The following is a 60,948-nucleotide window of genomic DNA, read 5'->3' as shown; positions in this document are numbered from 1 at the left end:
CTTTTTCAATGTCCACTGCTCTTGGGAGCCAAGCAGGTGGCTGACTGCACTGTTGTTGTGTTAGGAGCAGGGTCCTTACAATAGAAACACCATTGTGTTTACAAACAATGATGGACTTTCTCTTTTCTCTCTCTAGCTCTCCTTCAGCAGACTAAAAAGCTCACGGTTTGTGAGGTAGGGATCGTGTGGTGGCTACACGTGTACATTTGAGTGAGAGCCAGGGGGTAGCCATTATGCAAAGAAAAATGGAGAGTCAAATGCATTAAAGAAAGCTGTTAAAATTAGAATTGAATACGCGCAGTTTTGAAAAACTGCAGACTGATTTATTTTTTTAATCCCAGACGATTATGCGTTCACTCCTTGAGGTAATAAGACCAAAGTTATATGTATTTTTTTCAATAATTAACATTTTTGATAGAGAACAATATGGTAATACCCATGGTATTATGCAATTACACAAATCTTAAAGACCTATAGGTCATGGGAAATAAAGCATTGTGGCACTGTAAGAAAGGGAAACTCAAACCACATGGTCTTTATTTTTCTGCGTGATATTTTTGTGACCTCTCAATGACTTGGCCTAATTTAGTTTTATTTAGCACCATATTAATAATACAATTTTAATACAAATTTTCCAAGGTTGACATTATTTCATATTTTTTGTCATTTCCATTCGAGATGATAACCTCCCCCCTCCTTTTACTCCTCCTCCCTCCCTTCCCTTTTCGCAGTCGGTCTGGCAACGCTGGAAAGGTAATCATTCATTAACACGGCAATCCCCTTATCGCACTCGCTCAGAGTGCTGCGAAGGCTTATCTTCACGAGCCAGCGCACCGCAGCCAGCCCCTCGCTGGAATGAAGCTCCAGACAAAGGGAACCCCGGGGCATTGATTCCTGCCTCCTCCACCTCACCGCCTCCGCCCTCCTTCCCTCCCTCCCTCCCGCCCTATCCACCCTCCGCTTCTGTCTCCGCAGCCAGCCAGCTCCATCAATAACCACCCTGCCCCTGCGCTCCCGCTCTTTAGCGTCGCTAACCACAGCGGTTTACAACAGGGCAACCTGGACACAAACACGTTACAGAGAGTGAGTAAGAGAGAGGGGGGGAGAGGAATAAAGGGAGGGAGAGAGAAAAACAAAAAGCCAGAGAGTGAAATATTGAGGCGCTTCCAGACAATTCTGAGCCACTAAATAAACATTGGGGTAATGGTCCAGTAATGACTCCTGTAATGAAAGAGACCGTGTGGGAGAGAGAGCAGGCGGGTCAGACCTAACCTTTAAGATGTCCTTTACTTCCACACGACACCAATGGGTCACAGCCATCAGCCCATTGTGCCAGGAGGCAGTAAAATGGCCAAGCAGAACGTCTTACGCACTAATGACCATTCCCCCTGCATTTAAACGTCTTGTGGCACCTGTCAAATTTACCCAAAGAAATGCAGATTTCAGTAGAATGTATTTACAGCTTTACTTTTTGCTATTGCTGTAGAGACTGCCCTGGATTTGTTTTAAAATTTTGGATCTGGATTTGACTCTGTCGTATTAGATATATACAAATGTTTTTGCAGGAAATGTTGTGATTTGTCTTACAGATACTTTTTGTTGAATTGTATACATTATTTGTATGTATGTAAGTGTTTTCATGCAACTGTCATTGTTGCTGATCCATGCAGGCGTGCTGGTGCTCGCTTTCATTCCTCCTCGAGTTTTGTTGAATGGTGCTGTTGAACAATCAGGAGGAGCCCCTCTCCGCTCTGGAGAGTGCCTGTGTCCTTCAGGGAGCCTGAGATGGCGATGAGCTTTTAGTTTGGAACTACAGGCTTGTGTTTTGGTGTGTGTGTGTGCGTGTGTGTGTGTGTTTGTGTGTGTGTGTGCGTGTGTGTGTGTGTGTGTGTGTGTGTGTGTGTGTGTGTGTGTGTGTGTGTGTGTGTGTGTGTGTGTGTGTGTGTGTGTGTGGAGGGCACATGTGGGGTGGTGTGGTGTGTTGAGAGGACGTATCGCTGAAAGAGCCGGGCTGAGCGTGCAGCAGCTCTGCAGGTGCAGGGCCCTCAGATTTGCAGCCGGGGCTCGTGAATGGAGGGACCCCTCCGATTCAGGGCCGTGGCCCCCGCCGGGGTCCCCAATTCTGCGGGGCGGCAGGATAATCCCTCCCCGTCCCTAATCGGATTATGTAAATGCTCACTCTCGGCACAGAGAGGTGTTTCATGCCAGGCTGCGTCCCTGAAACAACACTTGACGGGTGTAAGAGAACGGCCACAAACGCTTAAACTAGATGTCGGGCCTGGGTGTGTGCAGTTTTGATCTGAGGGGGCTCAGGCTGAGAGAGAGGCACAGAGTAAGAGTAAGAGAGGAGGGAGTGAAAGAGAGAGAGAGAGAGAGAGAGAATGAAGGGGGTGGGGGAGGGGGAGGAGTAAGGAGAGTTTGGGGATTGGTGGAGTGGGAGGGAGTGTGGAGAAGTTGCTGACCCACACCTTGGGGAAGCGGCCCCTGTTTCCCATACACCCCTTTAATTTATGTCTGGCCCTTGGAATCGCCCAACAAGATTACCCAGCGTGCAACAAAACTGCTATTGTAAAACTGTCAAGCTGGATATGGGGGCCTTACTTTTCTTTTGTTCCCCGCTCAGGATATTATCACTGATGGTGATATTTAGTTGTGTTTTTTCATCCGCTTAATTTCAGCCCACGTTAATATTTCCAGCAGGTGGATTGGGGGTGTGTTTTGGGGTGGGGGGCATTAAGTGGTGCTCATGATATTTCAATGAGCACTACAGCAGTTAGTGTGTGTGGGGTATTTATGTGACAAATGTTAAACTTGAAAGACTCCAGTGACATTAATGCTGTTAAGACAGAAAAAGGAACTTAGCATGCTATATGCAGCCCCACCTCACACCTGGCTGAAGAGACCCTCACCAAATCTTTAAATTTACATGCGTTTTGTGAAGCGCCGCTCTTAAATAGCTCCGACACATTGTTTTAGCTGTATTCCGCTACAGGCTGTTTGTCATTAACACATCAGCCGGTGTGACACAGAGCAATTTGCCATGGGTTTTACACGAGCTTCTCATAGCCCGGCACCGAGCCTCCCGGGCAGGGTGTTTAACATAACGCTGAAATGTTTAACAGGATGTCCCCGTTCCACTCGACAGCTGGAAACATCCTCCTGCATTCAGTCCCTTTTACACAAGGAATGTGTGTGTGTGTTTGGATGAGGTGGGGGGGGGTGGGGTTAGGGGTTTTGTGTGTGTGTGTGTCCTGGCAGGGGGGGTTAGGAGTTTTTGTGTGTGTATGTTGGGGGGGTGGGGGGTGGTTGTGTGTGTGTGTTTGGGGGGTGGAGGGGGGTGGTGATGGTGATGGTGATGGTGGAGTGGCAGCACACGTCATTGGTGAGGGTGCCTATAAATCATAAGGAAGAGACAAGAGCCAGTCCTCCCCTCCCCTCTCTCTGTGCCTCTCGTCAGCAAGGAGCGCGGGTGCCCCAGCGAACAGAGAGCATGAGGAGCACTGAGTGACTGCGCACACACACACACACCCACACACACACACACACACACACACACACACACACACACACACACTCGCTGGGATAGGAACAGACTCTGCTACCGGAGCTGCTACTGCCACTCTCTGTTTCTCAGCCTCGGCGCTGAGGACCTGCGGAGAGCATCTCTGTAAACCTACAGCTTCTGCAAGCAACGACACCCAAAAGGTGAGGCTACACTCAGATGCATCCCGATGCTGTTTATTTGTTTGTTTATTTTCATATCATGCGTAGGAATTCTTTTAAATGAATGACTTTCTGATGAGGACTGGGAAAGATTGCCGCCAGTTGCCTTGGTGTTGCAGTAGAAGATCTAGAATTATTTTGACATCTAGTCATACGTGCTCCTTATTTCATGATAAATTGATTCAAGTCATCCAAGTTCTAAATTGATTCATTTGTTTAATTATCTCATTAAGCAGGCTAATATAGTGCGCAAAGCACTGCTCGGGTCACGTAGGAATATTAAAAAGGGCAGTGTCTAATGGCATTTGTTGAGCATTTTCCTTAATATCCATGTTTACAAATGCAGTATCAGGCAGGTATTCAGTGTCAAATGTAGTCTTTTTTTTAATAAATCTTCTTCAGAGGAAATGTATTTCCTCTTGTTGATTTGACATCGATTTCTACTGGTGCAATTTCAGATTTTTCATCTCTATAGTCTTGTCTATGTAAAGCCAACCATCAGTTCTTTGATACTAGTATCGTCTTCATCTAAACTTTACCTGCATGCTTGCTTGCATGCTTACATACTTAATTGCTTTTTTTAAGTCCTCAGGTCAGTCTCGTCCGCTATGACCAGGAAAGTGTTCACCAACTCGCGGGAGCGCTGGCGCCAGCACAATGTCAACACAGCCTTCGCCGAGCTGCGCAAGCTCATCCCCACGCACCCGCCCGAGAAGAAGCTGAGCAAGAACGAGATCCTGCGCCTGGCTATGCGCTACATCAACTTCCTGGTGCAGATACTGGAAGCCCAGAGCGATGGAGGTGGCGGAGGCATCCAGACCTCCGGTCAGTCCCCAGCCTCGCTGCTCAGCTTCCTGCGGGGCAACATGGAGAGCCTGCAAGCTTCCCGACCCTGGGCCCTCACCAGTGACACGGAGGCCCCCTCTCCCAGCTCCAGCTGTGACAGCTCTGAGGCCTGGTAGGGCCCGCTAGAGAGAGAGGGGGAGAGAGAGAGAGAGAAGTCCCTGTAAAGCCACAACGTTCTTTTCATTTCTGGAGGTCGACTTCCAGGTGACCTCTCTTTAACTGTTAAAGTGAGCAGGAGTGTGCAGAGAAGGCTCGCTTTTTGTGAGGAATGGAGGACGATTTGCTGTGGTTTAAATTTCATTTACGCACTTGACTTGAAACATGGACGTCACCTCTGCGCTTTTACATACACTGTATTTATTTCAAGGACACTCTCATCCAAAGGGACTTCTACAAAGGGCAAGTGTACATTTGAATCACTGTGTGTGCGTTCTCCCCGGCATAGAGCCCTCGACCATGACTCTGACACCATTCGAAGAAGGAAAAAACTGGAAACGGGGAAGATTTTGTTAATGATGTGAGACATGTAAAATCATCTTTAAATTATATATTCAATTTAACTTAAAAAATATATAAACATTTTTAACTGAGAAATAAGAGATAAATTGACAACCTTATACACCAGATTGACCCAGTCCAATCCCGTGTTTGTGTTATTTAATTCTCATTTTCACTGGACTTGTACCTTGTGACTCTGAGTTTTTGTTAGTTTTATAATGGTACTGTTGCGGTTCATTTTATTACTAATTTGACAATCCTACTAAATTGTGGGTTCATTTGACACAAGGATGTTACTTATTTTTTTGTACAAGTATTTGTGCTCTTTTGTACAAATGTCATATGGCCAAAGACTATTATTTGCCCTTTGTTCTGTTGTTGTAATGTATGTAATTGTGTTATGAAAGTGTGTAAATGTGTATTGTTTTTTTACACATATAATTTATTATTTATTGTAACTATTTATTTGAAACATGATTTTAAAATAAAGAAACTTCTAAAACCCATCCATGTGTTCCCAGTATTTGAAAGTATTCTCTGGAGAACCCATACATACTGTACATACATGCTTTCAAAATGCTAATATTTGAAGAGTGAAGTTGATTTTTATTTTTTAAGTTTGTTTTGTTGTCTCTCTTCCTTATCTTACACTGCGTTTGGTCTTCATCGCACACACAAGTGCAGCACTAAAGGCACCGTTTCCCCCTGAATCAGAGTGTGTGTGTGTGTGTGTATGTGTGTGTGTGTGTATGTCAGCGGGCCCTCTTGAATAGGCTGCTGACCAGCTGAATGTCCGGCACAGCATGTCGTGGACTGTGACTATAGCGACGACCTCTGGGAACAGTCTGAGGGGGGGTAAAATGGACAGAAAGAAAAGACAGCTTAACTTGTGCCCCTGTGTCATGAGGTCATCCAGCAGTCAACACGAGGACACTCTTTTTCAACTAGACATGGTCATTTGACTCTGAAGTGGGGCTGAACGAGAGGCATTTGGCTGGAGGAGGACCTTTGGCCTGCTGCTTGGGCTCCTGTCTGACATGTAGAGAAACAAATCCTTCATAAAGTCTAAAGCGTTTTCTTCTCCTCATCTTCCTGCAATATTGATAGAGTCGCGTGGTGAAAGTGTTATTTCCAGCCCTCCCCTACAGAGGAGTCCAGAAATAAACAGTCCTGGCAGTTATTTGGTGCCAATTTTAGAACAAAAAAGGGGGTTTAGGAAACAAAACAACCTTTGTGAACAGCTACTGTAATCAACCTGTCTTGTACATCCCAATGCGATACTCCCTGGATGTCATTACTAGTAATACACATTCATGCACCGAGCAGCTCTAAGCCTGCCAACCAATCAACCCGTTTTAAATGCAAAGCTGCCCGCAACCCCCCAGCCCCCCATCCCCACAGCTCCTTTCCTGTCTTTAAAAAAGCTGTGACATTTGCAGCCCAGAGTAAACACAGTGTTGGTTTAATCTTTTTTCCCCACAGTTAAATCCTCTAGTGGTGTGAAAACAGAGCAGCACGCAGCTGAACATACGCTTCGCAGGACTGCTGGGAATTAACAGGTGATGCATCCTTCTTTTCTCTGGCGGCTCTGACCGTTTAGTGACTCGGCATCGAAACACACAGCAGCCATTTGTACTGTTGCGCCAGACGTACACAGGGCTAAATGCTGTGCAAACAGCCTCTTATTTGCCCCTTTTTGCAAAAACATTTTAAATCAAAGAGGCGTGAGAGACATATTTTGAAAACTATCTACCACAACTCACCTTATCTCACAAAGTCACCTCACACCATGGGCAAGAGAAATGAACAGAGAGAGCTTGTTTACTTTCAAAACGGCACACCTCTTGGTTGTAATTACTGTCATCACAACACATGTGTAAATACTGTTATCACAACACATGTAAATACTGATATCACAACACATATGTAAATACTGATATCACAACACATATGTAAATACTGATATCACAACACATGTAAATACTGATATCACAATATGTGAAACGATCTTTGAGGAGTGGCAGTTTTAGCTGTACTATTTCACCATGAAAACCTGGGAACACTCACAAATAGCTTACCTAATTTTGGATCTAAATTTACTATTTCTTATTGTGTAATGATAATAATGACATTAACAAGTCAGTCACGCTTTATATCACTTCTTTGCTTAATGCTCTTATGTTTCTATGCAAATCATCACCATCATGTGGTGGAATTGGCTTACAGCACAGCATGGTAAACTCAATTCAACAGTGCCAGTAACAGACAAAGGCATCACATTAGACATTCAACATCATATTAATTGGACAATAGGCAATAGACATTAGACATCCAACATCACATTAGACATTAGAAACAATGATTAGACAGTTGACAGGAGATTTCAGTTCAGGTACCTTTGTCAGACCTGAAGATGTTTTAGTGGGCAGGGGCCTATAGCGCCTCCTAAAGGGCATCAACAGGAAGAGAGCAGGGTTAGTGGGACCAGAGACTTTTTTTTTGGTCATTTGATTGTGCGTTTGTGATAAAGCGATTCATGTGATGGGAGGAGGATGCCAATAATCTTGGATGATTCATTGATTCTGCGCTGCAGTTTTCTGTGTGTTTAACTGTCTAAGCTGCCATGCTAACCTGTTATGGAGGAGGTTAATATGCTCGCAATGGTTCTTATTCTTAGTTCAGAACATCATACCAAACATGTAATTGGCTACTGGAAAAAAGAGTGATAATATCTGTTCTGTAAGTTGTAGCTGGAGATTGCTCAAACCTCCCATAGGACTCGGGAGGTCAGTATCAATGTCAGGGTTTCTTCATAAATGGTCATCCCCTTTGTTTTTTTACCAGATAGATCTTGTGTAATTTGGCAATAGTGTAGTGTCCCCTGTCTCTGTTGATGAAAGCAGAATTTCTTTCATTTTTAGCATATTTGTTAACGGATGCCAACATGTTTATGCGGCTTATGATTATGCTAAACAGAAATGTTTTTCATCCCTGCAGCTTTCATAGCTCTTGTTTTGATCCTTTTTTATAAACTTCTCATAAACACTCACACTGGGAACTGTGATTCCAACCTTCCATTTTAAAATCTTCAAGCTATCTTTCTAAGCAGCTGGCATATCCTGTGAGGGACTGCTAAAGCACAGTTGGCCACTTCTCTAATTCTTATACACATACAGTACATTTACAATTGCATTGTTACAGCACTATGTAGTGCTCAGCTCTGTAGTTCCTGTATACAGAGTTGCCTTGATAGGAAAGGAGTGGACATACCAAGTGGGCAGTTTTCATGAACCAGCATCATGACATTTTCTCTTAATTTTCAAGGTAACTTCAAATCTGTTTATCGGATGAACTGGTCTCTAATGCACCCAACCACTACACTCACAGAATTGAGGACTGTGTTCACCCTCTTCAGTAAGTGTGAATGTCCTCTCATTTTCACCAAATGAATGGGGAGTCTATTGCACACAACACAATGTTTAAACACAGGGGTTTCTGGAGTTTGGTGTTGAATACCTATTAATAGAGGTGGAACATTTTCACCTTCCTTAATAGGTATGCAACACAGAAATCCCAATTTGTATTCAATACCTCCTTTCGCCCCAGTATATCTTTCTCATTGACTGTTCTCTACCAAGTATAAGGGCAATCATCTATTGAGAGCACATTTCCTTATCTGCGTCTACCACACTGTCTGAATCTCTTATCACAATGGACCAGATCAGTGGTAGAAGCCTTTCTCTCTCACACTCTCTCTCTCTCTCTCTGTTTCTCCCTCTCTCCCTCTGGAAAAAAGACTGGGTCCCAACCAATGGGCCTTGAGCTCTTTATCCCCCCCTCCATTCCCCCTTTAAACCAATTGACGCTGTGCATGTTAAAATATTCCCACAGCTCTCTTGTTACCCCCAGCCTCTCTCTCTCTTTGCCTCACACCATTCACACCCCCCTCTCTGTCGCTCAAGTTTGATCTGGCCCAAGCAGAAGAGGCCATCTCTGTCTGGGCTGCAGGTGCGGGCTCCTCGGGAGTGGGGAGCTCCCCATTGTGTGCTGGACAGCACCCTCTCCTCTGAAGCACTGTGTTTTTATGGGGCCAGCATTGACAATCACACATTCTAATCAGATTAGGCAAATATATACTTCAGAAGGCAATGCGCTGTGACATCAGGGGGGGGGGGGAAGCATGGGCAGGAAGCCATGATGTGAACAAAAAGAGGGGAAAAAACAACAACAGACACTGTTGAAACTCGAGCAGTGATTCAGACGTGATTTGCATGACAGAATACTTGTCTCGTCATCTCTACATTTTCCACAGCGAGAGGCTTGAAAAGCGTCAGTATGTCTCGCTGCAGTACTGACATCATGTAGGTTTGTTTTAAACATACTCTATACAGTGCTTCCTTTAGTTTCATTAACCTCTATGTAATAATTTACTCAACAGCATGAACTTTGAGCAGGGGTTAAGCATGTACCTCTGTACAGGGGCGAAGTATATAAGAAATGTGCCTAACCCCTGCTTGAAGTTCATGACTTTAAGTAAATGATTGCATAAAGAAAATCACAGCATACAGTTGTAAGCACCATTGGTCGTGGCATGCTTGATTTGCCATCATGAAAGCTGGATGGGTTATATTAGTGCTTTTCGCACTGTGCATCGTGGAGAAAGTAAACTGGGAACATCTTGGTCTGGCACACTGATGGAAGTCACTGGATAAACATGAAGTCTGTGCTGGACACCCTGATGGACAGAGGCCATCGTGTCACCGTCCTCTTTCAGAACGCCTCCATGTTCATTGATCCCAAGGAACACGCACAGTACAACTACCATCTGTTTAACGTCTCAATTCCCATGTCTGAAGTGGTGGAGTTTTTTGACGACTTTGTACACTTTTCTCTGTATGAGCTTGACCATTTAAGCTATGTGAGGATTTACTGGAAGCAACATGACCTCTTGAAGAGACATTTCGCCATTGGCCTTAAAATGTGTGATGGCATTCTGCGGTCAGATGCTCTCATGGACAAACTGAAGCAGGCCAAATACGACCTTCTGTTCACAGATCCTATTTATCCCTGCAGCGAGCTGCTTGCTGAGGTTCTGAACATACCCTTTGTGTACTCACTGCGCTTTTCAATTGCCAACAGCGAGACTGTATAAATGGATCCCGCAGAATGACCTACTGGGTGGGTGTCAGACAGTGATGATACGCTTCTGATTTTTCCTGTAAATCCTCTGATAGATCATACCCCAAAACATTTAATGGACATGGCATCAAGTCCCAGTAAAGGCAAGCACTGATCAAAGACTGACCAAATGTTTTTTACATCCACTGTAGGTAATTGTGAAAATAAGCATCTTCTGCTTATAACCGCTACCAAAATCCAACACAATCTAAATGACAGCAAAATTACTCTGTTTTCTTTTTTGCCAGGACATCCAAAAACTAGGGCTTTTGTGACCCATGGAGGGACCAATGGATTGTATGAGGCCATTTATCATGGTGTGCCCATGGTGGGTATTCCACTATTTGCTGACCAGCCAGACAACATGGTGCACATGAAGGCCAAAGGAGCTGCTGTCATCATGGACTACAACACCATGCAGACCCAAGATCTCGTGGAGGGACTGAAGACTGTGATCAATGATCCATCGTAAGGCTTAATTCATCTTCTGCTCACTGTATGATATCGTCTCTATATAAATATACATGAAATATTTTGATATTCGTTGGTGACCTGGTATACAATTTTGATTGAAAAAATAAATAAAAAATAGTGGTTCAAAGGTTGCAGTCAGTGGTTTCAGCAGCTAAATAAATGTTTCTAGACCCATAATAATGATATTTACTCTATGGAATATAGTTGGGATTTTAAGTTTTCTGTGTATTGTCATATGTAGTTTAAAGAATCGCTCTCATTTGTTTGCCCATTTGTTTCACAGGTATAAAGCCAGCGCCACAATACTGTCTAAAATACACCACGACAGACCTGAGACACCAAGAGATGAGGCAGTGTTTTGGGTAGAATATGTTATGCGCAACAAAGGGGCCAAGCATTTAAGGGTAGAAGCCCATAACCTTACATGGTACCAGTACCATTGTCTTGATGTGTTTGCTTTTATGACTGGGATAGTCCTACTGGTCCTCTTCATGTTTTTCAAAACTTGTAAGTTTTGCTTTAGAAGGTGCTGTTTGAGCTCAAATGAAAAGAACAAACAAGAGTGAGGGATATTTGCACTGCATTTCTTTTTATTTTTGTATGTATTTGAAGCTCTAAACCTAATCTTGTTCAAATAACCTACAATTACTTATTGCTTTAATAACTGTTTTTCTGTTTATTTAAAACCGTTTCTATGACTTCATGGCTAGAATTTCTGGACGACCTCTGAAATGTGTTATGCATGCAAATTGTGCTTCATGATGGTGTAGAATAGATGACCTCTGCTTGATTAAATATACACATATTGTCTTTAAAACAATGAACACAAATTAAACAAAAGTCAACCTCAAAATAAAGACCAAATGAGTTCCTAAGTTATTGGTTAGATTCACACATATGATAGACGAAGACATGGCTTTGGCAGGCCACTTCCCCTTTTTCCAATGTCCCTTCTGGATTCCTTGGGAAGAGGTGGATGTACAGCCGCGGAAAAAATTAAGAGACCACTTCAAAATTATCAGTTTCTCTGGTTTTACTATTTTTTGGTATGAGTTAAAGTAAAGTTAACATTTTAGTTTTATTCTGTAAATTACTGACAACATTTCTACCTAATTTAAAATAAAAATATTGTCATTTAGAGCATTTATTTGCAGAAAAATGACAATTGGTCAAAATAGCAAAATAAATGGAAAGTCAGATCTCGAATAATGCAAAGAAAACAAGTTCATATAGATTCTTAAACTACACAATACTAATGCTTTAACTTAGGAAGAGATCAGAAATCAATATCTGGAAAAAACGCATCTTTTTTGTTATTTTGACCAATTGTCATTTTTCTGCAAAAAATGCTCTAAATGACAATATTTTTATTTGAAATTCAGTAGGAATGTTGTCAGTCGTTTATAGAATGAAACAAAGGTGTTAATTTTACTCAAACACATACCAATAAATAGTAAAAAAAAGAAAAACTGATAATTTTTTGAAAGTGGTCTCTTAATTTTTTCCGCGGCTGTATATTCCAATACGTTGATAATCATGTTCCACATTCCAAAATTCCAGATAGTAATTCTGTTTTTTGCTTGTTTGTCTGCTCAATGAATCACCTGTACTCAAACATAAGCATCAAGTGGATTCTTTTAACAGACAGACACCTATGTACCACATTCCTTTTGGTCAGACTAACCTCTGTTCATACAAGTACTTACCTCTGCTCAAAGTTCATGCAATTGAGTAAATTATTACACAGAACAGATTGCAGCCTACAGTTGTAAGCACCATTGGTCGTGGCATGCTTGATTTGCCATCATGAAAGCTGGATGGGTTATATTAGTGCTTTTTGCACTGTGCATCGTGGAGAAAGTAAACTGTGGGAACATCTTGGTCTGGCATACTGATGGAAGTCACTGGATAAACATGAAGCCTGTGCTGGACACCCTGATGGACAGAGGCCATCGTGTCACCATTCTCTTTCAGAACGCCTCCATGTTCATTGATCCCAAGGAACACAGCCAGTACAACTACCATCAGTTTAACGTCTCCATTCCCATGTCTGAAGTGGTGGAGTTCTTTGACGACTTTGTACACTTTTCACTGTATGAGCTTGACCATTTCAGCTATTTGAGGATTTACTGGAGGCTACACGACCTCATGAACAAAGATGCCGCACTTGGCATCAAAATTTGCGATGGCATTCTGCGGTCAGATGCCCTCATGGACAAACTGAAGAAGGCCAAATACGACCTTCTGTTCACAGATCCTATTTATCCCTGCAGCGAGCTGCTTGCTGAGGTTCTGAACATACCCTTTGTGTACTCACTGCGCTTTTCAGTGGCCAACACCATGGAGAGAGTCTGTGGACAGCTGCCAGCTCCACCATCATATGTTCCTGGCACCATGGTGAAACTGACAGACCAAATGAGCTTCTCTGAAAGACTCGTAAATTCTGTGTTCTACCTGGTGCAGGATGCTTTGTACCGCAGTGTATGGAGACAGTATGATCAGTATTACAGTGAGATTTTAGGTAAGAGTCATTGATTGATTGACTTCAAGGCATCAGCACAGTCGCAGAGCTTGTCTTATGTAGTACCAACTGTGTTGTATGCAACTGCACCAGATACTGCAGTGCTCGTCACACATACTTAAGGAAGGATAGATTATGCCTACTCTACATGCAGTATGTTTCCACACACTCGTCTTTACAACAGCATGCATTTCCTGTCAGGGCTTTGGGTTGGGTAGCACAAACTGTTATTGTATTTTCAGATAAGGAAATATACAGTATTCCCAGCTGACCCCAACTTTACTTATGTTAACTCTTCTCCGATTCTAACAGGAAAGCCCACTTCTTTCTGTGAGCTAATGGGCAAAGCTGACATCTGGTTGATCAGGACATACTGGGACTTCGATTATCCCCGCCCCATCCTTCCTAACTTCAAATACATTGGGGGAATTCACTGCAAACCTGCCAAACCCCTACCAAAGGTGAGTCTGAACTGAATGTGTCTGTGTAGGTCTGTTTAAAATGTTCTTTTTGATGATTACGGCTCTGTCCAACACAGGAATAAAACTGCATTCTAAAACAGCATTTGGTTAGCCTGGATACCAGACCGAACCCCGCACACAAAATTTGAGGTTGGGAAGTTCGGTCTGGCTCTGTGCCGTTGGGGAGAGAGTATCAGAAGGCAGGATTCTGTCGTACCAATCAAATTGTCAGGGCTGGCTTTATACTATGATGGACACATGATTAACCAACGCTTGAGTTGAATTAACGATAGATTAGAAATCGTACCAAGATGGCGGTGTCTCGGGAGCCTGTTAGTGGGACATATTTTATGTGATTTAAGCTATCTACACAACTTTTTTTATGTATACATTGACTCAGTTAGTTGTGTACGTGCAACACGAACTTTGCCCAGGATTGTAGGTCTTAACTGAAGCGCTCTAGTCTAGACCATTATTGATAGGTTATTGCTAACGCTTAGACCAAAAATCCATTGAAACACATAGTAGCTAGCTAGCTAAGTATAACGTGAGCAGGCATATCTCACAGATATTGACAGCGCATTGATTTTGAAAGAGGAACAGAGAAACGCGATCAAGGCATTTGTTTGTCGATCGAAAATATGTTTTTGCCGTCCTTCCTACGGGATCCGGTAAAAGTTTTAATGTATCAGATGGTCATACTATGTTGCTCTGATTGGTTGTAGGTATCCAATTGAGCGAAGAGGCATTTTTTTTTCCTGGTTTGTTGAAACACGCCCCATAATCACAGCCCAATGGGTCAGTATCAGACTCATATTCTGACTAAAATTATGAGTATGACATCGTCAGGCTAGCATTTGGTGGCAGTAAGGCATCAAGGCATGTCCGAATCAAATGTTTGTATACAATTCTGCCTCCTAAGATATCTTTAATTGGGCAAATTTTGAAGGCAGCATACATGCATCGTTCGCTGCCTTTAAATCATACAATTCTATTTGAATTATTTTAAGTCAGGTGGCAACGGTGTTCTGCGTTGCTGTAGGCTGTCTTAAATTAAGTTTGTAGTAGGTACCTTGGTGCCTGCTACGGCAACTGACAGCAGCAAGGCCGCCCTTCCATTTCAGACAGACCCTTAGTTTCTCTTCATTGACATATGCCAGGAATATGGAAAGGTGTATCATGTTCTGCCTAAACCTAATCATATTATATCCTCCCTAAGTCATGTATTAGAAGTGTAAACACAAACTGACCTTTAAAACTAATGAGGTTGCTGCTGTGAATAATTACATCTCATAAATTAGATTTTTTTAAATTCAATTCCAATTTTATTTATACAGCGCCAAAATAATAAAATAGTCTCAAGGCGCTTTACAGAGCCCAGTGCATGAAACCCCCCTTAGAGCAAGCACAATGGCGACAGGGGCAATGCTTTTTCTGCATTTAAAATGATGTATAGTCAATAGATAGTTTTAAATTGTCAGTGGTCTGCGTGTAAGTGGTCAGACAATAATGTCTTCATCCCAACAGGACATGGAGGAGTTTGTTCAAAGCTCTGGAGATGATGGGATTGTGGTTTTCACCTTAGGATCAATGATCGCAAACCTCACCCAAGAGAAGAGCAGTATTATTGCCTCTGCCTTAGGGCAAATCCCACAGAAGGTTGTATAGCCTCAGTATCCACGGCATGTCTGATGATTTCACATTTTGAATGCAACGAAAGTATTAACTTTCTGTTTTTTATATTATTTTATATTTCTTTGTTTGTTCTTAATTTAAAAAAGTTAAAGTATATAAATACTATTTAGCCATCTATTACAACATGTCTATTTCTGTAGAAATGAAACACCACTCTGTTAATTCAGTTTGCCTTGAAGTAGCGAATCAAAAGCTGAGTACATGTAGCCCACATACTCACCACTTTCCTGTATATGTTAGGATTGTTTTGTATCTGGGCCTGCCACTCATTGTAGTGTGCTCTTACCTGACAGGTGTTGTGGAGGTACAAAGGTGAGAAGCCAGAGAGTCTTGCTCCAAACACCAGACTGTATGAATGGATCCCACAGAATGATCTACTGGGTGGGTGTCTTTTTTATGGGAGACAGTTATTATTTGAACGTGATGTCTCCTGTTGCTCGTCTGATAGATTATACACCTTAACACTTTATGGTCACGGGAAGTCCCTGGAAAAGTAAATGCTGATTGAACATCTTATCCAATTGAGGTAATTGTTGATGAAACCATTTGTTATTAACTGCTATTAATCAATTTTTTTTATCACCAGGACACCCCAAAACTAGAGCTTTTGTGACCCATGGTGGAACCAATGGATTGTATGAGGCCATTTATCATGGTGTGCCCATGGTGGGTATTCCACTATTTGCTGACCAGCCAGACAACATGGTGCACATGAAGGCCAAAGGAGCTGCTGTCATCATGGACTACAACACCATGCAGACCCAAGACCTCGTGGAGGGACTGAAGACTGTGATCAATGATCCATCGTAAGCTTTGACTCCTTTTTGTTTTGCAGTGTAATGTCCTGTTAGTATAGATGTATACATATAGATTTGCATGATATATATGTGTAGATGCATAGTAAATGTAGATCTATTTTGGTGCTTGTTCGTGAACTGGTATATCATCTCAGGTGAAAACAACTTTGAGTGACTTGTTGCTCATCTCTTCCACAGGTATAAGCTGAGTGCCCTGAAACTGTCAAAAATACACCACGACAGACCAGAGACACCAAGAGATGAGGCTGTGTTTTGGGTAGAATATGTTATGCGCAACAAGGGGGCCAAGCATTTAAGGGTAGAAGCCCATAACCTTACATGGTACCAGTACCATTGTCTTGATGTGTTTGCTTTTATGACTGGGATAGTCCTACTTGTCCTCTTCATGTTTTTCAAAACTTGCAACTTTTGCTTTAGAAGGTGCTGTTTGAGCTCAAATGAAAAGAACAAACAAGAGTGAATGAGTTTTTATTTTTTCCACTGCATGTTATTTTCATTTTGTATATACCCTTTATTTACTGGAATGTACTTGAACTGAGGGCTGCTTTTCTGCTTTAATTTGTTGACTTGACAAATATTGGTGGCTGACTGATGATGTCTAATGTATGCATTCTATCTTTTATGAAAACTGCTCAGGTTATGTCCACTTCATAAAATGTCCATGTGTTGCTTTTTGAAAATAACTCACACTCAACTAGCAATACCTCTCACTCATTCCTCCAGAGCCATACGTAGCCTTTCTGCGGCTGTAGGTGAGTTTTTGTTTGGTTGCTGAGGGCCCCCCTCCAGGGAGCACTAGTATTTGGTTGTGTGGACATGCACAGTCCTGTTTACACTCACAACCTTGGACATGGGAGGTGGGAGTGCCAGCAAGGAGGCTAAAACCCTGCGGTCCTAGCATCTGTTGCTAGCACATCTCTTAAGGGAGTGTTTCTCAAACTTTTTCAGACCAAGGACCACTTACCAATAAAAAAAATTTGCGGACCATTTAACTAAATAGTATATCCCCGGAACAACAGGCCTCCTACACAGACCTGGCGCCAGACAATTGTTAACGGCACATGATTTTCGCGGGTGGGCTCTCCTGTTTTACATACCGGTAGGCTAGGTAGGGTGACCAGACGTCCTCTTTTACCCAGACATGTCCTCTTTTCAAACCAAAAAAATGCGTCCGGCAGGGATTCCAAAATCGTCCGGGATTTTGCCTCGTCGGATATTTGTGTTTCTTTGCGTCTTTCACAAACTAGTTATCACGTCCTTACACGTTTTGGAAACGGTATCTTGCTTACGTTCCACCTTCTTGCGCGAGCTCTGACTGTAGAGAGAACTGTCATTGGTCGACCACCTTCCCAGTGTTGGCAGATAGGATATTTATCCTCTAAATACGATAATTTTGAACCTTTGATATGCCATTTCCAATCTGGCAACACTGAGCACCGTGCAGCCTCCACTATTTGCATCGTTTACAATAGTACATGACACCCAGGGCTGTATTGGACGGTAAACGCGCATGAGCGCCGTTGCACACCTCTGAAATTATGGAAAGAGGGTTTGACGCACCTCTAAATATCGTTTACGCACCTGTAAATTGCGTTTACGCCATCAAAGTTCCCTGGGCCTTGTATTCTGCCGTTGGAATAATCACAAATATATTTGGTGTCATTTAAATACACCTACATTTCAAATTGTTGAACATATAAACGCTGTAGTCTGTTTTGTTTTGGTTCGGACAGCATCGCATTAAGACAGGGACAAACTCTATTAATAACGTGCTTGCGAATGCGATGATGTAGGTAACAAGCCAGTCTTCCACATCCCATCTAAATAGGCGTAATACAACGTAAATTCTTTCAGCAATTGAAGATGCATTAATGATTATTCTCACGCATATCGCTGTAGATTAGGCTAATTAATTGAAAATTGTAGACAGATTCTTTGCAAGCCAGTTGGACTTAGCTAAGTGAAATATTGAAGCTTAGACATAGAATCTTCCATTTTCGCGGTTAAGGTTAAATATAAATGTAGAAGAAAAGCAACAGCAGAACAGCATAAACCCAACCGGTGAGGCAGAGGTATTTGTGAGGGATTGCGCAATCTGAGATGAGGCACAGCTCGTCGCTGCCTCACCGCCTCACTGTCTCCTGTCAGTTTGAACAGGACAGGGGCGGGGAGGCCATCGGGACGACCGGAAGATTTATAGATTAGGCAACTCTTTAATATATTAGGCTACTACTGACTGTGTTCTCTTCGTTCTGAGTTGTATGTTAGAAAAGTTGTAATAATTTACTTTTGGCCTTCGCGGACCATTACGGGGCACTGGCAGACCACACTTTGAGAACAACTGTCTTAAGGTGTCAGGGAGTGACATGCTTTCTACTTTCTACATGCTAAGCTACATGCAAAAACAAAACCCTCAATGGAAAAATGGAAATAAATAATAGTATGAGGGGTCCACCTGGGTTTGTCTATGCCATAGGCTGGCCTTACATGCCTCAATGCCTGTGACACTACCCACTGATTCCTCCCCTCCTCTATTCGCTTCTAAAATGGCAAAATACAAATACAAGAAAAGCACACATTCACTGAAAGCAACAAAACATACTCTCAGAATAGCCTTAAATTATCACTCTTGCAAGTCCATTTACTTTCCTATACCTGTTATAATTATAATAACCATTAACAGCTGATTGAGTTTGACAGTCAGAGTTCCAGCAATGTGTCTCCCATCAACTGAGAAAGTCTTGCATTCTTAAAAAATACAACAGGTTTTTACTGTTCAGCAAAGGAGTCAATATTCCCATGGTGTATAAAATAAGTGTGGTCAGTAGTATAGTAATAAGTTGTGTTCTATTTCTGTGGAAAGAGGTAGACTGTATACTGCTCACATTTTGTATAGGCCTTGATTAAAAACAAATAAAAGGAACTTATTGAACACAATTTATTCTTGGGAGTTTACATATTTGGAATGACTATAAATAACTGCGACCCTTTCTTGTACAAATTTGGTCAAGCAAATGGTATATTCCAGACCACTTGGTGGCGGTACTGAAGTGGTGTCTCTGATGTACGTCCAGCACTGAGGTAGTAGAGCTACAGGTAACAGCAGTAGCTGTAGCTACAACAGGAGAAAATCACAGGTCTTCTTTTTGAAAATCACAGGTGTTCTGCTCACTGTATGATATCGTCTCTATATAAATATACATGAAATATTTTGATATTCGTTGGTGACCTGGTATACCATTTTGGTTGAAAAAATAAATAAAAAATAGTGGTTCAAAGGTTGCAGTCAGTGGTTTCAGCAGCTAAATAAATGTTTCTAGACCCATAATAATGATTTTTACTCTATGGATTATAGTTGGGATTTTAAGTTTTCTGTGTATTGTCATATGTAGTTTAAAGAATCACTCTCATTTGTTTGCAACTTAGAATGTTTGGACATGTGAACAGATACATGAAAACAAGGAACCAAACTGTGTAAAGTGCACAGTGTTTCATCACTATTTATGTATTGTGGCTTCAGAGTTGCAACATTCAGCATTTTCATTTTTGTCAACATACTGTAAATCATTCACTATTACTACTTTTGCTGATTATTTTATTGCCCATTTGTTTCACAGGTTTAAAGCCAGTGCCACAATACTGTCTAAAATACACCACGACAGACCTGAGACACCAAGAGATGAGGCAGTGTTTTGGGTAGAATATGTTATGCGCAACAAAGGGGCCCAGCATTTAAGGGTAGAAGCCCATAACCTTACATGGTACCAGTACCATTGTCTTTATGTGTTTGCTTTTATGATTGGGATAGGACTGGTCCTCTTCATGTTTTTCATAATTTGCTAGTTTTGCTTTAGAAGGTGCTGTTTGAGATCAAATCAAAAGAACAAACAAGATTGAGGGATATTTTTACTGCATTTCTTTTATTTGTTTATGTATTTGAAGCTCTAAACCTAATCTTGTTCAAATAACCTACAATTACTTATTGCTTTAATTACTGTTCTTCTGTTTATTTAAAACCATTTTTATGACTTCATGGCTAGAATTGGTGGACGACCTCTGAAATGTGTTATGCATGCAAATTGTGCTTCATGATGGTGTAGAATAGATGACCTCAGCCCACTCCCCCTTTTTCCAAATGTCTGTTCCAAGGCAAGGGGCGTTCCCTTCTGGATTCCTTGGGAAGAGGTGGATGTATACATGTTGATAATCATGTTCCGCATTCATATTTGTGCTTTTTTGTTTGTCTGCTCAATTAATCACCTGTACTCAAACATAAGCATCAAGTGGATTCTTTTAACAGACCTGAATGCAGTATTACTCTTATTGTACACCTACGTATCACATTCCTTTTGGTCAGACTAACCTCTGTTCACACAACTTACCTCTGCTCAAAGTTCATGCTATTGAGTCATTTATTACACAGAACAGATTGCAGCCTACAGTTTTAAGCACCATTGTTCGTGGCATGCTTCATTCCATCATGAAAGCTGGATGGGTTACTTTAGTGCTTTTTGCACTGTGCATCGTGGAGAAGGTAAACTGTGGGAACATCTTGGTCTGGCATACTGATGGAAGTCACTGGATAAACATGAAGCCTGTGCTGGACACCCTGATGGACAGAGGCCATCGTGTCACCGTCCTCTTTCAGAACGCCTCCATGTTCATTGATCCGAAGGAACACAGCCAGTACAACTACCATCAGTTTAACGTCTCCATTCCAATGTCTGAAATGGTGGAGTTCTTTGACGAATTCGTACACTTTTCACTGTATGAGCTTGACCATTTAAGCTATGTGAGGATTTACTTGAGGCTACACGACCTCATGAACAAAGATGTCGCACTTGGCATCAAAATTTGCGATGGCATTCTGCGGTCAGATGCCCTCATGGACAAACTGAAGAAGGCCAAATACGACCTTCTGTTCACAGATCCTATTTATCCCTGCAGCGAGCTGCTTGCTGAGGTTCTGAACATACCCTTTGTGTACTCACTGCGCTTTTCAGTGGCCAACACCATGGAGAGAGTCTGTGGACAGCTGCCAGCTCCACCATCATATGTTCCTGGCACCATGGTGAAACTGACAGACCAAATGAGCTTCTCTGAAAGACTCGTAAATTCTGTGTTCTACCTGGTGCAGGATGCTTTGTACCGCAGCGTATGGAGACAGTTTGATCAGTATTACAGTGAGATTTTAGGTAAGAGTCATGATTGACTTCAAGGCATCAGCACAGCCGCAGAGCTTGTCTTATGTAGTACCAACTGTGTTGTATGCAACTGCACCAGATACTGCAGTGCTCGTCACACATACTTAAGGAAGGATAGATTATGCCTACTCTACATACAGTATGTTTCCACACACTCGTCTTTACAACAGCATGCATTTCCTGTCAGGGCTTTGGGTTGGGTAGCACAAACTGTTATTGTATTTTAAGGAAATATACAGTATTCCCAGCTGACCCCAACTTTACTTATGTTAACTCTTCTCCGATTCTAACAGGAAAGCCCACTTCTTTCTGTGAGCTAATGGGCAAAGCTGACATCTGGTTGATCAGGACATATTGGGACTTTGATTATCCCCATCCCATCCTTCCTAACTTCAAATACATTGGGGGAATTCACTGCAAACCTGCCAAACCCCTACCAAAAGTGAGTCTGAACTGAATGTGTCTGTGTAGGTCTGTTTGAATTGTTCTTTTTGATGATTTCGGGTCTCTCCGACACTGGAAAAAAAACCTCCCTTCTTAAGCCGCATTTGGTGGCAGTAAGGCATCAAGGCATGTGCAAATCAAATGTTTGTATAAATTCTGCCTTCTAACAAATATTTATGTGGGCACATTTTTAAGGCAGCATACATGCATCATTTGCTGCCTTCAAATCAGATAATTCTATTTGAATTATTTGAAGTCAGGTGGCAACGGTGTTCTGCGTTGCTGTAGGCTGTCTTAAATTAAGTTTGTAGTAGGTGCCTTGGTGCCTGCTATGGCAACTGACAGCAGTAAGGCCGCCCTTCCATTTCAGACAGACCCTTAGTTTCTCTTCATTGACATATGCCAGGAATATGGAAAGGTGTATCATGTTCTGCCTAAACCTAATCATATTATATCCTCCCTAAGTCATGTATTAGAAATGTGAACACAAACTTACCTTTAAAACTAATGAGGTTGCTGCTGTGAATAATTACATCTCATAAATTAGATTTTTTAAAATTCAATTCCAATTTTATTTATATAGTGCCAAAACAATAAAATAGTCTCAAGGCGCTTTACAGAGCCCAGTGCCTGAAACCCCCCTTAGAGCAAGCACAATGGCGACAGGGGCAATGCTTTTAAAATCTTCATATAAAATGATGTATAGTCAATAGATAGTTTCAAATGGTCAGTGGTCTGTGTGTAAACAGTCAGACAATAATGTTTTCATCCCACCAGGACATGGAGGAGTTTGTTCAAGGCTCTGGAGATGATGGGATTGTGGTTTTCACCTTAGGATCGATGATCGCAAACCTCACCCAAGAGAAGAGCAATATTATTGCCTCTGCCTTGGGGCAAATCCCACAAAAGGTTGTGTAGCCTTGAAGTAGCAAATCAAAAGCTGAGTACATGTAGCCCACATACTCACCACTTTCCTGTATATGTTAGGATTGGTTCGTGGGCCTCCCACTCATTGTATTGTGCTCTTACCTGACAGGTGTTGTGGAGGTACAAAGGTGAGAAGCCAGAGAGTCTTGCCCCAAACACCAGACTGTATGAATGGATCCCACAGAATGACCTACTGGGTGGGTGTCTTTTTTATGGGAGACAGTTATTATTTGAACCTGTTGCTCGTCTGATAGATTATACACCAAAATACTTTATGGTCATGGGAAGTTCCTTGAGAAGTAAATGCTGATTAAACAGTTTATCCAGTATAGGAAATAGGTTGATGAAACCATTTGTTATTAACTGCTATTAATCACGATACGTTGTCCTTTTTTATCACCAGGACACAACAAAACTAGGGCTTTTGTGACCCATGGTGGAACCAATGGATTGTATGAGGCCATTTATCATGGTGTGCCCATGGTGGGTATTCCACTATTTATTGACCAGCCAGACAACATGGTGCACATGAAGGCCAAAGGAGCTGCTGTCATCATGGACTACAACACCATGCAGACCCAAGACCTCGTGGAGGGACTGAAGACTGTGATCAATGATCCATCGTAAGCTTTGACTAAGCTTTTGTTTTGCAGTGTAATGTCCTGTTAGTATAGATGTATACATATAGATTTGCATGATATATATGTGTAGATGCATAGTAAATGTAGATCTATTTTGGTGCTTGTTCGTGAACTGGTATATCATCTCAGGTGAAAACAACTTTGAGTGACTTGTTGCTCATCTCTTCCACAGGTATAAGCTGAGTGCCCTGAAACTGTCAAAAATACACCACGACAGACCAGAGACACCAAGAGATGAGGCTGTGTTTTGGGTAGAATATGTTATGCGCAACAAGGGGGCCAAGCATTTAAGGGTAGAAGCCCATAACCTTACATGGTACCAGTACCATTGTCTTGATGTGTTTGCTTTTATGACTGGGATAGTCCTACTTGTCCTCTTCATGTTTTTCAAAACTTGCAACTTTTGCTTTAGAAGGTGCTGTTTGAGCTCAAATGAAAAGAACAAACAAGAGTGAATGAGTTTTTATTTTTTCCACTGCATGTTATTTTCATTTTGTATATACCCTTTATTTACTGGAATGTACTTGATCTGAGGGCTCCTTCTCTGCTTTCATTGGTTGACTTGACAAATATTGGTGGCTGGCTGATGATGTCTAATGTATGCATTCTATCTTTTATGAAAACTGCTCAGGTTATGTCCACTTCATAAAATGTCCATGTGTTGCTTTTTGAAAATAACTCACACTCACCTAGCAATACCTCTCACTCATTCCTCCAGAGCCATACGTAGCCTTTCTGCGGCTGTAGGTGAGTTTTTGTTTTGTTGCTGAGGGCCCCCCTCCAGCCAGGGAGCACCAGTATTTGGTTGTGTGGACATGCACAGTCCTGTTTACACTCACAACCTTGGACATGGGAGGTGGGAGTGCCAGCAAGGAGGCTAAAACCCTGCGGTCCTAGCATCTGTTGCTAGCACATCTCTTAAGGTGTCAGGGAGTGACATGCTTGCTACTGTTACAGCTACATGCAAAAACAAAACCCTCAATGGAAAATGGAAATAAATAATAGTATGAGGGGTCCACCTGGGTTGCCTGGGCTTGTCTATGCCATAGGCCGGCCTTACATACCTCAATGCCTGTGACACTACCCACTGATTCCTCCCCTCCTCTTTTCGCTTCTAAAATGGCAAAATACAAATACAAGAAAAGCACACATTCACTGAAAGCAACAAAAGAGGATATTTTAAAACAATCTCTCAGAATAGCCTTATATTATCACTCTTGCAAGTCCCTTTACTTTCCTATATACCTGTTATAATTATAATAACCATTAACAGCTGATTGAGTTTGACCGTCAGAGTTCCAGCAATGTGTCTCCATCAACTGAGAATTGGTCTTGCATTCTTAAAAAATCAAAATCAAAAATACATCAGGCTTTTACTGTTCAGCAAAGGAGTCAATATTCCCATGGTGTTTAAAATAAGTGTGGTCAATAGTATAGTAATAACATGTGTTCTATTTCTGTGGAAAGAGGTAGACTGTATACTGCTCATATTTTGTATAGGCCTTGATTAAAAATAAATAAAAGGAACTTATTTTGAACATAATTTGTTGTTGTGAGTTTATATTCCTTTGGAATGACTATCCCTTTCGTTGGTCAAGCAAATGGTATATTCCAGACCACTTGGTGGCGGTACTGAAGTGGTGTCTCTGAGGTAAGTCCAGATCTGAGGTAGTAGAGCTACAGGTAACAGCACAGCAGTAGCGTCTGCACAACAGGAGAAAATCACAGGTCTTTTTGTGTCTTTGGAGAAATTAGCCGGAGTCTAGAAAGTCTAGACGTATTATCCCTGTAGCAATGGATATTGGTGATGAAGATGATGACTGGAATATTGGAACAGATATGCTTGTCATGGGTAAGAACTTAGGTATTGCTTGGGAGATAAAGACATATTTCCGTCGGTGTTCATCAAAAATGTCACGTCTGTTTAAGTTGACTGGACCAAGACCGTTCATGAGCCTAACATGTGTCATGGCTTAATCTTCCACAGGGTCCAGTGACACCTCTGTCAGCGAAGCCTCATCCTCCAGAGTTATCTTGCATTTTGACTTGGACTGTTTTTACGCACAAGTGGAAATGATTCGAAACCCTGCATTACGCAACAAACCTTTAGGTAATCATAACTTAAATCTTTATTTTTTTTTACCGTTATTTATGTTTAACAATTATATGACAGTAGACCGAGCCTCTTGTTTGTAATTTTCACACTTTTTTTAGGCATTCAACAAAAGTACATCATTGTCACTTGCAACTATGTGGCAAGAGATCTCGGTTTGACAAAACTGATGTCAGTGACAGATGCCCTAGAAAAGTGTCCTCAGCTGGTGTTGGTCAAAGGCGAGGATCTTACTCACTACAGAGAGATGTCCTACAAGGTAACAGGTAATCATTTTCAACTTCAGTTGAAGCTAATGTAACCATGGGAAACAAACAACGTGAAACAAAACGTCTCAGACTGAGCTGTACACTATTTCCTGTCAATTAACAAAGTTGATTCAAGAGCACGGAAGGGATGGTGTTGGCTACTTGGAAGGTTGTTGTTGAGCTCCAACATCAGCCTCTCGCCACGATCATCAAGTGCAACTGTCTTTAATAGCCTTGAAGAAAAAAGTAGTTCAGCAATACTTTGTGATACATTTCTTTTTGCTCCCTGTTTTAGAGCTTCTGATGTCATATTACCCACTGGTGCAGAGACTTGGCTTTGATGAGAACTTCTTGGACGTGACCGAGATGGTGGACACCAAGGTGAAGCAAGCTTCAACCACAGATTTAACCTTCAGTGGTCATATTTACAACGAGGAATGTGAGTGAACTTCCTCAGCATTCATAATACATTTGGTTAAATTTGGCTGGTTTTGTTCCTCAAGTGGTAAGGTGTCGAGGTGTAATAGATTACACTGACCTACCTAACAGTCAATCTTAATCGTTTGTCAGCCCTTGCAGCAAGTGCGAGTGACTACCCCCGACTAGCGATTGGGTCTCATATTGCTGCTGAATTGAGAGAGGCCATCAAGAGCAACCTTGGGCTCACTTCCTGTGCAGGAGTTGCAACAAATAAGTTGCTTGCCAAGCTGGTGTCAGGCACCTTCAAGCCAAACCAGCAGACCATTCTTCTACCAGAGAGCACTGCAGACATAATTGGAAGCTTAAGTGGACTGCGTAGAGTGCCTGGTATGTATCCAGTAGTGGCGTATTGCCCTGTATGAATATACATTCAAACTGACAAAATTGTTGGTGGTCAGAATTTCTAAACCAAATGAGTGACAAATTAAGTTTATTGGAAGCTATTGGACTGTGCCAAGTGTAACAGTAAAAAAGATGAATCTATTTAGGACAATTTCACAAACCCAATTTAGCCTACACTTGTACCCACAACATCTGCCCTGCCCATTCTGTAGGCATAGGACACAGGACAGGTGAGAGGCTGAAAGCTCTTGGACTTATCACAGTGAGAGACCTGCAGTGCATCCCTCCAGCTGAGCTAGCCAGGGAGTTTGGAGCTGCCAGTGCTCAGCACCTACAGAACCTGGCCCAAGGGATCGATAACTCTCCTATCACCCCTGCTGGACCTCCACAGGTACTGAGTAAATTGGCCTATTGGCCCCATTTTGACCCAGTTTTAGTAGCTTGTTCCTTGTAGCACCTGATCTATAGCAGCTATGTTAAGTTGTTGATATTGGTAGTTTGCCACTCAGATTGTTAACTTAATTATTGGTGACGTAAGTAGCTCTTCATGCGTTCTCATATTAACACTGTTACATTTGCCTTTTTTTTTTAAAACCAGTCACTTAGTGATGAAGACTCCTTCAAAAAGATATCCTCAACAACAGAGGTTCTCAAAAAAGTTGAGGAGCTCTTGAAAAGCCTCATTGAGAGGCAAGTTCTGAGAGCCTAAATTAGAAGTGGTTAAATCAATCTAGTGGTTAAATCAACCTAGTTTGTAACAGAATCATTGTCCTGCCCCCCCAGAATGTTTAAAGATGGAAGGCAGCCGTTCACCTTCCGCCTGACAATCAGACGCTTTTCGGGAACAAACCGCTATTTCAGCCGCGAGAGTAGACAGTGCCCCGTACCCAATCACATCGGCCAGAAGATCACTACAGGTACATCTCACAAATGTTTGACCTTGGAGTGGTACCATGCACATATTTTGTTCCATCACTCAAACATCATGGTGTTTTGTGCCTATCAGGAAGTGGCGATGCACTAGCCCAGCTTGTCAACATTTCCATGAAGCTCTTTCACAAAATGATTGACACCAACTCCCCCTTTCACCTCACACTGCTAAACGTGTGCTTCAGCAACCTGCAGTCAAAGAGTGATGGCAGAGGCTCCATAACATCCTTCTTCACACAGAGGTCACCCAAAAAAGTGCTGTCTATGTCTCAGCAACAGGTAAAAGTATTTTGGCCTCAGCTAATGTTTAGGTTCCAGCATTTTGTTCATGTGTTCTTCATGTGAATAGTCATGGTAAAAGGCATATATGAGACTTTTAATTACTTAATAAATAATAATTACACAATTTAAATGTGTGAATGGTACACACATTGGTTCTCCTATGGTTTCATGGTGCCCCCTGGAGGAAGCTATGGAAAGTTGCAGATCTTTGAAGCCTTTATCTTTATCCGTTTTATGTTACCTATGTGCATCATGATGCTGAAATTTGACCACAGACCATAAGAAATAGACCTACTGCTAGTGAAGGCCAGGAGGGTCAAGATCGTATTTATTGCATTACGTTTGATCTATACTTCTATAGTTTAGGTAGATTGAATTTTCATGTCAAAATAAATAGGAACAGTAGAATAAGTTGATGGTATATAAACCATTACATACACACATCACATACCATACACACACATACATACAGTTTTCACAGTAATTGTATTTATTTGTTTGTTATTCATGTATTTTTACTGAAAATAACTAGACTCTGTACATGTTTAGGTGTTAAACCTGTAATTTCGCTTTAACCGTTAACCTCTGTGTTTTCAAAGAATTCCACCCTGGAGAATCTGAGTGTTAAAGGATCTAGCACCTGCAAAAGTCTTCCTGGCGACTGCACTGCCTTTGCGGATGACACGTCTGGCAAGAGGGCCTCTCAGAGCGCATCATCCAAACCATCAGAGCAAAAGAAGCCTCCAACGCTGAGGCACATTGGTACTCCTCTGTCTGTAAAATCGCCAGTGCCTGAGTGGACCCAGGTGCCAGTTAATTCAAATGAGCACCACAGACCCGGTCCCTCACAGGACCCAGACTTCCTGCACCTGCCCCCTGATGTTGACCCAGACGTGTTCAAAAACCTCCCAGAGAGCATCCAGAAAGAGCTTCTGTCTGTTTTCCACGCAGGAGAACATGAGGACAGGCAGGGAACTAGCAGTCAGTCAGCCGCTGTTATTTCCATTCATCAGAAACTGACTGATCAGACTGAACCACCCTTGCAGCAGTCAAGCATGCCAACAGACTCCATCGGCTTGGGTAATGGCAGTGAGTGCGTCAAACAGACCACTGACCAAACATTTTTCTTTGCACACAGAGAAAGACTAAGCACATGCACTGAGCAGGAGAAAGGCAACAATAGGTCGCCTGACACGGACTACCCCTCAAACGTAGACCCCACTGTGTTTTCTGAGCTGCCCCCAGAGATGCAGCGAGAACTGCAGTCAGAATGGAGGCAGCAGAAGCCAGTGCTGAAGATCCCCTCAAAGAAGGTGGGGAAGACTGCCTCCACCAAAGACAAAAAAGTCGCCACCAAAGCTGGTCAGGCAAACAACTTGCTGAATTACTTTAAACCTGACTAGATCTCTTTCAGCATCTCATTTTTGATCTTATGTTCATTTATGATTTGATGTTGCATTTGTTTATTTCCAGCTCCTCATTCTTTGTATGTTCTATTTACATAGGTGATGTTCAACTATTTGTATCTTTTATTTGTGAATTTGTGACTATTTTAATGTGAAATATTTTTCAAGACCTTTGCTTTACTAGAATAATGTTATTATAACACCGGTAGCCGAATTGTAATGTTACCTCACCTGTTGTCTGATCAGTAATCTGCAGGGACAGGTAAGGAGAGCATTCTATGTAGGCTAAGCTCTCATTCAGTGACTTATTCTTAAGGGGGCCCTGGTCTTGGGTTTATGTAATGTTCCCAGTTTGACTTCGTTTGATTAAAAAAAAGTTCTCTCTGGGTTTACAGATTATAAGGAGCGATGGTTGGATGGGTTTGTATCGAAATATGCTATCAGTGCTTTAGTCAATTGCATTACACAGAGCACGTGATTCGTATTACTGCAACCTATTTTTCTGGACAGTGATCTTATTTCAGACCCCAGGATGCAGAGCAGTCCCTATCGTGAGTTTGTAGGTCTACGTTCTAAAATCAGTTCCGATTATTTTGCCAAAGATGTGGCTGTGGTTTTGCTGCTGTCAGTCAGTCTCACCCCACCCTGATCTGTACCATGTGACCACATCTAGCCTAGTTACGGAGAAAGCGTCGCTAAGGAAAGTGAGGAACACTGGTCGTGCAGCATTGAGTTCTACAAGAAAGTTCTTATCTGGAGGTTATGCACGCTCACGTTGCATGTTGCTGCTATTGGAAGGAACACATTAACAGACTTGGTCGGACTTCGTCTGCTTATAATTTTTCTTTAATTACTAATATTGGTGCAACCAAGGGTATGCAAAGACGAAAAATATTTGTGTCTGCAACGTTATGAAGCTGTCTAGCTTGTTAGCTGGCTAGCACTTGTTGGTAACGTTTAACGTTACCACGGTCCTGCTGAGGTAAGTCAACAAGATAAGCTTAGTTATGGTTTTGCGGCTTGAAAAAGGTCAGCTAAATAGACATAGCTCCTTCCGCGAAGACTGTAAAATTCTTGTTTGTTTTATTACCAGGCTTTTGACAAGAGACTAACATACTCAGTAACGTTTCTCCTGGCTCATTGACTTGCTTTATAAATAGGAAACGTAGTATACATTTAAGGTATGCATGGGTGAATTAAGTTAGTACAACCCATCGTTATAAACTAACGACAGCGTTAGCTAACGTTACGTTAGATAACTAGCTATTTAGCTAGCTAGCTAATGTGGTGAGTTGTCTGTAGACGCCAGGGGGTAAATGCTAACGATGAAAACACAGTAACAAGTGTGCGTGCATCCCTCAAACTCTGGCCATTATAGGATAATCTTGTCTAACTTGTTGTCTATGTCATAGTTATGGTTGCATTAAGGTGGAGCCTCCAATATTGATTACGTTGCAAAGGATATAGTGTAAAGGACCTCTACCTTTTGTTAGACTATCAAATGATCTTGTATAATGCAAAGTTATTGTTTGGTTCTATTTGCGTTTGTACAAAAACGTGTCACGATCGGTGTCGAACAGCCATCTTAATGCTTTGGCTTAATGCGATGTGGCAGTAGGCTAATTCATTATAATAGGATTTCGCAGCCTGACCATTCTCGCTGTCCGACTGTGGTGTTATGTGAAGAGGCAACTTAATGTCTTTCCCTCGTGTTCTCGTGTTATCTGGAGCCAGGGATTTTCAAATGGTCTATGTTTGCATTCTGATCAGTGCCCATTGCACAGGTCGGTATGTCATACCCATTTCTTTCCTCAGAGAATGCCATTGAGTGATTGTGGCTCCACAGAAGATGCGTTGGTTCACATGTGTTTTACACAATAATATATATAAATAACTAGTGATGTTGACAGTTGATGTTGACTGTATTGATGTTTTTGTGGTTCTGTTGTGATCCTCTCTGTATTGGATGGATAACTTTTGGTTGCTGCTGGGGTGTGCCCATACGGTTGGTGGTCCTCATCCTCGGTCCTCATCAGGCTTTTGAACCCTGGCTCCGCTTAACGTGAGGCATGGGGAAGCTGCAGAGTAAGCTCCGCAAACGCTCCGACCGCTACAGGTAAGGCACTGAGTAACCAGCTGCTCAGAACCAAACCCACGCCTGCAATCTGATGTGGGTAGACCATGTTGCTGTTAGAATTGCTCTGACGTTAACACATTTGAGCATGCATGCATATGACGTGGGTAGTGAATTTATACATTAAAAGTGTGGGTCCACTTGTTATGTGCTTCACAGTCGAAGCATTGTTGCCAGTGATACTTACCAGTGCAAGATTTTAGTTAATGTCATATATTTGCTATCGGTGGTTTGTCTCTGTAGTCTTTGAATTCAATTAATAGTTTGTCACATCTGTGTGTTCGTGTGTACATTTCTGATGGCTCCTTTGTGTCCCCCTGCAGAGCAGGCAGGGATTCGTCCGAGGCTGCACCAGCGTCGCAGGTGGTGCAGTATGAACCTGCGCACTCTGACGCCGTCAACTGTGTCTTCAGCCTCACCTCTGAGCTCTGTGTGTCTGGAGGAAGTGATCAGGTGAGGGGCTACAGCAGCCTTTAAAAAATAAAGTAAACAATAAATGAAGTAGGTATGTGACTGTGTGCCACACAGGAAGTGTACAGCTATGACACTAGTGATATGTGGGATGTGTTAAAGGGCAAGGTCTAGATAAGGGCAGGGTTTGCATGGGTTGATAGATGGCCTGTGCTTGTTATGGAAAATGTTCAAAATGTTGTATATTTGGTCTTATATCAAAGATGATGGCAGTAGTTATTATCCAATACCACCTGCACACTTGACAATAAAGAAGCACAAAAACCTTGAAAAGTCCTTAAACTGCCAACCAACCCTTGAACCACTTGTATGTCACAGGCAGTTGTTGTGTACGACTGGAAAGGAGGGACGCGATGTCAGGCCTTTTATGGTCACAGCAGGGAGGTCACCAAGGTAACCAACTCTTGATTTGTAGCTGTATTTTAGTTTTCTGTGGTTTAGATGTTATGAGAGTGGGCTGTAATGATCGTATTTACATGCCATCAATTTTCATACGTCATCATAGGCCGTATACACATCTTATTCTGAGACGGAAATCCTGGTAAAGCCTCCATTCAAAAATAATGCAAACCATGTTTACCTCAACCAAACCACAAATGAATATTATGTAAATATGTTTTTCCACCAACTGTTTTGACATTCACACAAACAATAGATATCTGTACTCTAAGTTATGTGTGGATGGTTATATCACAAGCTATTATAAAAGTCACTGTGAAAGTGGTACGTTTTACAATGTGATTAAGGTTATTTGTGGTGTTCTGTGAGACTGTGAGGACAAATAGCCCTCTGTGTCAAGTGATAAAAAATATTCTCAAGCTAAGCATATGTAGTTCTCTGTTGAGGCCAGATTCATTCGGAAATGAATGTGTTTGTCCAAATAATGTGATAGACCTTGGGGGTGAACCAAACCATCTGAAAATATGTATACAGATGCATAATAACCATACATTTACTTTATGTTTCACCTTCATTGTATTCACTGGCTTCTATAGGACTGTTTGATTTAAGAGACTGTAGAAATAGGGCTTTAAAAGGCCAACAGTTTAGGATGCATTTGGATCTTGGAAGTTGTAAAAGAAAAATAATTGTCTTGAATAAGTGAAATGGTGAAATATAAAATATTTTGTATCTGTTCACTTTAAATCTGTTCACATTGTATACATCTTTTATGGTTGGGCATGTGATATGGCACCAGTGTGTGTGTGTGTACATTTGACATTTTATTGTTTTTTTTGTGTTCCTTTTAACCCCCTCCTAGGTGAGCTGTTTACCTGGAAGCACTTGGCTCTTCAGTGCCTCCAGAGATAAGAGTGCTCTCATGTGGCAGATGGGCCGGGATGCAGACCCCATCCAGGAGTTCTGTGAACACGAGCTGGTCGTCAACGGGCTGGCTGTCAGTCCAGGTGTGTCCCTTAAATCTGTGTGTGTGAGTTTTGTGTGTGTGTGTGTGTGTGTGTGTGTGTGTGTGTGTGTGTGTGTGTGTGTGTGTGTGTGTGTGTGTGTGTGTGTGTGTGTGTGTGTGTGTGTGTGTGTGTGTGTTTGGGACAGAGTAAATAAACAAAAAAGACAGATCTAGGCAGACAGTGAGAAGAAGGCAAATATTCATTGTAAATTGTTTTCTAGATGGAACACAGCTGTGTACTGGGTCACGTGACAACTCCATGTGCCTTTGGGACATTGAGTCTGGAGAGTGTCTGCAAAAGAATACCATCTCCCGCAACCTGGTTAGTTTTAACCTGCATAAACTACATTTACCACAATGCACCATAGCTCAAAAACCTCAAACACTACAAGGCCCTTTGTTTTTCACCAGTTAAGCACATTGTCACAGTAACCCTCTGATATTTGTATACTGTATTCTCATTTATCAGTTATTTTCTTCTCTCAGGTCACTCATGTGTGCTGGGTTCCTGGTGGTACCTCAATCGTTCAGACTTCTGAAGACAAAACAGTAAGGTGGGTTGATTATCCTTCCTGGGTGAACTATCCATAGCAGTTTCATAAGTGAAGAAATTATAATCAACACTCTCCTGTTTCAGGATAAAAGCTTAATTTCGAATAGTTTTCTACATAAAGCAGTGTTTATAGAGGCTTGTAGTCCCCACGTGTGGTTCTTGTACTGACACATCTTCTATATATCTGTAGGGTTTGGGACAGTCGCACATGGCAGGTCACCAACACATTTCCATCCAAGCGCTACATCCAGACACACTGTGACATCAGCTCAAACTGCAACCATGTGCTGTCAAGCAGCAATGGATTTGGTGGACAGGGCTGTGAGTCGACGGTAAGTGTCGGTGTTTATGTGTGTGTTTGTGGCGGCATTTGTTCTTGTATGCCTTCTCTGCTAAGCACAATGTCTGCTTATGTTGTGAGGTCACGTCAAAATAACAACTTGACTGTCTCCTGTCTCCTGAACTTGATGGAGGTATAGCCAGCCACATCATGGAGTGCCTTCTTGAAAGAAGTTGCAGAGTTGGTTTTGCTATTCTGCCCACAGAAGGGCACATTTGTTATTGCACAGTGTGACATGTTTTGAGTATACAGGACAGAAATACATTTGGTGAAGTCCCATCTTTTGAGAATGCAAAATTAGCTCGCTGTAAACAAAATGTGTGGTTTGTGTGATTGTCTCTTTAGCGCTTGGCACATGGCTTTCACTAGGGGTTTGACATGAGCGTACAGGGGCCAGGCTTTTTACAGTCATTGGAATATACAGAACAGAAATGTTCATAATATTCTGAAAATTCAGGCACAACTGCAGTGTCTGTCACAAGCTATCAATACATTTGAACTAATTAAATAAAAGCAAAAGCTATCAATACATTTGAACATGGGTCCCGTAAGTAATTCCTTGTAAATAGGCAAAACAAGTTACACATTGCACTCTTAAAGGAAATATTGCTTCATCACCTGTTAAGTGTAATCATTCCATTCCTAATATATTTCTATTATAAAAAATAACTGTAAAAAAAATATATATAGTTTTTTTATTCTTTCAATGATGCACATCAAGGGAGAGAACGAGACTGCGCTTCCCTGCTAGAGTTTCACCTAGTCTTTATTCACGAACTGTCTCTTACAGAAATCAGTCTATTTAACTCTAAGAAGGTAAGGGGGGGTGGATACCTGAATGCTAATTTATTGTCTTGGAGACCTCAGGTCTGGAATACTTTATATTCATGGAGGACACTGATACAGGGGTGTCAGCATTCCCACACTGATCAAGGACTAAAATGTATAAATGAGGCTTACAGGAAATGTGACCATGTGGTCAAATCCAGAATACACATGATAGCCAACAACTTAAATGTTTCTTCAAATATCCTTACAATTACCATTTAGGATGAGATATAATTATTGACTATGGAATATGTTTAATAAACTAACTCCTAATTTCTGATACTATCAATATAAAAAATATTGACCACTGTCACTTTAAACTGTCTGGGTGTAGCTGTGGGACCTGAGGCAGCCAGGTTGTAAGGTGGTGGAGTACCGCGGTCACCTCCAGACCACCGCCTGCTGTGTGTTCCTGCCTCCCAGCCCCGACTGTGGGTCCATGGTGGCCTCTTCTTCTCACGACTGCTCCATCAAACTCTGGGACCAAAACAGTGGAGGTAACAAAAAGCATCCAGTGTCCGTGTCATTACACATGTGGTCTTCTGCACACTAACACACATTTGAAGCCTACAATTAGACACCATCATCCGGACACGCCATTCCTTAGAAGTAACTGCTTGTCAAACTTGTAGAACAGCTTGTGTTGTTGTAGCCGTGTAGGCAAAATAGCATTCAAATCAGGATCATGGAGAAGCCGCTCTCTCAATCTTTCTCTCCCTCTACATTTCCACCCTCTCCTTCCCATGTGTTTCCTCTACCCCCACCCTGCTCTCTATTCCTATCCATATTCATTCTCTTTTCTTCTTTTTTGACCCCCCCCCCCCCATCTCCTCAGCTTGTCTCTACACCCTGACTTTGGACGGCGCTGGTCCTCTTGTCTCTCTGGCTGCGTCCGATCACAGCAGCCTGCTGTGCGCCAGCTTCAACACCGGCCTTCACCACCTCCAGCTGAGCCAGTTGCCCACCCTCAGCCTGAAGGAGGTAGCCAGGTTCTGATCCACACGCCCTGGGAGCAGTGGTTCTGTGTTTGCAGGGCCCACTTCAGAGCCATAACATGTGTAGGCACTCGCGGGGGCTACAGGCGAGTAGACAGGCCGACTGAGTGACCCGTTTGAGTGTGAACATGTACGGAGTGCCACTTGGAGGTGACCCTGGCCCAATCCCAATGTCCGCACTCATGAACTTTAAGGTGCTTTCCCACTAAACCTGTGAGGGCTGTGAGGCAACTGCCATAAACGTGATATGTTACTATGTGCAGTCCTATTCCTACCGTTCTGAGCCCTTGCAGCCAACTGCACTCAAGCATCTACAAGGTCACGTCAATTAAATCTGCGAGGGTTTAAGCTGTAGGTGGGACATTGGGATTGGGCCCCTGTTCAGTTTACGACTTCACTTCCCCTGTCAACAAGGACATGACCTCTGCGTAGCCCTGCAATGCTGCATTTCATGTTGAGAGACTCAGGGAATACAAACTGTGATGGAATCAGTGAAAGAAAACTGCTCATGAACTGCTGTGATATCTCGGTGATGATGTGATGAGACTGAATCACATTAATAGTAGAGTGAGCTTTTTACCAAGATGTCTGATGCAAAGCAGGTCGTGTTAACAAAGGTCCAGCATGGCTTTACAAGGAACCAGACCGGCAAAGGAGATACTAGTGAGACTAATGTCACAATTTTTAAAGAATGTAATGTTCTAAATTGGCCACAAAGTCGTCAGTCAGGGTGACACATTGAGACCACAGATCCTCTTTTTATCTTAATAAGGACACTAATGCAATGTTGTTCTCTGGAAAACACCAAATAAAACCAAAGATGTTGGTTGTCTTTTTCCGATTGTACCCACTGTGACCAATATTGTCTGCCAGTTTTGACATCTCACTAAAAAACCTAACTGACCACTAGTAAATTGTCCCTGGCCAGTCTTGAGATGTACACAGCCCTGGACATTTTGTGTTTATGTTAGTTTGCCAAGTGGAGTTCACACCGTACCACCAAGTTTTTTTCCAGTGACTAAATTCCTCTGACTGAAACATGTGCGTGAATGTGAAAAGTGAAATTCTCTGGCCTCTCTGTCTGTCTCTGTTTCTATGTGTCAATATACACGGTCTGGTAAATTATTTTGGAAACTTCTGCCTCATTGTGCTTCTGCTCACTGTTCACTGTTTCCTCCTGTGCCCTTTTATTGTGTCAATGGTACTCATAGAAGACGTCAGTGCTCACCCACTCTGGAACAGCTGCTAAACGTAAGCAACACAGAACACTGACAACCTCAAGTGTTTACCAACACAACAGCAGAAAAGCTTTTGCTGTCCGTGTTACGCAAAGACACAAAAGTCATTCATCCCCAAAACGGGCTGAGTCATGGGGCCCCGATCAAGGAAGTGGACTGAAGAGCACAGTGGGGCTGCGTCAGACTAGATCAAAAGTATCATGTTGAGTGGAGGGAACATTGCTTTATTGAAATCGAAGTGGAAGGACTATAGGAGAGGCAGAGAGGACCTGCAGTAATCATTAGACTCAGCAGGACACAGCAGCTGGTAAACTTCCAAAAAGCTCTGTGTTTACTAAAAGTTTGCAATGACCTCCTCTTAACCCAGCCCAGAGAACGGGTCCACAAGCACGCATGTACACACACGCTTGGGACACAAACTAAAGTAGCTTTCCTAGTTACGGCTAATTGTGGATCAGTGAGAGTGAGGCTTCTATCAGAGTGGATCCTTCTCGTGACCTGAGGTCTGTGTGGGGTAACTCACTGTGACAGCTGAAGGGCAAGTGGTCTCAGAAGCACTGAGCTTTGCTTAGCGTTATAGGTCAGACATGCATGACACCTGGATGGGGAAATACTGATGAATACCAAATAGCCAGGAAGACAGGGACTGAACTAGATTGCACTTGTATTGGCAAATCTCTTATGATTTTGGAGTTGGGTCATTTTTGTGTATTTTTTTTTTTTAAGAGAAAAAGATGAGAAATAGGTAGATTTTCAAATTTTAGATTAGATTTTAGATTTGCAAATCAGTATCCCTAACTTTTGGCTAGAGATGTTCTGTTACAAACACCAATGCATCAAAAATTAAAACCAGACATTTTTATTTCTCTTGCCAAACACCCCACTTATATGTCTAGTCATGGATACTTTCTGATACTACAGAATTAGAAAGTTATTTTCAAATGTGCTCTATATTGGTTTCATATGATCCAGAATATCTTAAATAAAAGTAGTAGGCCTAATTCATACTTTTTATGCAAGTATTTCACACTAGTGCAGGTAAGTTTAAGTTTAAAGCATAGACTAGGTTGATGTTTGTCAATTTGGATAAAAGACCATTTCTCTGGTTTTATTGCGGGGTGCTCTATGTTCACATGTTTACTTGTACATCACCATCAGAGATTCAGGTCAGAGATTCACCATATAACCTTGAGCATATGTGGTTTAGTTTCCACACAAAGATTGTGATATGTATTGAGCATGTCAGGCCCCAGAACTTGTAGTCTGTTACAGTGCAGTGACAGATTAAGGTACAGTAAAATATAACCTAAACAAATGAATAAACCAGACTCAGTATTGCAAAGAATAGATCTGGTTACCCGTTGTGCTGGTAATAGGTTTTCACAGCTCGGGAAAACTGGTTCCTCCCAAAAGTTCATTAGTTGCTTCTTTTGTTCCAGTAGCGGCTAACCCAGTTCCCTTTGACTTGACCTGGGGGAAGTTTACACACCTAACCTGCCACAGCATGTCATTTGACTAGGCTGTGCAGGTTTCCTCCTAATAATTCCAGTATTCAAATGCTGTATTGCGGCATGGAGGGAGCAGTCAAGATATCAGATAGAGAGGCAGTGCTGGGCTCGGCGAGTGTGGTCCTCTGAAACCCTGCCATTTCAGTCTTCCGTTGGGCCGGCAGCTCACAGCTGCGAGGGAACTGACGCGACCCTGAGATAGGAACACAGTGGAATATGAAGGAGTGACACGAGGAAGCCGGTGAGTCAAGGTCTTTTTGAAAATGCCACAAAGTTGTGCTCTTCAAATGCTAAGGGAAAGTTGTACCATTCCTGATGAAAAAGGTGATTGAGCCGGACTTTTAATCTGAGCCATACATTTCCTTTAGGGATATGAGTGGTTGTGATCAGTGAAATGATATGATACCTAACATCTGGGTCATGTAGTCATATCTTGTGTAAACAATCTACTTTTAAGATGTGTAGTTTCTAAAAACTGTAGCCTAGTAGGCTACACAACATACAGTGGGGAAAATAAGTATTTGAACCCCTGCCGACTTCGCAAGTTTGGCCACTTGCAAAGAAATGTGTGATCTAGAATTTTAATGGTAGGTGTATTTTAACAGTGAGAAACAGAATATCAACAAAAAAAAATCCAGAAAACTGCAGTTTATAAGATTCATGACTTTATTTGCATTTGATGCAAAAAATAAGTATTTGAACCCCCAAGCAAACAGCAAGAATTCTGGCTCCCAATGGCCAGTTATGTGCCCAAAAAGCACACAGATTAGTCCTCATTAGATCTAACAAGGTATACCTGATCTCAACTGGTGACCTGTATAAAAGAAACCTGTCCAAAGAATCATACTTCACACCTTCAACCTCACCACCATGGGCAAGACCAAAGAGCTGTCCAAGTACGTCAGAGATAAGATTGTAGACCTGCGCAAGGCTGGAATGGGCTACAAAACCACCGGCAAGCAGCTTGGTGAGAAGCAGATAACTATTGGTGCGATTATTCATAAATGGAAGCAACACCAAACAACTGTCACCCGCTCTAGGTCTGGGGCTCCATGCAAGATATCCCCTCGTGCGGAATCAGTGATCATTCGAAAGGTGCAGAATAACCCCAGAACTACACAGGGGGAGCTTGTGAATGATCTCAAGGCAGCTGGGACCAGAGTCGTCAAGAAAACCATTGGCAACACACCACGCCGTAATTTTTTGAAGTACAGCAGCACTCGCAAGGTCCCCCTGCTCAAGGAAGCGCATGTACAGGGCCATCTGAAGTTTACCATTGCACACTTGAATGATTCTAGGGAGGATTGGGAGACAGAATGTGGTCAGATGATACCAAAATCAAGCTCTTTGGCATCAACTCGACTTGCCGTGTTTGACAGGGGGGGGGGATGCTGAATATGACCCCAAGAGTACATCATACCCACCATCAAGCATGGAGGTGGAAACATTATGCTTTGGGGCTGTTTCTCTGCCAAGGGTACAGGACGACTCCACCGCATCAAGGGGACTATGGATGGGGCCATGTGACGTGGAATATTGGGCTTGAACCTCATTCCCTCATTCCCTCCCATTGAAAACACAACCTTAAATATTTGGAGAGGATCTGGAAAGGGGAGTGGACCAAAATCCCTCCTGAGATGTTTGTAAACCTGGTGACCAACTACAAGAAACGTCTGACGTCTGTGCTTGCCAATAAGGGTTATTCCACCAAGTACTAAGTCATTTTTGTCAGTCAGTTTTGGGGGTTCAAATACTTTTTTTTTGCATCAAATGCAAATAAAGTCATAAATGTTATAAAATGCATTTTTCTGGATTTGTTGACAATGGGAAAATAATCTGTCATTTAAATTAATGTATGGGACCTTTTTGCAAAATCATACCAACACTTTTAGACCTCTTTAAGTGGGCTGGAAAGACAGTTTATCTCACACACCTACAGTAAGAACAGATAAATGTATTAGTATCAGCTCACCACCCAAAAGTTATAGTATTTTCTGTTGTCAATACTGTACCCAGAAGAAGAAAATGATTGTAAGAATTACTGCAATGAAGCCATAAACAGGTGCAGACCCAACAACAATAGCAGCACACCACATACATTCTCCTATGCCAAATATACAGTCACAGGGCCATCAAAGGTTTTGGCTTGATCCTGGCCAAATTGCCTTTGTGGGTTTTCCTATGTAAACAACAGCACGCAGGATTACAATTACAAGGCAAACTCCACATTATAATCCACTGATATCATGCATTCAGGCTGAAAAGAAATCAGTTCACCTGATATACTTTTAATGATGCCTAATGGATTAAGTGATTCATTTTCAGTAATCACCTTAGACATTCACTGAGCCTTGCAAACTAGTCTAAGAACAGAAGATTTAATTAGTGTGAAGGATGATTGGCTGAAACCACCCGCTAACACAGTTTCCACATTCTGTCAGTGCATAGTGATGGAGTGTACACTTTAATGGTAAAATACCTATCTTGGATAAAGGTAATATTGGGTTCTGTCAATCAAGTACTACCAGTACTACCTGTTGTGTAGCTGATGTTATGTTATGCACAGTTAATAGTGGAAGTTCCTATTACAAACACAAACACACACACACACACACACACACACACCCACAAACATAGACACACAGAAAACCAACCAAAACAGAGAACAAACCTGCCAAAGGTAAATCAATGAAATACAGAAGCTGTGGTAAAACTACATTCACTGTTAAAGTTGTCATTCGGCAGAATGCTTAATAAATTCTTGTGTTTTTCACTGTTATAAAATGTGTGTCACATTGATAGCTAATATAGTTAGCCCTAGGGACACTGCTGGAGCCTCTTCGTGCTCTCACAACCAAGCATCACCAATAAACTGGGAAAAAATAAGTAAACCAGCGTACATTTTTCATTTCATCTTTAAGGATGAATATTTTCCTTCGCAAAACGCTTGCCTCACAGAGACGAGCTCAGACTACTATCTTTTGTTTACACCTTAACAGGAAGTCTTAATGCGTATGCAGAATGAAGTGCTCCCATTAATCTTCTATGGATGACTCAAAAGAATGTCTTTAAATAGAAACAGAAATTTCGTCACGTAGTGAAAGCTTGGCTCTGGTCATACCCTGGCACTGCTAACTCACTGTCTGGTCTGTTTCCAGAGAGGGTGATGAGAGACTAACGGCTGATGTCCAGTAACACACCATCTGTATTTTGTAAAGACGGGACAGTCTGGCTAATCTCCTGTCCAAAACACACAGCAGGGGTCAGCACAGATGATAGAAATACACTCATAGGCTACTCAGAGTAGGAGACACTGTATGGCACTATACATTCTCAGACTTGTATTCACCTTCAAAAGCTCCCAAAAGCCAGTGGACAACAACAGAAGGTATATAAATAGTTGTATTTCAGACGATGAAAAATATAAGTTATCAAAACACTTTGCCACAGTTATGCAGATGTTCAAACTACAATTACCATATTCCTTTTTATGCGTAAACAGAAGAGGTTTGAATATACTGTAGTGTGCTGGGGTTGTTCCCAGCATGTTGCGGGGTAAAAAAAGACTGCTTCATTCCTCTTTTGTTGAGATCATTCAGTTTTTATTTCCCTTTTGTGTCAGTATTAGTGTGTGCGTTGTTTATCATTTGATCCTTGCTTTGTGCCCATAAGTCCTCTATTAGTATGCCTTCTGTTGATTGATCCCTCTGTTAGTTTAATTTCTAAATACAAGACCCACAGCCAAAACTGAAGCAATGTTCTGCTTGCCTTCTTCCAATAACTCCTAGTCGCTAAAATACTACATGTCTTATAAATTGAACTTGCTTACAAACACAGTTTAAAGAGCTCATTCACTATTTGGTAGTGATGGAATAGAGTTGGCATGCCCACACAAGACCAGTGGAAATGGGTGTTGGAGGCTTTGTAGATAAATCGCCCACAATTTGAGGAGGATTTGTCCCTCAAGGAGCCCTTTAAAGGCGTTGTCTGAGGCTGCTGACACAGCGCGCCAGAAGTTATGGCTGAGGTGCTCACAGACTTGGGGACATGTGAATTAACATGGATTACATGAAGAAACCTGTTGTCTCTAGATGTTTGGTTGTATAAAGTGACCAGGGTTCGAATCACGTTTTATTCCCTTACTGGGTTCATAATCCTATCTCTTACTCTAACCCAGGTTTAGATCCAATTCCAAACTTTACCCTAACCCGGGTTTGTACGCCAGGGGGTTGTTTCCCCCAAACTCTCTCATCCTTTACCCTAAATAGCCTGTGGCTTGTAATAGTAAAGTGAGATTGATGTTAAGATAATTAGGGAGTGCATCATTCAGACTCGCAGATTTGCATGTGAAATATTTTGAGGTGTATCTGTTGTTGTCCCTGGTATTGACATGTGACCTTACCCATTGGGACACCAGACACTACTGTTGAGCTTTCTTGAAGTGTCAGGGGACCAAATGCAATTGAAACACTGACAAATGAAGGTGCAGACTTAACAACCCCAGTGAAATACTCATAAAGGCATTTTTGTTGTTAAGTGTTGTATGATAGCACAGCCTGTTGTTATAATACTTTGGTAGGTTGTTGAGTATGAGCTTGCATGTGACAGTGACATGTTTGTCAGCTGTGGGAAGTCCCGAACCAAAAGCACGAGACTTAACAAAAAAATGAATTTAAAAAGTCTGATTATATGTTATTTACAGTGTTGTAATGGGCAATGCTGCTTTGCATTTCACCTTTTGTGAATAAATATGCAGTAAAGTGTGTGGTATAGTCCTGTTCTGGCCAATCCATTTTGATTAACAGACAGCAATATGGTGTGTGGTATAGTTCTCTGTGCATTGGAGCAGATAAAATATACATTACAAACTCTGACTGTAATGTAACTGTAATGATGTAATAATCATAATAATGAAAAATGTTTTTGGAGGAAATGTGTATGTAAAGGTATCATGAATCAGTTTAATTTTGAATAATAACCTGATTTCCCAGCTTGATGTGTTGCTGAATTTATGACATAAGAAATAAGAGGGGATGGACAGTACCTGGATTATGTAAAACATGACGATGTGGTCTTGCGTATTTTACCCACCGATAAGCTTTTATTTGCTTGGCTCCAAAAACATGTTGCTCCCTAATCCTGTTACGTAACTCAGCAATGATCATGTGGTGCCTCTGGGCCTCCATAAACAGATATTAAGTCCATCTGAATCCCAGTGTCAATAGCCGATGACAGCAAGAACTGTTGCAGAAAGTAATATACTCTGTAAAAGCTCAGTCTTGACCAGAAATACCCTAAAGCATGTGCCAGGCAGATAGACACAAAGGACATCTCCCTGCAATAATTAGCTGGAGAATGTTTAAGACCAACTACATTTGAAAGCTATCTATGGTCATGAATGATTCCTTAAAAGAAAGTTGTATTTCGTAGACGCAAAATGAACTTCATCAAGAAACTGGAGACAACTTTTAAAATCATAGAATTAACTGAAATCTCTTGCTTTCTTTCTCAGATGCCATGCCTTTGCATACGAGGCCACTTGTCAGCTAAGACTACCCTGTTTATAAACACACACACACACACACACACACACAGACACACATATACACACACACACACACACACACACACACACACACACCACACACACACACACATATACACACACACAAATATCTTCCACTACAAACTATGCATCCAACCATGGATTCTGACCCTGAGGCGGATCCTCAGCCTCCCCTAGACGAAGACGCCCCAGACCTTGAGTGTGCCATCTGCTTCAGCCAGTTCGACAACGTCTTCCGCACCCCCAAGATGCTCGGCTGCAATCACACCTTCTGCTTGGAGTGCTTGGCCCGCATGAACGTCAAGTCAGCGCAGCCTAACTCCATCCAGTGCCCTCTGTGCCGGGGCTTCACCCCCCTGCCCAACCTAGGGCTGCCCAAGCTGACCACGGACTCCACCGTGCTGTCCTACCTGCCGGCTGCCATGCAGCGCGTCTACAGCATCCGCTTCAGCCGCAACAAGGGGCGGCTGCAGGTGAAGCGGCCCAATGAAGGCGTCCCACCTCTGGATGCACAGACGGTCAGCCACACGCTGGATGTGGGGCAGCCATCCAACAGTGGCAGCAGCGGGGCCAGTGGGGAGCAGCAGGGGCAGGCCCAGGGGAGAGGCTGCCTGGCTGGACTGCGCAGGCTGGGCCGGAGGCCCGCCTGTCGAGCCTGCATCATGGCCACCACCGTCCTGCTCATGGTGTTGCTCACCATCGTCGTCATCTTCCTCCTCTCGTCTCGGCGGTAGACTGTCCAGCTGCCTCTCCAAGGGATGAGCAAAGACCTGCAATGCAGTATGCATGATGATGTCTTTGCTGCACTGGTAAAACTGTAGGGACAGAGGAACAAAACCATACCTGGATAGGCTTACAACAGGCCTTCATAATATGGACTAGGTTCTGACATGCATCTGGAATGTAGCACTTATATTTTTAGAGCTATAATATTTTATATTTCTTGAGGTTGGTTTTATAACTGGAAAGCTCTTCAGAGGGTGAGCTCCCCTTCAGGCTCTGGAATGACGGTAAAACTGAAACTGAGTGTAGTCAAACTGTGAAGTTCTGTAGTGCTTTAATACCAATAAAACTTTTCATAGACAGAGAAGAGCCAAACCATATTTCCTTGGCAGTAATGCCATACTCACAATATGTGACCTACAACCAGGCAACACACCAATTATTTCTTGTTTTCCATTCAATGTGCTTTCATGCAAAAGACTAACTACTGCTATGCAAATCTACAGTTACCTTTTTACATGATTCTGAGAATTGGAAAAAGGCCTTGCACAAGTCTATCAACAGGCATACAATAAATAATGAAGAGCCCTTTCCCCTAGCATACTAGCACTTTTAATGTTTGTAGTCATTTTCTTTTTTTCAGTTATACATTAAAAAATGGAACCATTGTTATTTGAGATATGTCAGCCAAAATAATCCCCCTAACTATTCTGTCATTAAAAGGATTACTTCTTGTTAAATAATTATGCTTTGATAATAATTTGCTTTGAATAGTCATCGATGATTGTACATTGATGTCTCGCCTTCAGTTTGGATTTGTCAAGAATGTGTCCACGAGGTGGCAGTACATCCCAAATGAACATGGCCAAAATCTATTCAAACTCACGGCATGCTTACGCAATGGAAAAGTACAACGTGAGTGTTCAGATTACTTCAAGGTCTATGAGTTTCTCTGGAGAAGTTTAGTGTATTGAAGAGAAGAATGACCTGGTCACGCAAGCCAGTAGTGCGCAATGATGTATCGCGCTTCTAATGAAGATGACTACTATGACTGTGATGACAAGATCAGCGGGGAAATTCATTATTGCACATGGTGGTTAAAAAAAAAAAAACAGGAAGAATTGAGGAATTGTTTCATGAACCATGAAATCAGGAAGAATTGTTTAATGTTACATGTAATAGTAACGTTACATGGAATTTTAGACAGCTCGTAAGGTGATGCGCATAACACAAAACATGACCTAGTTGGTCGGTCAGCTATGAATTCTCAGTACTCACTGACAGGTCAGCTACCGGTGAAAACACCGGATGATGAAAATTAGCTCAGATGTAGGACTGGCCCATAATGTAACATCATTATTACACTCCGAAGTCACCATTGATGGAAAACGACAGGAAATGAGCACGCAAGCTAACCATATGACCCTCAAAGCCCTGCCGGCTGTTCACATAAGTTATTCGTACCTAAAGGTTAGTCTACCTCGTGTGGTTGGCTCAGACGGCCAAAGCAAATATAACCGAAGCGTTAACCAGTCTGACTACAGATGTGGCTGTGGTTTTGTCATGTCGTATTCTCTGTAGACTACCGAAACGCAAAGGTGAACGGTAGGGTCAGTGTATAAATTATTTTCAACTGCGTTTCCTTGGAAACTGGCACAGTTGCAACGCTACTGGCAGGCAACAGTTTTTCATAAAATTATATAACAGAGCCAAGTGTGTGTGTGAAGACAGGGATAGAACGAAACTAAATCTGTAATGCACAACTCGTCAATAAAATAACTTTATCAATAAGAGAAAATTCAGTCTCCTTCACCTTCATGACCCTATCTCCAGGATGCACTATACAGGATGATATATGACTACCTCTGTGACAGCCCCACAACCTGGTGCACTCCTAGAATCCTTCCCTGAACTCCTCAACTAAATCACCAACGTGCCTACTAGACCCTATCCCTACATAACTACTTAAACACACACTACCATTATTAAATGAGACAATACTTAAAGTTATTAACAATTCACAAATGTCAAGATACGTTCCACAATCGTTCAAAATAGAAGGGATCAAACCATCCCTCAAAAAAACTAACCTTGATCCTGATAATCTGGCTAACTATAGGACTACGTCCATCCTCCCTTTCATGTCAAAAACAATTGAAAAAGTTATAGCAAAGCAACGTACCTCCTTTCTACATAAAAAAAAACAATATCCAAGAGGACCTTGTAAGAAGATTTTGTACCTTTGAGACAAAAACATACCCTTAAAGTCAGAGGCAAAAGCATTTACAATTATTCACTTACATTTATTTAAAAAACTATTTTGTACAATACAAAAAATATTTTGCACATTGTCTCATTGCGTTTTATCACTTCTCATAGTAATTTTTATAATTGTGCTGTGTACAAGTTCACATCATCATCATCATCAAGAACTGTTAAGTGGCTACATGTAACTTAGGTCAGAGTAGGATTCCACTTATGATAAAAATGCAGAATCAACTCTAGTGGACTTGCATTTCCAGCTCTGCTCGTGATGAGAAGCCTATATTAAATTCAAGTGAGTTGTAGACAGCTTGTGAAGTGACGCGCAACAGATCCGCAATATAACACAGAAGAACATGAGTTGGGTCAGCTATGAATTCTCAGAACTCATTAACAGTAAAAACGCCGGATGCTGAAAATTAGCTCAGGTAGAGGATTAGCCCATACTGTAACATCATTTTTTCTTACATTTATTTAAAGAACAATTTTGTACAATACAAAAACAATTTTGTACATATTGTCATTGCGTTTTATCTTCCAGTGACAAAGTGTGCAGGTCCTTTCTTTCAACTCTCAAACCTCCCGTTTTTCTCTTCAGTGAATAGAGACTTCTCAAACTTAAATGGATCTTGTTTTGTTTTCTTACTTTTTTGTCTAAGGAGCTCCGCCCTCCTTAACTTAGCCAGTAAACTCTATACCTCTGCCTGGAGCACACTAATACTTTCTCTCTGTTCATCATTTGCTCGTTTTACAATGCTTCTTAATCTGACTCTTTTCTCGAATCAGCCTTTCTATTTTAACCTGCCGCTTGACTTTAACCAACTGAATTGAGCTACTTCTTAACAAGTAGTGCTCAATACCCTATGTTCCTTCATTCAGGCATTTCTTCCTACCCTGGTGGATCCTCAAGCCTTTCAATTAAGTTTCCTCCCTCCTGATTTCACATGTACAAACCTAAAGAGCTTTCCCCTATTCCCCAAACTGGCCGTATCCGTGTTCTCATAATCGAAGCCATGCCAAGTCCAAAGCAATGTGGTCTGCCTGTGAATCATCTTCCACCCTAGCTCTCACTGACTTTAAGGCTATTCTTCTGGTTTGTTCTTATGTAGCTAAGCTGGGTGCATCTACTTGGCAGTATCAGCCACCACCGATGTTGCTGCCACGGATGTAGTCCAAAGATTTCTGGCGGCATCATTTGCCTGTATCTTAAGCGTGTTAAAAGACTACAACTTTGTACCCTTTGTTATCAGCAATGATTTTGTGCCTTTAAAATTAAATGAGTGAATCGGCACCTAAGCTCTTGTGGGGAAGGGGTTAACCCATCACAGTGAACTTGTCTTGGTGCTGTTATGAAAACGTTTTTTTTTTTTCTTGTTTTTTTCAGCAGGGCCTGAGAAAAGAAGAAGCAGCAAGTTCCTGAAATGAATTGGTGTGTGTGTGTGTGTGTGTGTGTGTGTGTGTGTGTGTGTGTGTGTGTGTGTGTGTGTGTGTGTGTGTGTGTGTGTGTGTGTGTGTGTGTGTGTGTGTGTGTGCGAGCCTCAGACTGTTGTGGCGGGTGCAGTAGCACAGACTGTGATCTGGTGCAGAATAAATCAGTCTCTGGCTGTACGTGCGCATGGCTGCTTCTCTTTGCCCATCCTGGGAACTTGGCATCAGATTTGTCCCCGCAACTTACAGGACGGTTTTGTCTCATCAACATGAGGTCTAAAAGAGAGTGAAGAGTTCAGTTCAGTTCAACAAAGCGGGGATTTGACAGGGATGCGATGGGGAAGCACTGCCACGCTACGGCAGAGCCCTTTGCTGAGCACTGATAACATAGGGGTCAGTGCACTCAGATAGCCTAGCCACTGAGATCCTCTCATCCGCAAATCTATTCACAAACAAAGCCTCTCTGACTCACCAGATCAACCCATGTGTGTGTTGTGTGTGGGTGTGAGGGGGTGGAGCTGGTGAAAGTATGAGTACTGCTATTAACAGGCATCATATTATAGCCAGGTATAGCCAGGTATAACACGTATTACCTCAGGCGGTGATTAAGCATTTAAGGTGTGGACACACTCATGTTTGTGCTGATGATAATGTGTCTGTTGCTTGGTTACATATTGAAACATCCACAAGTGCTCCCAAGCATACTTTAAGATACCACCACAGCACACCCATTTACCTGTTTCTCTCTCTTTCTCCTAATGTACAGCAGGTAAAATAAGTATTGAACACGTCACCTTTTTTCTCAGGAAATATATTTCCAAAGGTGCTACTGACATGACATGTTCACCAGATGTTGGTATCAACCCAAGTAATCCATACACAAAGAAACCAAAACAAATAAGTTCAGAAAATATATTACAGTAATAATTTGAAATGATACAGGGAAAAAGTATTGAACACATGAAGAAAGGGAGGTGCAAAAAGGCATGGAAGCCAAGACAACAGCTGAAATCTATCAGTAATTAGAAAACAATCCGGGCCCCTTGTCAGTGCAAATTAATATAAGCTGGTTCAGTCCCAATTGATGGCCTTTAAAAGAGTGTATCATTACCAAGGTGTCACATCTCACGATAGGGTACAAGTAAAGAGCTCTCGCAACACCTTCTCAACATTATTGTTGCAAACATACTGATGCCGTTGTTTATGGACACATTTCTAAACTTCCTAATTTTCTAGTAAGCACTGTTGGGGCCATAACCTGGAAGTCGAAAGACCAGAATTTCACCATAAACTGGCCACGACCAAGTGCTCCTCGCAAGATTTCTGACAGAGAATTGAAAAGAATTATCAGAGTTGCCCAAGAGCCAAGGACCATTTTGGGAGAGCTTTAAAAAGACCAAGAATTATTTCAAAGAAAACAATAAGTAATGCACTCAACCACCATGGCCTGTATGCACGCTCACTACACAAGACTCCATTGCTGAAGAAAAAGCATGTTGAAGCTTGTTCAAAGTTTGTTCTTTGCTGCACAAGATTTGGACAAGTCTGTGAAATACTGGGAAAATATAGTCTGGTCAGATGAGAGCAACATTAAACTCTTTGGATGCCATAATGCACACCATGTTTGGAGGAGAAATGGCATTGCACATCATCCCAACAGTGAAGTTTGGAGGTGGGAACATCATGGTGTGGGGCTGCTTTTCAGCATACGGTACTGGCAAACATTACACAGTTGAAGGAAGGATTAATGGAAAAATGTACCAAGACATTTTTTTATAAATATCTGCTGCCATCTACCAGGATGATGAAGATGAAAAGAGGGTGGACATTTCAGCAAGGCAATGAACAGCTAAGGAAACTCTCAATTGGTTTCAGAGAAAGAAAATAAGGTTGCTAGAATGGCCCAGCCAATCACCTGACTTGAATCAAATTGAAAATCAATGGAAAGCACTGAAGATCAGGCCAGTGCAAAGGACTTTGCATAACATCAGGAACTGAAATGTAATATTGAGCTGAACTATTTCTTGGAGAAATAGGCTACACAAGGAAGAGATCTTGACAAGGAAGATATTTTCCTTTCTTCTGGGAACCTGAAGGTTGGTGTAAAAAAATGTACAATTAAACTATGCTGAAGAAAGAAGCCCAATGAATATTGAAAGCACCTCTTTCATAAGATGAGACCAAGATGCAAACATACTGATGCCGTTGTTTATGGACACATTTCTAAACTTCCTAATGTTCTAGTAAGAACTGTTGGGGCCATAACCTGGAAGTCGAAAGAACAGAATTTCACCATAAACTGGCCACGACCAAGTGCTCCTCGCAAGATTTCTGACAGAGAATTGAAAAGAATTATCAGAGTTGCCCAAGAGCCAAGGACCATTTTGGGAGAGCTTTAAAAAGACCAAGAATGAGCAGGTACAATTATTTCAAAGAAAACAATAAGTAATGCACTCAACCACCATGGCCTGTATGCACGCTCACCACGCAAGACTCCATGGCTGAAGAAAAAGCATGTTGAAGCTTGTTCAAAGTTTGTTCTTTGCTGCACAAGATTTGGACAAGCCTGTGAAATACTGGGAGAATATAGTCTGGTCAGATGAGAGCAAGGATGATGAAGATGAAAAGCGGGTGGACATTTCAGCAAGGCAATGAACAGCTAACGAAACTCTCAATTGGTTTCAGAGAATGAAGATAAAGCTGCTAGAATGGCACAGCCAATCACCTGACTTGAATCAAATTGAAAATCAATGGAAAGAACTGAAGATCAGAGTTCATAAAAGAGCCCCAGGGAAATTTCAAGATTTGAAGACCGTTTGTGTGGAAGAATGGGCCAAACTCACACTTGAGCAATGCATACGACTAGTTTCTCCATACAGGAAGCGTCTTAAAGTTGTCATTACCTACAAATGCTTTTGTACAAAGTATTAAATAAATATCAATAAGCGTGTTCAATACTTTTTCCCTGTGTCATTTCACATTATTAGACATAACTTAATTTCTGAACTAATTTGTTTTGGTTTCTTTGTATGTTTGGATTACCTGGGTTGTCACCAACATCTGGTGAAAATCTCACGTCAATAGCACCTTTGGAAATATATTTACTGAGAATAATTGTGACATGTTCAATACTTATTTTACCCGCTGTATGTATGTATGTATGTATGTATGTATGTATGTATGTATGTATGTATGTATGTATGTATATGTACAGTATGAGGTGAGTACAACCCTGTGCAATATCGCTAAAAAACTGAGTATTATATGAACAACCAAAAACAAATACTTTAGAAAGACTTTATTGAAAATACAGGTCTCAATGTAGAAACTCAACAAAAGTACAACAATGCAACAAAACTGTAATCACTGACACACAAGATAGAAAACCTGCGATCACTGAAACAAAATTGAGTACACCTGTGCCCAATTACATAAATATAGTTATAAAATTACCTGTGAACACCAGAACTTCCTTAATGTGTAACCTATGGGCTGTATCTATCTGCATGTATCCATCATGGCTCCATATGATATCATATAGAATAGATCAAATGGAAAATAATTGCCAGAGGAATTGATTCTGATTGAAAGACTTCACAAACATGGATACAGGACCAATTCAAAATCTGTCAAAACTCACCTTCAACATTAATCAGGAGGTATAGAACACATAGTACCATTAATCAGAGCCACAGTGGTCGTCCCCCTAAAATGACATCACACACAATGTGCTAGCTGAACAATCTAGCTCTGAAAAACAGATTGGAATGTGCTTCAGACTTGGCACCGGGCAGTGCTTCAGACTTGGCACCAGCCAGTGCAAAGGACTTTGCATAACATCAGGAACTGAAATGATATATTGAGCTGAACTATTTCTTGGAGAAATAGGCTAGACAAGGAAGAGATCTTGACAAGGAAGATATTTTCCTTTCTTCTGGGAACCTGAAGGATGGTGTAAAAAAAAATGTACAACATAAAGACAGAAGCCGGATGAATATTGAAAGCACCTCTTTCATAAGATGAGACCAAGATGGATTTGTCATATGGGATCCAGCAGGATTGGCATGACCCTGGCCAGGACTAGCACAGTGTATGCATAGTCCCGACAGTGAAGCACAGAGGTTGGAGTGTGATATGGGGCTGCATGACTGCAAAAGATGTTGGGGAGATGACATTTAAAGATCGCACCATGATATACCTGTGGATATACCAAAACACTGGCTGACAAGATCACTCCCAGTCTGAAGAAGCTGTTCTGAAGAGGAATATTCCAGAAATATACGGTAACAACCCAAAGTACACTGCCAAAAACATGCAGGGGTTTCTAAAGATGGAAAATATGACCTGGTTATGTATGTGTCCTGACTTGAATTTAACACAACACCTGTAGAGCAACACAACCCCTTTAGTAAAGAGCTGAGAAGAAATCTCTCTTAACAAAGGTAGAACATCATTCCAGAAATGTGTGCAACACTGGTATCCTCCATGCTGAGGAGGATTGAATCCACTCCTTCATTCCTTCAAAAGCTGTCTGCCAGCTCTGTCCTACAATTCAGTCCACATAGGCTTTATGACACTCCCTGATGGCCAGAAACAGCAAGGGGTCAGACTGACATTTCTGTGTGAGTAAACAAAGCCAAAGAGACATTTTTAAAAAATGTTCTCATGGGGCCTGTGGGTGCTCTGGCATGTCACCAGCCCCCCCCCCCCCTTGTTCCTGTAATCAACAAGTCCCAATGCTGCCCATCAGACCGGTGAAAGGACACCACTGTCTTTGTTGTCTCCGCTGAGAAAAGAACAGCAATGGCTTTAGAATTTCAGCATCATACTATACTAGAGAAAATATCTTGCTTAATATGTGCATGTCCCAAAAGGTTTCAGTGCTCATTAGTGCACGTGCATGCATACATATACACACACATCCCCACCACCGGTCACCCGATCTTTCCAATGACATTCAACATTGGATCACTGCCCAGAGTGGGAAATCCAAATAGATGCTAACTTAAGTGCACTACTTTCAGTGGCTGGCCTGTTTACCAGGCAGCTGTGCAAGGAGCAAACATTCAGCAGGCCTACAGGGAGGGAAAAAAACGTGGTCATCACTGGCCTCTTTAGGAGGAAGTTAAAATGGTAACACTGAATATAAATCACCCTCAAACACCACATTGGCAGTCCCCTACAGTGTCACGCATTATGTAAACGTATTTAAGTGTTCAAGCAAATTCAAACCTGACACAAGTGAGCTAGAAAGGTAGAGCAATCGAGGGAGAAAAGAGAACTAGAAAGAGACAGTGAGAAAGACGGAAAGACATAGCTAGATAGACAGATAGATAGATAGATAGATAGATAGATAGATAGATAGATAGATAGATAGATAGATAGATAGATAGATAGATAGATAGATAGATAGATAGACAGGGGAATAGTATTTCAATAAGTGCAGATCGCAGAGGTGGAGCTCTGTGCGGGTTCAGAGGTTGACAGAGTAGGGAAGAGAAAGGGTGGAGTGAGAGAGTGGAGGGGAGGACAGTGCACTGGTGTACGCCAGTGGATCCACAGACGTGCCGTGGTTTCCTGGAAGAGTGCATCTGTGTCACCTACTTTTTCTCAAGGGAGAGGCCTGCTTCTCTGATTGACAGAAGGAGAGGAGGCTGTGGATGCTGAGTGTCGACGCCAAAGGTTTGTGGTGGACTATACCTCCTCACTCTGTTTGGCGCTCAGTTGATTCGTCCCTCTGCCGTTTTCTTTCTCTTTTTTTCATCTTGGCTGCTTTTATCACTCATTCTCTCTCTCACACACACCCAAAGGCTTTTCTTATTTGTAAAAAAAAATTGGTTGTGTATGTATTGACGGTATTTTATGATTACCTGTATGTTAGCCTTTGATACACTTTAAGAGACATTACTGGCTAGTTGAATATTTCATTGCTGTAAGTCTATTCAGTATTAAGATGTGATATTTCTTTCAGTTTCAACTCTCCTTATTCTGAACTATTTGTAAAAGCGTTTATCTTCTTGTCCTATATCACTCACGTACTGCATCTCTCTTGTTCCCTGTCAGAGAAACTGTCCTGTAAACTATTTGCATAATGAACCCTCAGGTTTGCATAACTGCCCCCATAGAGCTTGTAGTACACTGCCTTCACAGATACAAATGACTGCATCCGTCTATCATGCTCTCTTTCCATTTACAAGTCTTTGTCGGCCTTTACTGGCATGGCTAAAGCATAACGCTCACTTTGAAGCAGTGAACATACCACTGGAATGACTAAAACATTAGGCTACATCTTCCAGTGTAAAACACAATCAGATTTTTATGTTGTGCATTTTGCAGCCATGCAGATGTATGCACTCAGCTCTTTCTGTCAGGAGATAGGGGGGGCCGTTCTTTATTGTTTGCTGACCAGATCTTTTAAGGGTTACTTCCTGTTTTATGAGACATGCTCTTCTAATTCTGTCATATGTGCTTCACTTAGTCAAAAGATGAAAGTCTCAATTCCTCAGTTAACAGCTCCTCAAAAGACAAAATACATTTCAGAAACTACTTCCAGGCATTTAGTTTGGAAATGCACAACCCATACAAACTGATGATCTATGTGTTGATAAATTGATGCAGTGTTTGGCAATCATGTTAAGTAATGGGATAACTATGTGACAGATTTTCCCAAGATATGGCACCACAGAGAAGTGGTTAAAGCTAATAACGAAAGGAGAAACTCAAATTCCTCTAATTTGTATTGGCTGCGGCAGTGGATCCAGGCCATAAAAAATGTAATGAGTGCATTACAGTCCAACCTCAAGCCCATGGAGAAGTCATAGAGAGTTCACCGTGGCGGGTTCTATTAGGTAAAGTGTGCACCCCAGCCCGGGAGATGGGCATGTAGAGGACAGGATGAAAGAGAGTTCAGGCAGAGGGTTGTTATGAGAACAGGGTCAACCAGGGGGTACAATAAATTGCAGTGCAAGATTCAAACCTATGATAAACCAATGTCTTGCCTGAGGTACCCCATGCATGCAAAGTCTTTCTCTCCCTCTCTCTCTCTCTCTCTCACACACATACACTCACACACACACATACAAACACATACCCACACACCTCTCTCTCACTGCCAAAACCAAATCTTAATTATATCTAATTAGGCCCATTGCTCTACTTGCCAGTTACAAGTCTGAAATAAGACATCTTGTCGCTGCCCAAAGCATAGTCACGCAAATTAAATTATACGGGGTAAAGAAAATATTTTACATCGCCTGCAGACTATAGTAGCTGAGTTTCCCACCAGCCGTAGTTTTATATATTTTTTTCATTAAAGTGTTGTACAGGTCTAAACATAAAATATACTATTGGAAAGACAATAAAGGTTTGAGTCTATCAAGATAAAACAGATCGAGGGCTAAACTGAGTCAGCTCTTATTGTGTCCAGACTTCCTCACAACTCTTTAATGTTTCTCATACACCAACATCTTTTTCCACAGATGAGAGACAAAGAGATGTCGAACAGGGCCCTGGAAAGCCAGGTGGATGAGGAAGAGGATGAGGAAGAGGAAAAAGAGGTTGCCAGCCCTTCCCTCTTCTCCCCACAGCTGCGAGCGATGATGCGAATACGGAACAAGTACCAGGCCCTGAAGAAGCGACGCCTCAACAGCAACGGTGCACAGCTGACGGCACCCGGAGCCAACATGCCTGAGGTCTTCACCTTTGAGCAGTCGATTGAGCGTGCTCAGAAGAAGAGAAAGAAAAGGAAGTCCCGTGTGCTTTTCCCCAGTGACAACCGCAAGTTTCTTCCCAAAGAGAAGGAAAGGGGTCGTGCGAAACCCTTCTTAATCCTCTTCAGCATCATTGTCTTCCTCCAGGTGCTTAGTTCCCTAACTCATTAAGGAAGCCTTTACAGCTGCAGTAACATAAATCTCAAACAACTCTTCTTTTTTCATATATAATGAGGTGTTCTACACATAATATATGTATCATTTTGTGTTCCTCTAGGTTTACAATGCCATTGAGAACCTAGATGACCACGTTGTGAAGTATGACCTGGAGGGCTTGGAGAAGACCTTAGGGCGAGAGGTGTTTGGCCAGAAGCGAGCCATGGAGACTCTAATGGACCACCTACGAGACTACCTGTCCACCTACTCCCACCACCAGCCCTTGGCGCTGTCCTTCCATGGCGCCAGCGGGGTGGGCAAGAGCCACCTGGGTCGGGTGCTGGTGCGCCACTTCCGCTCAGTGGTGGGCGACGAGCTGGTGGTGCAGTACTTCACCCTGCACAACTGCCCGCCAGAGGAGAGCCCCGGCCAGTGCGCAGCGGACCTGGCCTCGCACGTAGCCCAGGTGGTGGCCCAGGCCGAGGAAGACGAGCGCATCCCCCTGGTGGTGCTGGACGAGGTGCAGCTGATGCAGCCCCCCATGCTGGACACCCTGCTGGAGCTGTTGAGGCCAGACCAGAGCAACGAGTTTCTCAATGTCATCTACGTGCTCCTCAGCAGCTTGGGCCAGGAGGAGATCACCCGGCACATTCTCCAGAACTCCTCCTCCTCCCCCTCCTCCTCCTCCTCCTCCTCTATCTTCTGGAAGGGCCAGGACATGGAGGACGTGATCCAGAGCAGCCTGGCTAAGCAGCACCCTCTCTGGGCAGAGGTGGACGTGGTGGCCCTGATGCTCCTCGAGAAGAGTCATGTGGTGGAGTGTTTCCTGGAGGAGATGACACGAGAGGGGTTCTACCCGGACCTCGGTCACGTAGAACAGCTGGCGGGGGAACTGTCCTACTACTCAGTCGGGGGTCAACAGTACTCACAGAATGGCTGCAAGCAGGTGGTTGCTAAGGTGAACCTTCTGTGAGTGCAGCCATTTGTACTTCTGCCAAAGGAGGTTACGATGCCAGTGTGGTTTGTCTGTCTGTCTGTCAGCAGGATTACGGAGATAGCATTTCACCAGTTCATGAGACTTGGTGGAAGGGTGAAGCATGGACCAAGGAAAAACGTATTGAATCACAGGGCGGATCGACAAATTGACAGATTGAAAGCAACTTAATAACCTCTGTCTCTGACGTATTTCTTTTTCAGTAAACTTAACAATGGATCTGTTGGATGAACACTCCAACATGTATTTCATTCAGTGCTAATACTCAAACTGGAATTGTTGTGTTGTGTTTTGTTGGTTGTTGTTTTTTTTTTGGCACTATCGTGTAAGGCATCTATCAATCTTCCTTGTGGTTTGGGTACACATGCCATGCTCTGATTGTGATTGACACATCAGACTTAGGCTCACCTTTTATTCGCAGGTCATACAGAGTGCCACGCCTAACTGTGCTCGCTGAACTTCGGTTACAGCTTGAAGTTGCCCTTGCCTCCAAACCAAAACATTTTGATAGACTAGCCTATTCCACGTCTGCATTTGCTAAAAATATTCACATGGCCTTGAGACAAATGAAGGAGACAGTGTGTCACGCGATAGGAGAAGCTAGACTAATGGATTTGGACTGCATGAACATGTTGGCAGGGGACAAAGACCTCACTGCCTTGAGAAATAAAGTTGATCATAATGAAGATATCTATTTGATAATTGCTGATATGCAACGATGCTCTTTGAAATGGTTTCCAAACTGATGAGGTTGCATTTTTAGAGATCTAACAGAGCAAAAAACTTCATGGACTGTGGCAAAGGTCAGAAAGCGGCTGATTGATTTGATAAATATTTATATTTTATACACAATTTACCTACATAAGTTTTCAGAATGTTATAGAAACATATCATCTGACCTTATTTTCATTTAGCCATGTATCTTCTCATTTTCTTCTTTATCATTTACATTATATATTATACTGTATATTGCATTATATATACATTGAAGTACAATAATAAGTATGTTTGTGCGTACATCTTTGTTCAAAAGGCATATCTATCATAACCACCACACCCCTTCTAGCACTTTCTAGTAAACAATTGTTGCCATGACTGTCAACTATTGACAGCTAACAGCAGCCACTGACTAACTGTATTTACTCACTGAACAGTGATAACAACACACTTAACACACTCAAGGGCTGGTGGCAAATGTCAGTCAAGGTACATGCCTGTACATACGCAAACCTATGTTTACATGGACACAACTTATGTTACCAAGCCACAGGGGCTGGTGTGAGGAAAATTACAGTCAAAATAAGTGACTGAATGTCTACCATGTCATGTAACAACCCCTACAGAGTCCATTTAAAGAAAGGTGAAGCGAGTAGTGTGGAAACACCGGAGGTCAAGGGAGGAAAATGACTATCAAGACAGGGGAGTTCAATACAAGGTTAAAAAGGCAGTTGTCATGTTTGCGTGTGTATGATTGCTTGATTGCGTGCAAAAACTGCAACAAGTCATCCAAATACCAGCCGATCAAAGGAAGAAAAACATTCTTTGCATTCTTTTTTTTTTCTTCTGTTTTGCGGTAAAATCCTTAGCACGGCCTGATGGGTGGGGGAACGTTTAGACAGACGGAGCCGATGAGCTGATGAGCTGACACAGAAAGGTGTTGGCTCCACAGAAATATTTACTGCTGTGGGCCTTCGCATACTGACTTAGTTAATACATGTTTTGCACATCATATTAATATCTCATTGTTTAAACAATCAGACATAGGAGCACAGAAACTTCACTGTGTTCGGTCACATGTGTTAGTGATACGAACAACACAGCTAGAACGAGCCACGAGGTTGTGTTTGTTTTGAGCTTCTGTTTTCAATAGTGGCGGTCAGAACCCAACCAGTGGAGTGTAAATACAGCCGCCACTAGATAACCACGAATGTAAACATGTGCAGAAAACAAGATATCAAATATGACTGAGTCGCAGCATTCCTCTGTAGGGAGGCATTCAGTGTGGGCCTATGAAAAGTCCATGACCTCCGTGCATGTTTTTAATCTGAAGGCTGGAGCTACTTCTGTTTCATGAGCATATTGACACTGATATATTGATGTCAGACACGTCTGTGGTGGGTTTGACTTCAACCCTTAATTGTGACATGGCTCTACACCTGACAGCCAGTGTTTTAAGATAAAGTTTAGCCAGAGAAGATGAGAGGAGTCACATTTGAGTAACTAATAACACTGAATAAACAGTTGTGTTCATTCAAGGACTTCAGTTTCATGCCTAAAAAGACTCCTATTATCCTCTACTTTCGACCAGGTTATCAGTTAATTGATGGCTAATAAAACACACTCATCTACAAAAAGGGGAAAGATGTTTAAGATTTTTTAAATCTCACACCTCCACAAGCAACCACACACAGTTACACTGAAACAATTTGCATATTGTTCAGATGTTGCACTGTCAATCTTGTGGTTTTTATTAATTTAAGACTCAGGAAGAAGTCATCTAGAAATACAAGTTTATGATGCCTTTCACAATAGCTCTGCATAGAGACCGTGAGAGTGTGCCAGATTACTGCAGTGCAGTTTACGCAATAAATACTTCACATCTTTCTACAGTGATGCCACAAAATAATACCTGTTTCCTCACATAAGAGAGTTATTCACAAATCTATCAATGAGATGAGAATTTGACTTTCATTTCCTTCCTTGACCTTGACCTTGCAAGACACTGGACCTTTAAATAAATACAACTATTGATTTCAAACCCTATATACCCTGTTTCCTCTTGTTGTACTGCTCAAGGTAGTTGCATTGTTGTTGTGTATAGATGGAGTGAATAAGTCAATTAAATGTATTGTTTAGGCTTTACTTTTTTTGTTTTCAATTGAAGCAACCCATGCATTTCAGGTTTAGTCAGCGCGTCTGTTTAATATCAGATGCTCCCAGCTCAGCTTCCAAGTCATGTGTTGTAGTGATGGCTGGCCTATACAGTGCCACTTCGTGCTCCTTACATGCAGAGGTGCAGACATTGCATGTAAGGACAATTACACCAGACACTTAATGTGCTAGTGGTTAGTGAAAGCAGCAAGCGGCGATTAGTGGGGAGTGTTGCTTTCCGAGTGTGAAAATGTTATTTCTTTGCCTCTAAAAATAGATAGTCACAAATTATGACCTGAATGTGAGGCGGAGCAGGCACCTTCAGGTGAGCCCTCCCACAGTTCTCCTCTATTTAAAGATGGAGGAATGCTGCAGAGTGGAGCAACTAGGTGAGCACAGAGGAGGCTACTGTGTTAGCGGAGTGAGCGGAGAGAGTTTAGCCATAGACGAAGTGAAGAACCGTTTCAGAAAGAAAACTGAACAAACGACAGAACAAGACCAACCGGAGATTCACTGAATGACAAAGGAAACGCTTC

At 42.1% G+C, this 60,948-nt stretch overlaps 7 protein-coding genes and 1 pseudogene across 9 annotated transcripts; all 8 read left to right on the top strand.

Annotated features, from left to right (window-relative positions):
- Positions 1-4,331: 4,331 nt before the first annotated feature.
- tal2 (T-cell acute lymphocytic leukemia 2) lies at positions 4,332-4,685 on the top strand (the record flags this gene model as incomplete). The annotated part of the gene is made up of 1 exon (XM_080852007.1): positions 4,332-4,685. One exon carries the CDS (start codon positions 4,332-4,334, stop codon positions 4,683-4,685), a length of 354 nt encoding a protein of 117 aa, XP_080708133.1.
- Positions 4,686-9,675: 4,990 nt separating this feature from the next.
- LOC308376339 (UDP-glucuronosyltransferase 2B17-like) lies at positions 9,676-11,285 on the top strand (annotated as a pseudogene). Its single transcript has 3 exons — positions 9,676-10,245; positions 10,494-10,713; positions 11,003-11,285. The product of its transcript is annotated as a UDP-glucuronosyltransferase 2B17-like (transcript).
- Positions 11,286-12,525: 1,240 nt separating this feature from the next.
- LOC308375941 (UDP-glucuronosyltransferase 2C1-like) lies at positions 12,526-16,674 on the top strand (the record flags this gene model as incomplete). The annotated part of the gene is made up of 6 exons (XM_080852165.1): positions 12,526-13,240; positions 13,553-13,701; positions 15,229-15,360; positions 15,690-15,777; positions 15,983-16,202; positions 16,392-16,674. 6 exons carry the CDS (start codon positions 12,526-12,528, stop codon positions 16,672-16,674), a joined length of 1,587 nt encoding a protein of 528 aa, XP_080708291.1.
- Positions 16,675-20,694: 4,020 nt separating this feature from the next.
- LOC308376201 (UDP-glucuronosyltransferase 2C1-like) lies at positions 20,695-23,885 on the top strand (the record flags this gene model as incomplete). Its single annotated transcript, XM_080852496.1, has 6 exons — positions 20,695-21,409; positions 21,712-21,860; positions 22,640-22,771; positions 22,899-22,986; positions 23,193-23,412; positions 23,603-23,885. 6 exons carry the CDS (start codon positions 20,695-20,697, stop codon positions 23,883-23,885), a joined length of 1,587 nt encoding a protein of 528 aa, XP_080708622.1.
- Positions 23,886-25,697: 1,812 nt separating this feature from the next.
- On the top strand, positions 25,698-29,228 carry poli (polymerase (DNA directed) iota; the record flags this gene model as incomplete). The annotated part of the gene is made up of 8 exons (XM_080852830.1): positions 25,698-25,809; positions 26,087-26,230; positions 26,362-26,598; positions 26,826-27,004; positions 27,212-27,303; positions 27,397-27,530; positions 27,620-27,822; positions 28,425-29,228. The coding sequence occupies exons 1-8, from the start codon at positions 25,713-25,715 to the stop codon at positions 29,226-29,228; spliced, it is 1,890 nt and encodes a 629-aa protein (XP_080708956.1). The 5' UTR covers positions 25,698-25,712.
- Positions 29,229-29,771: 543 nt separating this feature from the next.
- On the top strand, positions 29,772-35,958 carry wdr31 (WD repeat domain 31; the record flags this gene model as incomplete). Of its 2 annotated transcripts, XM_080852719.1 has the most annotated exons (10): positions 29,772-29,782; positions 31,268-31,347; positions 31,689-31,818; positions 32,155-32,229; positions 33,098-33,242; positions 33,463-33,563; positions 33,728-33,795; positions 33,985-34,126; positions 35,297-35,459; positions 35,798-35,958. In XM_080852719.1, exons 2-10 carry the CDS (start codon positions 31,301-31,303, stop codon positions 35,956-35,958), a joined length of 1,032 nt encoding a protein of 343 aa, XP_080708845.1. In that variant the 5' UTR covers positions 29,772-29,782; positions 31,268-31,300. The 2 variants fall into 2 exon arrangements, with proteins under 2 accessions (XP_080708845.1, XP_080708846.1); XM_080852720.1 differs by lacking the exon at positions 29,772-29,782 and having other exon boundaries at positions 31,237-31,347.
- Positions 35,959-44,406: 8,448 nt separating this feature from the next.
- On the top strand, positions 44,407-45,003 carry LOC308376338 (RING finger protein 228; the record flags this gene model as incomplete). Its single annotated transcript, XM_080852634.1, has 1 exon — positions 44,407-45,003. The coding sequence occupies one exon, from the start codon at positions 44,407-44,409 to the stop codon at positions 45,001-45,003; it is 597 nt and encodes a 198-aa protein (XP_080708760.1).
- Positions 45,004-56,160: 11,157 nt separating this feature from the next.
- Positions 56,161-57,520, top strand: tor4ab (torsin family 4, member Ab; the record flags this gene model as incomplete). The annotated part of the gene is made up of 2 exons (XM_080852222.1): positions 56,161-56,538; positions 56,669-57,520. The coding sequence occupies 2 exons, from the start codon at positions 56,161-56,163 to the stop codon at positions 57,518-57,520; spliced, it is 1,230 nt and encodes a 409-aa protein (XP_080708348.1).
- Between the last annotated feature and the right edge of the window lie 3,428 nt (positions 57,521-60,948).

This window comes from Sprattus sprattus (genome assembly GCF_963457725.1).
Source record: "Sprattus sprattus genome assembly, chromosome: 15".
Classification (NCBI taxonomy): Eukaryota; Metazoa; Chordata; class Actinopteri; order Clupeiformes; family Clupeidae; genus Sprattus; species Sprattus sprattus.
This window is presented reverse-complemented; position numbering and strand designations above follow the sequence as displayed.